The sequence below is a fragment of the Lathyrus oleraceus genome, chromosome 1 (assembly GCF_024323335.1).
Source record: "Lathyrus oleraceus cultivar Zhongwan6 chromosome 1, CAAS_Psat_ZW6_1.0, whole genome shotgun sequence".
Lineage (NCBI taxonomy): Eukaryota > Viridiplantae > Streptophyta > Magnoliopsida > Fabales > Fabaceae > Lathyrus > Lathyrus oleraceus.
The window spans coordinates 427018331-427090419 of record NC_066579.1 but is presented as its reverse complement, the minus strand read 5'-3'; the positions used below and the strand labels follow the sequence as shown (position 1 = coordinate 427090419).

The following is a 72089-nucleotide window of genomic DNA, read 5'->3' as shown; positions in this document are numbered from 1 at the left end:
CATTTAGTACTCGACTAAGTACGCTCCTGCAATCCTGGACCTCGGTTGAAGGTACGGTTTGGGATAAAGTCTCCTGAAATATTATTAGAGGAGATTAAAAATGAATTATATGTCTAACAAAATTTTCGATATAATTAAAGAAATAATGTTACATATACTTACACATTCGTCATAAACATTTTGGACCGCTTCAACGACAGCCCCATCCTTCCCAACCCGAGCAGCCTTCCATAATACGTGGTCCGGAAGAGATGTTGCGTCACTTTTCTCCTCGGCTAGCTACACATTGAATTAGATTATAAGATCATCAATTATAACATATTGTGACAATGTATAAGCTCATAGCATTTGAATATACTCACAATTCTTTGTTATAACCGTGCATAACCCGTACGCCCTTTTTTGTACGGATACGCGGGTTTTGATGCCCTTTTCCTATTTATGTCGCTTATTTCCTGGATAAAAAAGTTTAAGGCATATTAGAACCAAGTAACTTAACAATTGTATAATACCATAATTAATAGACATTACATGGAATTTTTCGTTTCTTCGTTTGGCGACAAAGTTATCCCATTCATCGGCTGAAATAATCTCGGCATACTTCATTGGCCGTTCTCCTTCAACAAATTTTCCTTCCTCATCCTTGAGAAATTTGTTGCACAAAAAGGATCGAAATCCTCGGAGTCTTTTTCCGGCCAATTGAATACAATATTTTTGCCGGCTTTCATCGATGTGAAAGGATCTCTAAAAAACATACAAATGGAGTGTGTTATTATAAAGTAATATTATAACAATATATGGTTAACAAATAGTCAACAAAAAAAACATATAACAATATATGGTAAGTACCTGTATCTCCGACCATATTTTTTCCTTGCCAACCTTCAAGTCCGGACTTCTCCAATTATCACATGTAATCGGAATATGTTGGCGAACAAGGAAACCAATGTAACTTGCCAACATTGAACCGTTAGGCTCAATTAGTTGGTCTTCAGCACTCCAATGTACTTCAAATTTTACACCCTTGTCTCTTGCACGAATGATTGACTTCATAACAGTCAATCCTCGTTTGATTTCTTTTTCAACATTATTACGTGATTCATTCGCGGCATGGGTATCGTCTTGGTTAGCCATTTTATCTGTAATATAGAAATGATTCAATAAGACCCAAGTAAGACAATGATTCAATACGTGAACACATTTACTGCATGCACAAACTTACTGCATACACATTTACTCACACACACCTACTGCATGCAAAAGACCAATGCAAACTTATGGTGTTTGGAACATGAACAAACTTGCATCCATAATCATCAAACTTCCAAGCACAAGCTCAAACACACTTCAAATATATCAGTTTTCAATCAGAAATAAAAAACTCAGTTTGCCCTAAACAACATTAATCAACATAATGCACAAAATGAAAAACTAAGTTTAGAAAATGCCCTAATCAAACACATGAAGAAAGTGAACGGTAACGATGGAGAAGAGAAATACCTTAAAGGTGACGGTAACGATGGAGAAGAAAGTGAACAGTGACGGTGGAAGAGGTTAACGCAGTGAACGTGAACGGTGAGGGAGGGAGAACGAACGGCGACGATGACGGTGAGGGAGGGAGAACGAACGGAGGACGAGAGTAATCGCAGTAGAGAGTAATCGCAGTTGAGAGAAAACCCAGTTACGTAAACGAAATAGCTTATAGAGAGGGAAAATAAAGAGACATGCAGTATATGTTATAATTTTAATGTTTACTAAAGGGGACCTTAGAGGGCGCTTTTTTAAAAAAAGCGCCCTCTAAAGGGGGCCTAAGAGGGCGCTTCTGAAAGCGCTCTCTAAGGCTTTCCAAAAGCGCCTTCTAAACTGGAAATGTACATGGACTTAGAGAGCGCTTTTACAAAAGCGCCCTCTAAGGGTAACCTTAGAGGGCGCTTTCACAAAAGCGCCCTCTATTGTTATTCCTCCATTTTTTTTTTGGCTTCACTTTAGAGGGCGCTTAGTTACAAAAGCGCCCTCTAAAGGGGGCCTAAGAGGGCGCTTCAAAAAGCGCTCTCTAAGGCTTTCCAAAAGCGCCTTATAAACTGGAAATGTACATGGACATAGATAGCGCTTTTTTAGAAGTGCCCTCTAAGGTTACCCTTAGAGGGCGCTTTCAATAAAGCGTCCTCTATTGGTGTCCCTCCATTTCCTCATTATTTTTTCGCTTCACTTTAGAGTGCGCTTTGTTACAAAAGCGCCCTCTAAAGTGCGCTGTCTATTCCAATAGTATGCTCCTTATTTTTTCTCTTTACTTTAGAGTGCGCTTTTGTAATAAAGCGCCCTCTAAGGGGCGTTGTCTATTCCAGTTTTTGGCGTAGTGTAAAAAGATGGTGATGTGAAGTATTCATCAGATGTGGTGATCAAGTCTTTGTGGTTTTGATGATGATAACACAATGAGGTGAAGTTGTCATTTTATGTGGTGACCAAGATGTGGTTCTTGGAGATCAAGATATCAAAGTTTATCTTTGGAGGATAATTGCTAATGTCAAATGAAGTTCAATGGAGTTAATGAAGATCTCTGATCAAGCAGCGTGTTTGATGATGATGCTCTCTCTGAAGATTTATATTCAGCATCATCAAATTCTGAATATCAAGTCCCAAATAAAGTGTTAAATCATTGTTATATCTAGTAAATGGTTCTAAATCTTTAGAGTTATGAAACAGAGGAAGTGTGAAAGTTCGTCGTGTTTGTGTCGAGTGATCTATGTCTATAAAGGAATATAATTAACTCTTGAATTTACTAAGGCAAATCACAGACACACACACACACACTCTTAAATGACTTGGGAACCTCTCGTATTTTATTAAAACAACCGAAAAATACTTTTATGCCTAGCTAATGGATTAAACACTATTTCTAATCAATTAGAAGATTTTCTTCATATGGAGTAATTGGCTATCCCTTTAGGATAGTAAAGTATCCCTTTTTCAAACCCTAATAATCAATTATTAGGTATCTTAATCAACTAAAAACAGTGTTTTTGAAAACCTTCCTATTTTGTAATACATAATCAATTATCCATGTGGCATAATCAATTATGAGCCTTAAAAATCTGATGGATTCTTTCCATATTTGAGCCACTGTCTGTCTTATAAATAAAGGACTCTTATCTCATTTCATTCATACCAAAAAAACGTATTTTGAATAACCTTCTCTCTCTATCTATATTTCTCTCTCTCTCTCTCTCTCTCTCTCTCTCTCTCTCTCTCTCTCTCTCTCTTCACTTTTTCCTTAGTGCTTTTGAGAGTGAATATTTTATTTTATGAGGTGTTTGCTTCTTGTATGGGGCATAGTTGTAATATCTCTCTTGTGAGAAAGTTGTTTTTGGTTGTGAGATAAACCATTTGAAAAATTATTGCTTGGTTGTCGAGGTGAACCTAGTGTCATATTCTAAATTCTATCCTGAGTTTTCTTCACTCGCATCAACATAGCATAATCATCTTATTTTATCATGCATTACATCGGTTAAAAGCATTCATCATGATTTAGATGAAAAGTCAGGAGTTCATGCAGTTTATCTGGTCTTGATGACATTCATTCAGTCATCTGTTGATTCAGAAATCAAAAGATTTGATTTCTCAATCTCAATGCATCGTTTATTCCAGTTCATCACTGTTTCAGAGGTTCAGAAGGTGATAGTCAAAAGTACTATCACCATCTGAATCTTTGTAAGGTCTTGATTATGTTTAAGAAAAAAAACAAATGGTCCAAGAGCGATTCATTTGCATCTGATTATCTATTTACAATTTCTTGATCAATAATCAAGGTATTCATAAGACATTTGCATTTTTTTACTTACCACAATATGCATTTTGTTCCGCGTAACACTTAAAATACCAACCAAAATAATTTTTCGGATCTATAGGCATACCGATCGATTGGTTTCTTAATTGTATGTCGAATTAGCTGACAAAAAATTTCAAAATCGAGCTTGCAGACATCTGTGTTTTTAATCTACAGTTCACGTAGTTTAACCTGACGTGCTCGTTTTATTTTTCAACTACTTTCACAGTCGCTTTATGATAAGCTTGAGCCTTTTAATTAGTCATTTTTATTTCAAAATTGGATCGAAACTTGTATATTTCTGAGAAGTTTATTTTGTGTTGATCATTTTAATGCGTTCAGTTTATTTTTTTGAACATTTTTACGCTCGATTTTTATTCAGTTTTTGTCCAATTATTTTTTTATTTTTTCCAAAATAATCGAAAGATTTTTTTAAAAATATATGTATTTTCAATTAAATTTTAATTTGTGTTTGTTTATTTTTAATTTAATTAGTAAAGATAAAAGAGTTGATTTGTTTTTTAAATTAAATTAGAAGACCAATCACCTTTGGCCACTTGTCCCTTTTTTATTTGCAAAATTAAATAAAATTTGGACCAATTAGAGAGCATCACTTGGCTTGTGCTAAGATATTTTCTTTTCTCTTTCCTTCCCTCCCTCCCACGTTTTCTTTCTCTCTCTCTCTCTCTCTCTCTCTCTCTCTCTCTCTCTTAGATTTTTACTTCTACTTTTCTTTCTTCTCTTCACTCTCTCCAATAAGATAACACAAAATCCCACCACAATCTCCTTCTTCTCACTACACTTGCGCCGCCCTTCTTCCTCATCTCCACCATAAAAACTTCTTCTCATTCAACTCAAAACCATCGTCCAAACACTCTAAAGCCACCAACAACCGAAACCATAAACTCTTCTCCTCCTTCCACTAAACAACTCCATCATAACTAATCTCACCCAATCACATATCATGATTCTCTCCCAAAAATTAAAGTCACAAAAAAAGGTGAGAAAAAGGTTATCTTCTTCAATTCACGCACATTGTAGCTCCACCCACCTCTCTCTCTACACATCACCATCAGACCGCCATTTTAAACCCCAAACACTTAGTCGTTCCTTGCCTTCTTCAATGAACACAAATAACTAACACAACACCACACCAACACTACATAAACAAGAACCTGAGAAGATTGAATGAAATCGTAAAAAGTGGATTAAATCTCATAAACAACAACCTCTTCATCGATCTTACTGCTAACCCTCTTCCTCTCACTGCTCACAACAACAAAGTTGTTGCAACCACCCTAACACACCATACACAATCTGAAACAACCACTATCACCAATCCAAATAAACTGTGGAAATGCTCCAAACCAACCTTCAACGCCGTGAAACACTCCCTCGTCGCTATCATCATCATTGATACTACCCTCTTCGTGCATACCGTGAATGAAAGAGGGGAAATAGTTTGATTTAGTCCTTGCAAGTACATTGAGTGAGGGGAAGAGTTTAAGAGAGGAATAAATTAATAAGGCTGAACTTTTATGGTTTTTGTTCCTTTTTATGAAAAGTGATCAAGATGGAAAGGGTATTGGTGTTGTGTTGTTTTTGTTTTCTTTTTCAGCCATGTCATGTGTCACCTTCAGATTGGCCTTGTTGAATTTTTTATTTTAAAGTTGAATGGGTGATGAGCATCATGATGAGTGGAATTTAGTTTCCTCTAAATTTGTTGATTTTCGTTTTTTTCATTTAATACTTTATTTTTATTTTTAGGGTTAATGTTGTTTAATTGGGCTTAAGCCCATATTTGTTTTTCACACACCCATTATCATTATTTACACCCTTGTTCTTTGTTTTTTTTATTGATTTAGTTAAGTAATTGTTTAGTTTAGTTGGTTAATTGTTTTTAATGGATAAATAGAATATTTAATTAATTGTCTCATCGGTTTTTTATAAATGCATTGCAATTTCGGAGTTAAAAATTCAATTTAACTTTAAAAACTGTATAAACGCATAGAGTTTATTGACCAACCCTAGATAAGGTGATTTATACATGAATCGCTTTACGATTGCTTAACATAACGCTAAATTATGTAGATTAACATTTGTTTCTTTTTACCTTTAAAAATGTCGCTTAAATCATCGGTTTTTCACAGATGCATTATAATTTCAGAGTTAAAAATTCAATTTAACTTCAGAAATTGCTAAAATGCATAAAGTTTTGTTGATCGGCCTTAGATAGAGTAATTTCTACATGAATCGCTTTAAGATTGCTTAACATAACGCTAAATTCAATAGTTCAAATTTCTGATTTTATTTCGGGCCCCTTGGCTTTCTCTGGGGCCTTCTTACAACGAGATTTTTTATTTACAATTGTCTTTTGAACTTGTATTATTAATTATTATACTGTATCCACATTCGACAATTGTACTCTCATTCCTGTGATGTATAATAAGTTTACCGTTTTCATTTAATTTTATTGTGTTAGTTGATTGTTAATTCAAAGATTTAAATCAACCCTTTTCAGAAAAGAAAAAAAAACACTCGATCTAATGTCGAGTCTTTTTCCCAAATTAAATGCAAAGTCGAGCATCTTTCCCGATTAAATTAAATTCTTTTTATAATTAACTTGCAATGCTTTATCCAACGTCAAGTTATTGATGCAAACCTTTTTCCTAATAAAAGTTGAAATACAAAGGACCAAGAGATGCACATCTCTTCATACCCTTTGATGGTCGAGCATTTGGAGCACACCAGATTCAAAATAATTATTAGTCTTTCAAATCAAAAACATGTTAAACTAACTTAAAACAAGGGGATGATGGACCACATCCATGCATACCCCGAGTAAACGCGTGCTTGGTGCACACCTCTGCTCAAATGTTTACTCACCTTCCGCAAAGATCAAATACTTCATGATAAAAGAACCTTAACCAACCAAACTTGTTTTCCGCCCTTGTGTGACTTCGAAAAACATTTTCAGAAACGAGTATGCTACATCAATTTCGAGGCGAAACAAACAAAGACTTCAGCCTCCAAGAGAGAGCAGTAAGTAAAGGTTTAACCGCTCAAATGCGATCTAAGCATCACTCCCTAAAAACAATCAACCCAATAGTTCTCTTTTAGCCAAACTATGTAGCCTTGAGTTCTTCATAGCACCTGGATATACGTAGGAGCAAGATTGATAAATTTTGTTAGGCACCCTTTTAATAAAAAATGTTCTTCTTTTCTTTTTTCTCATTCGATAAGTAGAAGATTGCAAAGGATATCATGCTAATACTCTTACATGAAACTAACTAAATGAGTCTCGTTGAGTACAACGATGTGAGGGGTGATAATACCCTTCCCTTGCATAACCGACTCCCGAACCCGATTTGGTTGCGACGACCATTTCTTTTTGTTTTTTATGGGTTTTATCGATATTTTGCCTTTCCCTCTCCCTCTTTGGGAATAAATAAAATTCGGTGGCGAATCTATTTTGTTTATATTTCGAGCGTTCCATACGCTCGGGTATTTTTCGCACCGCGACACCTGGTAAAATCTTTGTTTGGTTTTTGACATCATTCTGTTAAAATCTCGTGTTTCGTTAGGAGATTTTTATGGTTAACACTCTGACTAGTTTGTAAGCTCAGGCCGATGTTAAAAGCTCTCTATTGGTTCGAGATTTTCCTAATGATAAAATATCTTCTTTAGTTGGGTGGTCTCTGTAATTGAAAATTCTTTTTTGGTTGGGAGGATAGCCTTTGTAAAACTCACGTGCTTTTGTAAGGAGGTTTGTGGGTAAAACATGTGAAAAGCTCACATAAGACTATAATGGATATTCTCAAGAAGAAATTCTTAGGGAGAGGACTAAGCCATGTTATTAGACCTAAACTCTATAAATATTTGGTGTTTTTCTAACTTTAAATTTGTGTCATTTATTTATTTCCACTAAATTTCTTTCTTTCCACTCTAATTTTTCCTTATTCTGCTTCTTTTACCTTGTTTGTTTTACAAATGTATTTTAAACTCTGATTCTATGAAATATTTTTATTTTGATACCATTTCTCAAACCCATGCAATTAACCCTCCCCTATTGTGTTTGGAGTCATTTATCCAATAGAATGAAGTACCCACGTTTGATTATCTTTCCATAGTCAAACATGGATAACTTTTGTAGGTAGAAGAGTGATCTAGATGTCATCTTCATTTGAAGCATAGTCTTGTGAAACTTTATCTTATCTAAAATCCAGAAGTCAAGGGAGTTAGAGAAACTATTACTTCAAGTTAGAAAATTGTTAAACAAAGTTAGAAAATTTATGTGCTACTCATCGAAGATGGCACACCTCTCCTCTCTAGTGTCAAACTTCACCAGGAAGTAAGTCTCTATGTACCATTTCTTTTGTTTCTTTAGTCTCGTCTTGAAAGGCTTGACACCATTAAAAAAGCTCAAAATTTCTTAGAAGGCCACCAATTTCCTCTTCAGATAGGTCTCTTCCTGATATAAGTCGTCTTAAAGGTAGAGTAAGACCCATCCTCAACTAAGAAATGGCTCAAACGACATAACTTTGGGAACCCATTCATACATTTAGAGAGTGTCCGTAGTTGAATTTACCACATACTCTCATGGGATACCTCAATAAGGGGAGTAACCAGGTAGTGTCAGTCTTTGAAGTTCTTCACTATGTCGGAGTAGACCTCAAACATCTTCTAACCCTTCCTAACGGATAGCAAACCTTGATCCCATGATGAGTCAGCTGAACGACATTGAACGTTAAAAAGGTGGAAAAAATGTTAAGGTTAACTCACTTTTCTTATACTCATGCCAATGTTGGAAAAATTTGAGGTAAATCTGACTCACAAAATGCAATTTCAAGGGGGAAATCACCAGATGATTAAGGATGCCCACCACAAAATTGTTGATAGGGAGACAAAAACCTATTAAGAAAAACAAACATTCTTAAAGGGGGATAACAAACCCTTCCATACTTGTTATGCATTATTTTGTTTCCTTCAGGTGAAAACACTCCTCAGTTTAAAGGGGGACCTACCTCAGTGAGAGCATGATCTAGATCTCCCTTACTAATAAAGGTGGACACGACATCTAAAGTTTCTGGGTCTACCCATACGTCTGAGTTATCTTCGGTTGCATTATGGGTTTCTAGATAGGAATTGTCCATCTTAGATTTACTACCAGCATACAAAAAAGAACAACCATGAGCGCAAGTACGAGATTGGGATCCCAACCACCACCTTACTTCACACTCTACGGGGTCACAACCAAAGGAACAATGATGCGCTTTGATGTAAGTTTGAGCCTTGGGTTCTTACTTAAAATCATCTACAATAATGGGATTCGTCAAGGGAAAATCAGAAAAGGCAAAACCACTAACAACCTCCTTAAGAGTGAGATTGCCGACTACCCTTCCACCATCGGCCACAAACAACTTTCTTCAAATCCTCCATCACCACCTTCTCAAAAAGCCCTAATATAAATAAAATAAGTGCATAAGAGAAATGGACATCATGTTGTTACCTTGAAATGAATGAATTTGATGATTCTCATAGGGCAAGACTCGACGAAAAAATGTTGCAAAGATGTTGGAATAATATCCGATGAAAATTGTCGACGAAGACAAAGAGTAGCTGCACAAAACAAGGAAAGAATCCTTAAAGTCTCACAAATGGAGAAAAGCTGGACAATTACCCAATAACCCTTTATATATTCTTCAGGAAATTGTTATATCCACATCAACAAACATTGAAAAGTGTGACCAAACCACTAATGAATATGATATCACATTGAACTCTTCATAACACTTAAGTACCCTAAGATGAGAAGACCTCATTATCATCGGTCTTATGGTCACGTGTCACAACCCTCTAGTGAAACATTGTGAGTTACATGGAAGACATTTAATGCACATTTTTCCAGTGATGTCAATGTGAAAGATATCCCACTCTTTCGAACAAGGGTCAGACTAGAAGTCCAAACGACAAAACCCTTATCCTAAAAATCAAGATCAATGGCTTAAGGGGTAACTGTTATACACCTCCCATAAGGCTCATACATTGAGGTCCAATAGTGATCATTACAAAGGAAAGCGGAAGGAACACATATAATCTCACCCAAGCACGGGGCACATAATTCCAACCTCCCCTCAATATTCCACCATCATATCTAATCAGATGATGATTTGCATTAGACACCAGATTAAATGAAAGTAGTTTTAACCTCCTTCCCTATATAAATCTCTTCACGCATCATGCCCAGGGTGTTCTACGTATTCTCACACTCATACTACTTCTCATTCATTAACTAACTTGGGTGTTGAAAGTATAACCTTGGAGGTTCACCCTACTCCACCATATTGGAAGCACACTACACTGCACCCGAATACACTATGTCATTAACTAATTACGATTCCTAAAAAAAATTATAATAAATTGAGTGACGTGTTCATATGAAACTCATTTAACATCTAAATAAGAGGACTCCACTGTGGATAATCTTAATTTAGTTTTTCACATGATCTAATAATTAAAAGTATAATAGAAAATAAAAAATATATTTTATTAAAATTATAAAATACTATATAAAATATGACAAATTTGATAGATTTAATTAATTAAGATATATATAAATTATGAATATTATTTAATTAAGAATAATAAGAATAATGTACCTTGTAGAATTGGAGAAATTATAGTAGAAAGAGTGAGTATGAAATGATTACCACCCCCATTACCGTCTAAATTTTTAGAGAGTATATTAATCGTCTAATGGGACAACACTTAAATAATTAAATAGCTGAGAGAAGAGACCTCTCATTGGGTTTAAATGAATGGTCCAACTCATTCCGGTTCATTCAGACAAAAAATTCAATCAAATAATTCATATGTAATTAGTGTTTAATATCAATTGACCATAATATAGTTTATTATTAATTAATTATATCAATCCATATTTGATTAATTAAATGATTAATCTAACAATCTTTCATTTGGATGACAATAATTAATTATCAATAATAATCAAAACACTAATTGATCAAAAGAGCAGTGAGCTTCAAATCATACATGTTAAAGACTCATTTTTATAAAGAATAGTGAATTTAAAGTGACATATTTAAGTTAAGAGAAATATGTTATTAAACAATGACTCATGCATATGAAAATGATAATGATAAACTCTCATTTACCCAAAATATCATAAGACTTACTCATATGTGTAAGTCTATAGTTAGTGGTCATAGAATATTCACATATATGTCTAAGAATAGTAACTACATATATGTTTACCGTATTAAGAGAGTAACTGCATTTAATCATAAGTACTTTCATAATACAATATCATACTCGACAGGAGTATTGATATTATACTTGTACTATCGTGTTTATGACCTCAAGAGTGTGGGTGTTGAATATAGAATATGGCAATATTATTGTATGCTAAAGAATTATTGTGCCTTTTAAATATCGACCTAAACATCAAATTTTGATGTTTTCTAAGATTAAGATATATATATATATATATATATATATATATATATATATATATATATATATATATATATATATATATATATATATATATATATATATATATATATATATATATATATATATATATATATATATATATATATATATATATATATATATGAGCTGGGATCCGCTGACACCATGTTTGATTTATTCCTATTAATGGTTGAGATTTGGTGTAAGTCTAAAAGACTTACACCTGGTGTCAACGAATCCTGACTCACATATATATTATTCTTTTAATCTCAGAAAACATCAAAATTTGATTTTTAGGTCGATATTAAAATGCACAATAATTCTTCAGCATGCAATGATATTGTGTTATTCTATCTTCAACATCCACACTCTTGAGGGCGTAAGTACGAAAGTACAAGTATAATATCAACAATCATATCAAATATGATATTGTGTTACAAAAGTACTTATGCTTAAATGTAATTACTCTCTTAATATGATACACATATATGTAATTATTATTCTTAGACCTATGTGGATATTCTATGACCTATAATTTAAAACTCATTAGTATAATCAGTAACCATAGACTTATGCACATGAGTAGGTCTTTAGTGTAATATATATATATATATATATATATATATATATATATATATATATATATATATATATATATATATAACTTTTCTTAGAATATGTCATATTTTTAATATATATATATATTCTATGTCATATATATATATATATATATATATATATATATATATATATATATATATATATATATATATATATATAACTTTTCTTAGAATATGTCATATTTTTAATATGCGCAAGAATATATAACAATATGAGAATAATAATCTAATTTTTTTTCAGATTATATGAATGTGTACACATGTACTCTCGTTGATCCAACATAAATAAATAGAATAAAAGAGTTATATAACATATAATCATTATAATTTTACAAACTCAACCATATATTATGCACGTAAATAGAATATATAATTATTTAGATAATTTCATATAAAAGAGTATGATGGTCATATAAAAAGTTTATCATTATTTGATTGATATCAAATTCCTATAATTTTAAATATAATATAGGATTATATATAACATCTTAATAATTTACTCAAAACTCAAATGCTACAAATATAACTACACAAATTTGAGAACATATTATATTATACACAGGGAAAAATATGAGACTTTAATTTAATTATGATTGAGGATATAACACAAGTAGCCGCACATGTCTTTAAAGGTAAATTCATATTTATTATAATCTCAAATAATAGTATCGACATGAATATATAAGAAATATAATGACAATGTATTGGAAAATAAATGTGAGTTTTGTTGAGAAACAAATATGAGTTCTAAGTCTCACATTGTTTAGAAAAGTGGAGGTTGAACACTTTATAAATAAGATGACTCATACACCTATCACCTTGAGATTTTGAGTGAATATGTGATATCCCTCTCACTTGTTTGGGTGAATCTTTGATCTTTAGGTGAATGTTTGATCAAATGTGAATGTTTCCTCCTCATTGATGATCCATCAGTGGTATCAGGGTCGTGGTTCGAGTAAATGACCGACTGCTTGTGTTGAAAGTCTTCTTGACATGGTGGTCAGACATCGTATTTCGCTGAAGTATCCATGATGAGATAAGGGTGTCTCTCAATGGCAGTACAAGCATGTGGATGAAAGAGCTCCCGCTTGAGGGGGAGAATAATGGATGGACCCACACTTAAGACGGAGATTATTGAAAAACAAGTGTGAGTTTTATTGAGAAACAAGTTCTAAGTCTCATATTGCTTAGAAAAGTGGAGGTTAAGCATTTTATAAGTAAGAGGACCCATACATCTGTTTTGGATAAATATGTGGTGTCTCTCTCAATTGTTTGGGTGAGTCTTTGACTCAATATGAATGTTTCCTATCATAATGTACAAATATTATGTCACCAAAAAATTCTAATACCGATAGGATCTTATCATAATTTACCTAATAATAAATTACAAGTACATTGAACAATAATAAATTATATTAATAGTAACATATCGATAGAGTATAATTATTATCAATATAATATTTATTATAATTAAAATAAGTTTAATTATTTTACTAAACAAAATTTGTATAATTGTCCCCACGATAGACGAATTACAATTATATAAATTAAAATTGATTATATTTTATTTAAATTTTTTATATAATTGTATCCACAATAGATGAAATTACGATTATACAAGAATTATTACTTAATTATTCATAATAAAACTCTTAAAATAATAAGATTTTAAATATACTCATAACTCTAGATTTTTATTTATATATTTATTTGAACATATAACAAGAAATCAATTTATAATAAACCATAGAGAAGAATATTCTAGAAAATAACAATTTATATATAAATGTATATGTTATAATTTTTAAAAAAATATATTAAAAATAATTTTTTATTATATGCAATTATATAATTAATCATAAGAGATTGAAAATACAATATGAGTAATCTTAAATAATGCGGCATTCATTATTGTAAGTAGAGTCATTAAATTTTAATAACTTTTAAAAAAATTACATTTGATGAAAACGGTTCATAACAAAGAATTAGTCGTTAATTATATAATTAAAAATCAACATAATACAAGAATAATATGATTTAAATTGCCATGAAATTTCTCAATATAATTTATGATATTATATAAGTGAGCATGTAAATATATAATTTAATAATTGAAATATTTATTTTATAAGTTGAAGAATAAAAATTTAGAATCAAGCAAATATTTTTGAATGAATTATGAGCACAAACAAAATCATAGTTTTATTCTATAAATAAAATGTAATGTTAATTATAAAATAAATTTAATTAATTATAAAGTTTAAAAATAGTGCACTCTAAGTGTAAATCATTTTACATATATACTTAATTAAAATACTTAAACTTACCAAATCATATTATTATTTTAAAAATAAGAGAGTGATACTAACACATCCGACTCAAAATCCACTTCCATCTCATACCATGAGCAACCATTTATAAGAATATAAGTCAATATTCCACCAATTATAAAAAAGCCCTTATTAATTTCTGAGTTCTGATATTAGAGAAAGAATATAGCATGAATTGAGATAATCTTCGGGAAAGTGAAAATATAATTTGATGTAAAAGTTTTATATAAATATTATTAGATTGTGTTGTTGTTGTGGCATGATGGAATAAAATTGAAAAAAAAAAAGAAAAAAAACCTTAGCTTTAGTAAGATTTCGGTTTTATTTGTTCCCCTAAAACAACATGATACAACATAGAAAATTTATCACAACACACAAAACATAAAGGAATATCCAAAAAAAAATATAATACACCTATGCATCAGTTCAAAAGATTTAACTATTTCTTAAAAGAATTGACATTTATTCTATTTATTATAATAAATATATCATGTTTAATGACGGGTGTTCATGCCAATAAAATGTATTTAAATAGGTTTTTGATAGATTTAATTAAATATGATAGATACAAGTTATAATGTTATTTAATTAAGAATAATAAAAACGATATATCATATAATATTGAATATGAGAAGATTATTATCCTATTGTCTAAATATTTAAAAAGTATATTAATTATTTAATGAGACAACACTTAAATAATTAAATGAAAGTAATTTTTTTTATTGAATTTAGACTAATGATTCAATTCATTATGATACATTCAAACATAAAATATAATTAAATAATTTATCTAGAATTAATATTTAATATATTATAATATCATTTATTAATAATTAATCTAATGAAATTATCTTCTTAAAATGACTTATTCTCTAAAACACTCTTTTCCAAAGACTCTCCTTGTTGAAATTTAATTATGATATGACTCTTTTAAAAATTGATACAACTAAATCAAGTGGGTTCCACCTAAGTTGAAGAGGCCTTGAGTAAATGTCAATGAATTAAATGAGTATGTTGAAAAATACTCCATCCGTTTTCTTATAAGTATAGGTTTTTTAAAATCTTTTTATTTTTTTTAATTCTTTTTTAAATTTTAAAATAATATTAATTACAATTTTATCAAAACATAAAAATTTATAACAAATAATCAAATAGTATAACACAACTCTTTTTGGAGGAAGTTTGGTTTGCATAGATAATTATGACTTTATTTGATAAAAATATATGATAATTGATAATTTAGTCGATAATTTATAGTGACAAATAATTGACAACTCATAATAATTGAAGTATTTGATAAAATAATGATTTTAATAGCTGATAAATATAAAATATTATTTTTTTAATTAACAACTTAGTGATTATTATTAGAACTAACACTTTATATTATACAGAGTTTTCACCTTAGCTTACACTACTACACCTTCTTGTATATATAAACCATCTTGTAAATCATTATTGATCAATGAATGAAACAGTATTTTCCTTTCCTTCTTCTTCTTGAATGTAACTACCTTCTTCTTCTTCTTCTTGATGCATAACTAACTGTTTTCATCTCCCATTCATGATGGACACATGTTCCATTGATATGGTATCAGAGTTATCTCAGCTCTGGTAGCCATTGTTCTTCCCATTTCTTCCTTCTTGTTTCCTTTTCTCTACAACAATGGCTACACAAAGTTTTACGGATTTCACTACCAACTCTGCTAATCCTTATTACCTGCATCCGAACGAGAATTCGGCTCTTGTTCTCGTTTCTTCACCGCTCGATGACAAAAATTACCACACCTGGTCTCGTTCAATGCAAATCGCGTTGATCTCCAAGAACAAAGACAAATTTATCGACGGTACTCTTCCCAAACCCGTTGTTTCAGACGTTCTTTATGCGCCGTGGATCCGTTGCAACACGATGGTTCTTGCGTGGATACAACGCTCAATCTCTGCATCAATTGCACGATCGGTTCTATGGATTGACACAATTGCGGGTGTGTGGAAGAATCTGCAAGTTCGATTTTCTCATAGTGATATTTTCCGCATATCTGACATTCAAGATCTTTACATGTTCCGTCAAGGTACCATAGATGTATCCAATTATTTTACTCATTTGAAAGTTCTGTGGGATGAATTGGAAACTTATCGTCCAATTCCATCTTGTTCCTGTGCAATTCCATGTTCTTGTGGTGCTTCTGGATCGATTCGCCGTTATAGGGGTCAAGACTATGTGATTCGATTCCTTAAGGGTTTGATTGAGAAATTCACTCATTCCAAGAGCCAAATCATGATGATGAACCCGCTACCTGATATTGATAAGACCTTTTCTCTGGTAATTCAACAAGAAAGAGAAATGAATCATGCTACTTTTGCAGTTCTTCCTGGTGTTGGCAATAATGAAGAGAGTATAGCCTTGAATCTATCTCATGATGCTCAGCCAAACAAATTCAATTCATATAGAGGAAAATATCAGGATGCAGCCGGTTCAAGAGGTCAAAATCGTGTCTGTACTCACTGTGGAAGAAATAACCATACCATTGATACTTGTTTCATCAAGCATGGGTATCCACCAGGCTTCAAAAACAAGATCAAAGGCAATGGGTTCAGTTCTCAACAGTCTGCAACAGCCAACAATGCATCAGAGATACCTGCATCAGGTTCAAGTTCCACCAATTCCTCTTATGGCTTGACTCAAGAGCAATACAATAATATTTTGGCACTGCTTCAACATTCAAAACCTGTTTCCACAGCCAATTCAGTGTCTACATCTCCTTTTGTGCTAAATTCCTTGTCTTCCACTGCCAATGGTAAGCCTCATTCTTTGTGGATCCTTGATACAGGAGCTACAAATCATATATCCTTTAATCTTTCAGCCTTTACTAGTTATCACAATATTGTTCCTATCTCTGTCACTTTACCCAATGGTTCTCAATTGTATGCTTCAATTTCTGGTTCTGTCAAACTTACACCATCTCTAACACTGCACAATATCCTTTACATTCCTTCTTTCAATGTCAATCTTATCTCTGTAGCAAAATTATCTCAAAGCAACAATTGTTTTGTTCAATTCACTGCTAACTCTTGTTCTATTATGCAGAACCCTTCCATGGAAACGATTGGTATAACTGACTTGCAACATGGCTTATATGTCCTTCATTCCAATGTATTTCATGCTTCTTGTAATTCTGTATCTACTAATGATGGTGATATATGGCATATGAGGCTAGGTTATCCATCTCATAAAGGTTTACAAACCATAACAAAGGTTTTTCCTTTTATTTCTTGTAATGACAATGTTTCCCCTTGTGTTTCTTGTCACTTTGCCAAACAAAGAAAACTTTCCTTTCCTGATAGTGTTACTTGCACTAATGATGTTTTTAACATTCTTCATGCTGATTTATGGGGTCCCTTTTCTACTATCTCTATGTTAGGACACAAATACTTTCTCACTCTAGTTGATGATCATTCTAGGTTCACATGGGTGATATTTCTTAAAACTAAAGCTGAAACTAGAGATAGTCTTATAAACTTTGTAGCATATGTTGAGAAACAGTTTAATAAACATGTAAAATGCTTGAGGTCTGATAATGGTACAAAGTTTCTAGCCTTACACAGTTTCCTATCTGCTAAGGGCATTCTACATCAAAAATCCTATGTTGAAACCCCTCAACAAAATGGGATTGTTGAGAGGAAACATCAACATATCCTTAATGTAGCTAGGGCCCTACACTTTCAATCCAATGTGCCTTTAACAATGTGGAATTTTTGTGTGCAGCAAGCTATCCATATTATTAACAGACTCCCTACCCCTTTGCTTAAACTAAAATGCCCTTATGAAATTCTATACTAAGAGCCTCCCTCCCTTATTCACCTTAAAGTGTTTGGATGTCTAAGCTATGCTACATCTCTTATGGCCCATAGGACCAAGTTTGACCCTAGGGCACGCAAGGCTGTCTTTATAGGCTATAAAGAGGGAACTAAGGGCTATATCCTTTATGACTTGACTCATCACAATATTTTTGTCTCAAGACATGTCATATTTTATGAAAACACCTTTCCTTTCAAATCTCAACTTCATTCCCAAGACAGCCAGAGTTTTGCTCCTCCCTGTGATGATAGTACAAATCCTAACCTTCCTTTATGTGATGATACAACCCCCATTGAACCATCAGACAATAACCTGCCTGCACTACAACCATCAGACAATAACCTTCCTGCACTGCAACCATCAGACAATAACCTGCCTGCACTACAACCATCAGACAATACCTTGTCCAATGTCCCTCATACTCCCAACTCAGGCTCTCCTTCCAATCTCCTCATTAATGATAATCTCAACCCAAGCTCTCATGTCCACAACTCTCCACCATCCTTTTTATCCATCAGTCCTACTCATCCTCCTGTGAATATTAATGATGATTAGCCTCCTATAAGACATTCTACTAGAGCCTCTAATCCTCCCTCATACCTTGTTGATTATCATTGTTTTTCTACTTCTGCAAATCCTTCTTCCTCTAAAAATTACTTATCCTCTGTCTTCAGTTCTGTCTTACAACAATTGCTCCCCAGAATTTCATCATTTTTGTTGCTCTATTTCCTCTAATCCTGAACCATCCAGTTTTCTACAGGCTAACAAATTTGAATGTTGGAAGCATGCTATGAATGTTGAATTGCAAGCTCTTGATGATGATAATCATACTTGGACATTAGTGGATCTTCCACCTGGTAAGGTACCAATTGGATGCAGATGGGTCTATAAGGTGAAATATAGGGCAGATGGATCCATAGAAAGATATAAAGCCAGGCTTGTGGCAAAGGGTTATACACAAATGGAGGGAGTAAACTACTTTGATACCTTTTCTCCTGTAGCTAAGATTACCATGGTTCGAGTTCTTTTGTCTATAGCTTCAATCAAAGGTTGGCACCTAGAGCAATTAGATGTTAATAATGCATTTTTGCATGGAGATTTATATGAAGAAGTGTATATGACATTACCTCCTGGCCTAGTTACTTCCAATTCCTCACAGGTCTGCAGACTTCACAAATCTTTATATGGTTTGAAGCAGGCTAGTAGGAAATGGTATGCTAAACTTTCTTCTTTTTTGATATCTCTTGGCTATTCACAATCTCAAGCTGATTGTTCTCTGTATGTTAAATCCACCTCCACCAGTTTCACAGCTTTACTAGTGTATGTGGATGACATAGTTTTAGCTGGTAATTCCCTTGATGAAATTAATTCTGTTAAGCATCTTTTGGATCAACAGTTCAACATCAAAGATTTAGGCAAGCTGAGATATTTTTTGGGCTTTGAGATTGCTAGGTCAACTAAAGGTATTTTCATGAACCAAAGGAAATACACCCTCCATCTGCTTGAAGACACAGGTTACTTGGCAGCCAAACCATCCTCTATACCATTTGACCCCAATCTGAAGTTGTCGGCTTCAGCTGGCCAACCTATTGCTGATCCATCATATTACAAGAGACTCATTGGTCGACTAATTTACCTTACTAATAGCAGGCCTGATATATCTTATGCTGTACAACATTTGAGTCAGTATGTTGCAAAGCCTCTTGCCCCTCATTACCAGGCTGCCACTAGAATCCTAAGATATCTCAAGTTTGCACCTGCTAAGGGAATTTTCTTTTCTACTGCTAGTTCTCTCAAACTATATGGTTTTGCAGATTCAGATTGGGCCAGATGTCCAGAAACTCAAAAATCCATTACAGGTTTTTGTGTTATCTTTGGATCCTCACTCATTTGCTGGAAATCTAAGAAATAAAACAATGTTTCTCGTTCTTCCACTGAAGCCGAATACAGAGCATTGGCCTCCTTATCTTGTGAACTGCAATGACTCCAATTTCTTTTTCGTGATTTCCTCAGGCTGCTTCTGTTTACTGTGATAGCAAATCAGCAGTGCATCTTGCTCACAATCCTACATTTCATGAAAGGAGTAAGCACATTTAGTTGGACTGTCATGTCATTAGAGAAAAGATTGTGTCCAAACTCATTCACTTGATGCCTATCTCTACTAAATAACAATTAGCAGATGTGTTCACTAAGCCTTTACACTCTCCAATTTTTACTTCTCTTTTATCCAAGCTTGGTCTTTGTAATATCCAAAGTCCACCTTGAGGGGGGATATTAGAACTAACACTTTATATTGTACAGAGTTTCCACCTTAGCTTACACTACTACACCTTCTTGTATATATAAACCATCTTGTAAATAATTATTGATCAATGAATGAAACAGTATTTTCCTTTCCTTCTTCTTCTTGAATGTAACTACCTTCTTCTTCTTCTTCTTGATGCATAACTAACTGTTTTCATCTCCCATTCATGATGAACACATGTTCCATTGATAATTATATTGTCTTTTATATATTATTAAATTAATCTATAATATAAGAAAATTTGATATTCTAGAAAAACCTCTTTTGCCCTACCCTCTTATTCTGCCACCTCATTAAATTGAGGGTATTTTGTGTCCAAATATAATTTTTTCAACCAAGGATGTCATTTTGTTCTATTTCAACTAAATATTTATTTAATTAAGCCATGATTTTCTAGGTGAAGTGCATTTGATGATGTCACATGCTTTTATTTGGTTTCAAACCAACATATTCAATTCAACCTTTTCTCTTTTCTCTTCATCCAATGATATATCCAATTTAAAATTTATGTATTTTCTCTCACTTTTCACTTTTCACTTACCTCTTCTCTCATTTCTCTCTCTTTATCAATCCTCTTTTTCTGCCCTCTTCATTTTCCTCTTCGTCTACCATATTCTTTTAATTTTTCCCTCTTTTTGCTTCATATCTCTCTTTTTCTTCTTTGTTATGCATTTATTCATATTTCAGAGTATTAAGTTATAATGATAATTGTTTTGTTAGATATGGTTGTTATGTTTGCAACAACTATTTAGAATTTCTTGACGTTGCTATGAGTTAGTTACAGGTTTTTCAGTTCCTAATGTGAAGTTTTCGGTTATGGTTTCGGGGTTGAATTTGTATAATTCCTCTTTGATTTCTTCGTTGTCGGTTGTTTAGAGTTTGTACCATTACAATGAATTGACTAGGCTTTCGAGGTTGTCGTTGATGTCTGGTTGTTCAAATGGTGTTTCAGATTCAATATTATGAATTTTTGTATATATGTATGATATGACTCTTTTTTCTCTTTAGCTTCAGTTAACAAAGCTTTATGGTATGATTTATATGTATTTGTGGCTGCAACATACAGTGATGAATGTGTTGGAATTGTTCTGGTATGATTTACAGGTATCTGGTGAGTTATTTGTTATGGAATTGTTCTACATTCATTCCGATTTTAGAGTATTAATTTAAAGTGATGAATGTTTTGTTAGATTTGGTTGTTATGTTTTCAACAAATATTTAGAATTTATTGACGTTGCCGCGAGTTAGTTACATTTTAGATTTATAGTGATTTAAAATTGATGTTTGCAACAACTATTTAGAATTTGTTTGTAGATATGTGTTGAAAAAAACCAGGTTTTCTAGGCAGGAGATCTGCTCATTAAGAGGTGACTTTTTCTTTTTTGGTGTATCTCTTTTTGTTTATTTGATTCACATGTTTGAAATCTTCTTTTATTTCGTTTTAGCCATCACATGATGCCCTTGAAAGTATGGACTGAGTTTTTGTGTAATAATCACCACGACCAACACCGATCTCTCAATTTTATAATACCTTATCTAAGTGTCTTTCAATACCTTGCTTACGAAGTAAACTTGATGTTCAACTTTGTCTTTATCATGGACAAGTACATAGCTCATCGCCCTATTAGTGAATGACAAATACAAGTATAAAGGCGCACCTGCCTCAGAGCGTGTCAGAATAGGCAGTGTTTCCAAAAAGATTTTAAATGTCAGAACACTTCATAGGATTCTTTTTCCACTCGAACGTTTCCTTATTCTTTTGGCTGACAACGTAGTGAAATGCGTTGTGATTGGCACATGAAATAAAATGAGATAGGGCGTCCAAACACCCTGTTATTTGTTGAAGCTCCTTAATGATGGAAGGGTTCCTCATGTCAATGGTCACCTAATATTTTCCAGGGTTTTCCTCGATCCTTCTTCTAGTTAACATAAATCTCAAGAACTTGCCCGTCGTAACCCCAAAGGTTGGTGGAGTTTAGGCGCATGTTGTATGTTCAAACTAAATTTAAGATGTCTTCAAACTCTTTAAAATGAATTCCTTCTCTAGGGGTTTGCACGATCATATCGTTGATGTAGACCTCAAGATTTCACCCTATTTGGTATGATAAAACCACATTCATTAGCCTTTGATAGGTGACGCCTGCTTTCTTCAATCCAAATGACATGAAATTATAATAGTAATTTCCATGGTTGGACATGAATGTTGTCTTGGGCATTTCTAAAGGCTCCATTTTTATTTGGTTATAACCAGAGTAAACATCCATGAAGCTCAAAGTCTTATAACCTGAGGACTCATCGAATAATTAGTCAATGTTGGGAAATGAATATGGATCTTTATGGAATATTGCATTAATATTAGTGAAATTGACATACATCTTCTATTTATTTAATGATTTCTGAACTAAGACCACATTAGCTAGCCAGGTTAGGTATTTGATTAACTTCTCAACCTCCTCGTTGATCCTCAACATCTTCTCTTCACCAACTTTTCACTTTCTCTACGCTACAAGCTTTACAATGAAATCTTTGGCGAGATGGTGATAGAACACCTTGGGTTCTATAACTCACATTTTTGAAGGGTCCCACGCAAATAAAACAATTTTTTTTATAAATAGGACGATCAACTTTTCTTCTTCAACTTTGGTCAGGGAGGTACCTAGCTTGGGGGTTTGGAAATCTTGGGATCTAATCCATACCTCCTTTAGATCCTTTGTAGGTGCTAATGTCACACGGTGAACTGACTTGGGGTATTTTGCTTTTTATCGCAATGTCGCGGATAGCAAGAGTCGCCACCGACTTTTCTTTTATCCAATAAGGAAAGGTGGAAAAGAACAGGAAAGACCTCAATAGATTTTGGGTTCGGGAGGTACATTATACAAAGGGAAGGTGTTAGCACCCTTTGTATCCATGGTTATCCATGGGCTCTTAATTGCTGGATCACTTATATTTTTGTCTGAAAAGTGTTCGTGAATTGTTTTAAAAATGTTTCGAAAAAGAGTTTAACTTTGTAATGATTCTCGTATGAATGTATACAAAGTATTTATCTTGGTTGATTTTGAAAACGGTTTAGAAAAATGTAACTGGGTAATGATTCTAGTATGAATGTATACCAAGTGGTGATTTTCTAGGATTTGCAAAGTGTGAGGGGTGGGAAATGTTTTAGGTTATGATCCAGCAATTGAGAGTTATACCTTCCTAAGGTCGTTATGAACGTTTCCTATCCTTATGAGGGTAAAACTGTCCTTACTATTGAGAAGTAAGTAATTTTACCCTTTGGATGTTTAAGGGTCACCGTAGGGTCATCGATAGGTCATTGAAGGCAACAGTTGTAAGGATACCTTAGCATTCGAAGGGACGATCATCATTTAACCGTAGGCTACACCGAAGGGTCATCGAGGGACAAAATCGTATTTTCGAAGGCAACATCCGAGGGACCATGATTTATTTTATGATGATTTAATCGAAGGGTCTTTGCTAAGTGTATCCCTACATTCGCGGGACATGACCGTAATACCGTAATATCATAAGGCAAAAGAGAGGTCCAAGATCACATATTTAAAGGCCGCATTTTAAAGTTAATTAGGTGATTATGATGAATCTCCACATTAAAATCAATACATTAAAAATAATACATTAAAATTAATACATTAAAATTAATTATTAAAATTAATTATTAACATTAACACATTAAAATTAATTAAGCAATTTAGGGTGAGCCTCCACAAGGGTATCCCACAAATAAAGTGGAAGACCTAACGGCGGTCTTTTTTTCTGGGACCTATGAACCTTTGCAAAATTCAACAAACGGGTTAGCATACCAAATCAGGGTGCAATCGAGGATTACACCGCAAAAGAAATCACAACAGTAATAGGATCAAATAAACAATGCCTGGCTATGATAAAACATGAATGAAAAGTCATAACAGAAAAGCTGGCTACTGTCAGGTTCGCGCCTGCCTCGCCTAGCGAAGGCTTAGCGAATACTCGCTGCATGCTCGCTTAGCGATGTGCTAGCGAGTGGCTGCGGATTCCGGTTTTAATAACGATATAATGGCAGCAAGCTTCACACTTTATAGCATTCATTACAGAGATTATGTGGTTAGACATTCAACGGTTCATGCATACTTAAATTCATATGTAAAACTTAAGATAGTTTCATAAATTCAATCATGATACCATGTGCAAATTAAGAACATAGGGTAGTAATAGCAATGCCAACCTGTTTGTAATCGAATGGTAACCTTGAATTGGCTGATCGGATCGAATTGAGCGGAAGTGACCTTGCCGCCGCCGGCTTTTCCTTCAGGGCTTCCTTTAGGGTTTTCCGTCTGTAAGCGCTAGGGTTTGCTTGCTAGAGTTCTCCTCTCTCCTTTTTTCATTTTTTCTTTTCATTACTGAAGTGCTGGTATTTATAATGCCCTTTTTCATGACCTAATGGGCTCAGAACGAAGCCCGAAATTTTTTGTTGTCTGTCAGCCTCGCTAGGCGAGCTGGTAGCGAACGTTTGCTTCGCTAGGCGAGCGTGTAGCGAACGTAACGTTCGCTAGGCGAGCGTGTAGCGAACAGGCCAGTTTGGGCCATTTTCTGGATTGGGCCATTCGTGAGCTGGGCCTTTGTCCCTTTAAGATCAGTGCCATAAAATGAGTCGGAATGCCCCTGAAAAATGTCTTGAACTATTGATGGGCAAATTTTGGGGTATGACAGCTGCCCCTGTTCAATATTCTTGAACCGAGAGAGTCAGAATGGTATGTGCCGTTCGTGGTCTGGAGGTGAAAGATTATTGAACACTAGAATGCCCCAACAATTTGCGCTTGTCCATCAGTCTTGACGGAGATGGGCTTAAAGATACCATCCAGGAAGTTTGATGAGGAGATTTCCAGATTGTGTCGTACGTTAGACGATATCTGGAGACATGGGTGTCACACCGGGTCGTACATCAGACCGTATAGTGAGTCATCCATTATGCTGTCGACTTCGCCGGGGAGTCGGAGTATGCTATATACTGCTGGGGATAAGGGATCAGAATGGATCATACACTGGACCGTATCTGAATACCAGAGTGAGCTGTTCGTTAGGCAGATGACTTTGCCGAGGATGAAAAATCAGAATGGATCGTACGCTAGATCGTCTCTGAGTTGAAGATCCAAATGGGTCTTATGATAGACTGTATTGGAGTTGCAGGATGAGCCGTCCATTAGGCTGAATCTGATGATAAAAGGGGGTAGTCGTACACTAGACTACACTTCAGAAATGTACCGTACACTAGGTAGCATCTGAGGAGACGAAGGTCCAATTGGGTCGTACATTAGACCGTATCTGAGCAGACTGAGCCGTCCATTAGGCTGAATCTGATGATAAAAAGGGGGTAGTCGTACACTAGACTACACTTCAGAAATGTACCGTACACTAGGTAGCATCGAAGGTCAAATTGGGTCGTACATTAGACCGTATCTGAGCAGAATGAGCCGTCCATTAGGCTGAATCTGATGATAAAATGGGGTAGTCGTACACTAGACTACACTTCAGAAATGTACCGTACACTAGGTAGCATCTGAGGAGACGAAGGTCTAATTGGGTCGTACATTAGACCGTATCTGAGCAGAATGAGCCGTCCATTAGGCTGAATCTGATGATAAAAGGGGGTAGTCGTACACTAGACTACACTTCAGAAATGTACCGTACACTAGGTAGCATCTGAGGAGACGAAGGTCTAATTGGGTCGTACATTAGACCGTATCTGAGCAGAATGAGCCGTCCATTAGGCTGAATCTGATGATAAAAGGGGGTAGTCGTACACTAGACTACACTTCAGAAATGTACCGTACACTAGGTAGCATCTGAGGAGATGAAGATCTAACTTGGTCGTACATTAGACTGTATTCGAGCAGCATCTGGTCTAACTTGGTCGTACATTAGACTGTATTCGAGCAGCATCTGGTCTAACTTGGTCGCACATTAGACTGTATTCGAGCAGCATCTGGTCTAACTTGGTCGTACATTAGACTGTATTCGAGCAGCATCTGGTCTAACTTGGTCGTACATTAGACTGTATCTGGGCAGAATCCGAGGACTTGACGGTCTAACTTGGTCGTACATTAGACTGTCACTGAGCAGAATCTGGTCTAACTTGGTCGTACATTAGACTGTATCTGGGCAGAATCCGAGGACTTGACGGTCTAACTTGGTCGTACATTAGACTGTCACTGAGCAGAATCTGGTCTAACTTGGTCGTACATTAGACTGTATTTGATGACTGGAAGGTCTAACTTGGTCGTACATTAGACTGTATTTGATGACTGGAAGGTCTAACTTGGTCGTACATTAGACTGTATTTGCAGAATCTGACTTGAAGGTCTAACTTGGTCGTACATTAGACTGTATTTGCAGAATCTGACTTGAAGGTCTAACTTGGTCGTACATTAGACTGTCTTTGAGTGGTTGAAGGTCAGAATGGATCGTACGCTAGATCGTATCTGAGTTGTTGAAGGTCAGAATGGATCGTACGCTAGATCGTATCTGAGTTGTTGAAGGTCAGAATGGATCGTACGCTAGATCGTATCTGAGTTGAAGGAGTCATATGTTGAGATGAATCAGGATGAACCGTACGCTAGGCTATATCTGATAGTATTTGTATATGCTGTATTTGCAATAAATGTCTGGGATGGGCTTATAGATGCCATCGTTAGGAGGATGTCAGAATGAATGTTGTCATGGAGTGTATCTGAAAGATGTAGTTGAATCCTGAATGTAATTGATAAGGATGTCCGTCTGAATGGACCTTTGTTTTGACTATGTCAGGAGGATAATTGACCTGAAAAATAAAGTTAGCTTCATGCCATGTCATGATGCATGAGATGCAAATGTTGTATGCATGCGTATGCTGTGAAATGATGTAATGAGTGAATTATGCGTCTGGAATGAATGAGAGCATTGTATACATGTATATGTTATGAAATGATGTAATGTATATGATGCGGAACGAAAATTGTATGTAGGTATGTGATGTGAAATGATGTAATGAATGCACTATGTGTCTGAAACGTTCTTCCAGGGGACTCTACTGGGGAAATAAATCTCAGTCTTCTGGTCGGAGATATTTGTATTGATGACCCTTCCTTAGCTAGGGGTATTTGACCTTTATCTGATGGCAGAGATATTCAACAGAGCCTGGCTGGGGTAGAAGAGATGACCAGTCTAGTGATGCCAAGTTCTTCTGGGGCATAACTGGCTTAGCCGGGAATAGAATTGGCAACAGATTCATTGGAAAGCCTGGTTAGACCTTCTCCTCGATCCTGAAGTCCTTTAGTAATTGTCATTGTTATTTTATGCATGTATTTTGATAAACATTGATCATATTCAAATGCATATATCAATTCAAGTTAAATCAATGGACGTTTATGCAAACAAAATAGAGAAAGTAAAACAAAAGCATTTTTTTTTTGAAACAGAATTGTATTGATTTAGAAAGAGGGCCTATAAACAGGCAATTTGTGTACAAGGAGACAGAAATCCTAGTAAGAGGAAATCGTCAAGAAACGAAGACAAAGCTATGCAGAAAAAGTCCTGTTGATTTTAATTCCACTACTGTCATTATGTCTTCAAGCCTCTCATCTCCTGCTGTCGGATGAAAGTGATTGGCTTGTTCAGTCCCTTGAACTTGGTTGAAGCAGACAGAGAACGGGGCATAGTCATACGCTTTAATCCCTAATTTTTGCCTGGACCGCCTTTTCAGGTTTTCAGTCCACCGGGATACCCTTTTTTTTGCTCAAGCCGCCTTTTCAGGTTTTCGACTTGCCGGGTGTATGTCTTTATATGTTTATCCCTAATTTTTTTGCCCGAACCCTTTTGGTTCGCCGGGATGCCCTTACTTTTGCCTAGGTACGTCGACCTAGCGGGTCTCTTTTATGCGTAGTATTTTTTAACTATGTCAGCATTCACAGGATGCGGGAACTCTTCGCCATCCATTGTAGCAAGCATCATGGCTCCACCAGAGAATACCTTCTTAACTACAAATGGCCCTTCGTGTGTGGGAGTCCATTTGCCTCTGGGATCACCTTGTGGTAGAATGATACGCTTGACCACCAAGGCGCCAAGTTGGTACACCTGTCTCTTGACCTTTTTGTTAAATGCTTGGGTCATGCGCTTCTGATATATCTGCCTATGACAAACAACCGCAAGTCTCTTTTCATCAATCAGATTTATCTGATCGAGTCGAGTTTGAATCCATTCATCCTCATCTAAGCCTGCATCTTTCGCAATTCTTAGAGAGGGAATCTGAACTTCCACTGGTAAAACGGCTTCCATTCCATAGACTAAAGAGAAAGGGGTTGCCCCTGTCGAAGTGCGGTAACCATGAAGAGCAAAAGGTAACATCTCCTGCCGGTCTTTGTATGTTACTGTTATATTCTTGATATTGTTAGCAGCCTCCACGGCGCCGTTCGTCTTTGGCCGGTACGGAGAAGAGTTATGGTGCTTTATTTTGAACTGCGTGTAGAGTTCAGTTTAGTACCATTATCAGTGATAACTCTCTCAGGAGACAGCAGGTTTCTCAAGTAGATATTTGATAGAATCCATCTTAGAAATCAATAAAGTGGTATGATTCAACATATACTGTCTTAGTCGGCGAGCAGCCTAAGCCAAAGCACAGTAAGCTTTCTCGAGCTGTGAGTATCTTGTTTCACAGTCGGTACCTTTTGCTAAGGCAGTGTATGGCATGCTCTTTTCGACCAGACTCGTCATGTTGCCCCAGCACACCCTATTGAATTTTCTAACACGGTCAAATACATGATTAGAGGTCTTCCTTCAACTGGTAGCATTAGAATTGGAGGTTCTTGGAGATATTTCTTGATTTTGTCATTCATCATTCCATACCATCTCTTGATTTTTTCTTTTTTGGTAATTTGAAGATGGGTTTGCAGGTAGCAGTCAAATGTGGGATGAATCGGGCAATGTAATTCGAGTGCCCCAAGAAACCTCTGACTTCTTTCTTGTCTATTTCAGTACCCATTGCAATTTCAATTGATTCCTCCTGCGGCTGTATGGTCTTTTCTTCTTGTAGTAACAGTCTGACAAGTTCACCAGGGACTTCACAATCTTCCTCGCTTCCATCCTCGGCTTGGTAGATCGGATTTTCAAAATCATAATGAACAGTAGCAGAACTATTATCAACAGGATCCAGAGTGGATATGGATATGCAATTTGTTACGTGAGTGTGTGCAAGAAAACATAGCTTGTTTAAAAAAAATGACAGGAAAGATAAAGAGCGCAATATTTGAATGCAAAAAAAGTCCATTGATTTATTGAATATGAATATGCTTATGAAAATGACAAACCCTTAAAATTAGCTATTATGCCCCGGGTATAGACATAATGCTTTTGAAATACTAAAATAGCAATAACAATTACTCCTGACTAAAGGAAATCGGGATAGTGTCTTCAGCCTTCCAATTATTGGGTCTGTCACCAATTGTTGGGAAAATCCAGCTATCCAAGTCATAATCGTTATCAGTATCTTCCACAGCATTGACAGTCTCGTCATGATTAGGCAGAGGGGCAGTGATGCCATTAGGAGTCTCCGGAGGATCAAAGATAGTCGCCTGTATCTTCCCACTTCGAATGCCACTTTCAACATGTTCACCTGTTAATATAAGTTCAGTGAAACCCAATGAGGAACTCCTCAATAGATGGCTGTAGAATGGGCCAATCAGTATGCTCATGAACATGTCCACTAATTCTCGATCAGTCATAGGGGGTTTGACTCTGCCAGCCAAATCTCTCCACTTTTGAGCATATTCTTTGAAACTTTCCTTAGATCCCATAGTCATATTCTGCAACTGTAGCCGAGTAGGCGCTAGTTCAGAATTATACTGGTACTGTTTATAGAAAGCAGTTGCTAAATCAGTCCATGTGTGGATGTCAGAGCTCTCGAGCTGATAATACCACTCCAATTGTGTGCCAGACAGACTCTCTTGGAAGAAATGGATCCAGAGCTTCTTATTAGTGGTATACGGCTGAATCTTTCTCACGTAAGCTCTCAGATGCATCTGAGGACAAGATGCCCCATCATACTGAGTGAAAGCGGGGACCTTGAATTTGCGAGGAATGATCACATCGGAGACTAGACCCAAACTTTCAAAATCCAGACCGGGCGCCTTCTGACCTTCCATAGCTAGCATGCGTTCTTCCAGCAACTTATACTTGCCATCTTTTGGAGAGTACTGTTCATTCTCATAATCTTCATCGTCATCCTCAGGGTTGAAAGGATCAGCATTCTCATCTTCTGAATCTGTCTCTGTTTCCTCTTCTTGATCCTTCGGAATTCTGATTTTGATTCCCGCAGCCTGTCCTTTAAGCCTTTTTCCCGGGTTAATGTAACTCACAGCTTTCTTGTCTTTCTTTTTCTCGAGCAAGAGAGCTTTCAGTTCCTCCTGCCCCCTGGATAAGTTCAAGATCATCTCCTGGAGTTGAGCATTCTGAGCATGGAGATCCTTGACAGTTTGTTCGAGGTCCATTTTTCTGTGTGGAGGAAAACCGTGAGAACACTGATCCCTTTAGAGTACCTGTTATGCTATGTTATGCTATGCAATGCATGAAATGTTTTCAAGGCCTTTTGGAATTTAACTTTGCATAAACTACCGAAAAGGGAAACTTTTTTTTTTTTTTTTTTTTTTTTTTTTTTTTTTACGAAATAGAGAAAAGTTAAATCCCTAAGTCCTCGAAATGGTTAGTACAATGCCATGATGTTATGATGTTAAGTAAAATAACAAGCACAAACGAGTCACACAACAATCATTCCTAGGTTTTAAGGCTTGCATGAGTTCCATAGGTAAGTACCCTCCCCACTGAAGTTTGGTTGGTTCAACCTGTCCTAGCATAGTAACCGGGTTCTAAAAGGATCTCAGATCACCGACCTTCCTTTAAGTCCACTTCAGTGCAACACCAAGTGGTTGACCAAAGCTTCCCTAAAGTCCAATCTCAAAGAGTGTAGTATCGAGTATCAACCAACCCCAGTCGGAACCGAAGTCAGTTATCTCACTACTTTCTAATGGCCAGGATGAGTCAATTAGGGTTCTAAAGGTCTGGTTAGTGCTTTGATGACACCACGCAGATGCCAAATTTTTCCTCAAGTAAACATGAGGAACATCAGGACATCCAAAGTGTCACATTAACCGTAGCCATCATTTTAACCATTCCAGTATACGCCGGATAGTCGCGATGATCTATTGCTACTTACCTAAGGTACACTAGATCCGGGTGTAGGATCTTTCACTCAAAAATACCCAAGCAATCCCTTAAAAGTAAATCAGACAATTTGGAATAAGTGATCTTGTTTTTAAGGTAACCTCTCTTTTTAAAGTTTCCCCAGCAGAGTCGCCAGTTCTGTCACACGGTGAACTGACTTGGGGTATTTTGCTTTTTATCGCAATGTCGCGGATAGCAAGAGTCGCCACCGACTTTTCTTTTATCCAATATGGAAAGGTGGAAAAGAACAGGAAAGACCTCAATAGATTTTGGGTTCGGGAGGTACATTATACAAAGGGAAGGTGTTAGCACCCTTTGTATCCATGGTTATCCATGGGCTCTTAATTGCTGGATCACTTATATTTTTGTCTGAAAAGTGTTCGTGAATTGTTTTAAAAATGTTTCGAAAAAGAGTTTAACTTTGTAATGATTCTCGTATGAATGTATACAAAGTATTTATCTTGGTTGATTTTGAAAACGGTTTAGAAAAATGTAACTGGGTAATGATTCTAGTATGAATGTATACCAAGTGGTGATTTTCTAGGATTTGCAAAGTGTGAGGGGTGGGAAATGTTTTAGGTTATGATCCAGCAATTGAGAGTTATACCTTCCTAAGGTCGTTATGAACGTTTCCTATCCTTATGAGGGTAAAACTGTCCTTACTATTGAGAAGTAAGTAATTTTACCCTTTGGATGTTTAAGGGTCACCGTAGGGTCATCGATAGGTCATTGAAGGCAACAGTTGTAAGGATACCTTAGCATTCGAAGGGACGATCATCATTTAACCGTAGGCTACACCGAAGGGTCATCGAGGGACAAAATCGTATTTTCGAAGGCAACATCCGAGGGACCATGATTTATTTTATGATGATTTAATCGAAGGGTCTTTGCTAAGTGTATCCCTACATTCGCGGGACATGACCGTAATACCGTAATATCATAAGGCAAAAGAGAGGTCCAAGATCACATATTTAAAGGCCGCATTTTAAAGTTAATTAGGTGATTATGATGAATCTCCACATTAAAATCAATACATTAAAAATAATACATTAAAATTAATACATTAAAATTAATTATTAAAATTAATTATTAACATTAACACATTAAAATTAATTAAGCAATTTAGGGTGAGCCTCCACAAGGGTATCCCACAAATAAAGTGGAAGACCTAACGGCGGTCTTTTTTTCTGGGACATATGAACCTTTGCAAAATTCAACAAACGGGTTAGCATACCAAATCAGGGTGCAATCGAGGATTACACCGCAAAAGAAATCACAACAGTAATAGGATCAAATAAACAATGCCTGGCTATGATAAAACATGAATGAAAAGTCATAACAGAAAAGCTGGCTACTGTCAGGTTCGCGCCTGCCTCGCCTAGCGAAGGCTTAGCGAATACTCGCTGCATGCTCGCTTAGCGATGTGCTAGCGAGTGGCTGCGGATTCCGGTTTTAATAACGATATAATGGCAGCAAGCTTCACACTTTATAGCATTCATTACAGAGATTATGTGGTTAGACATTCAACGGTTCATGCATACTTAAATTCATATGTAAAACTTAAGATAGTTTCATAAATTCAATCATGATACCATGTGCAAATTAAGAACATAGGGTAGTAATAGCAATGCCAACCTGTTTGTAATCGAATGGTAACCTTGAATTGGCTGATCGGATCGAATTGAGCGGAAGTGACCTTGCCGCCGCCGGCTTTTCCTTCAGGGCTTCCTTTAGGGTTTTCCGTCTGTAAGCGCTAGGGTTTGCTTGCTAGAGTTCTCCTCTCTCCTTTTTTCATTTTTTCTTTTCATTACTGAAGTGCTGGTATTTATAATGCCCTTTTTCATGACCTAATGGGCTCAGAACGAAGCCCGAAATTTTTTGTTGTCTGTCAGCCTCGCTAGGCGAGCTGGTAGCGAACGTTTGCTTCGCTAGGCGAGCGTGTAGCGAACGTTCGCTAGGCGAGCGTGTAGCGAACGTAACGTTCGCTAGGCGAGCGTGTAGCGAACAGGCCAGTTTGGGCCATTTTCTGGATTGGGCCATTCGTGAGCTGGGCCTTTGTCCCTTTAAGATCAGTGCCATAAAATGAGTCGGAATGCCCCTGAAAAATGTCTTGAACTATTGATGGGCAAATTTTGGGGTATGACAGCTAATCTTTCTTTCTTAGGGTCTATCTTGGGATCCACGTTTACATAATTTTCTCTTAGTGCATATGGTTGTAGAACAAAGTTTGCATCCATCTCCACCCTCTTTATCCTAAGGATAACCTAGTAGCATTCTTGGGAGGTCTCTTGATCACCTTGGATTATTCCAAACTGCTTGTTACGAAGTAAATACTTCATACGTAGATACAAGGTCGACAAGACGACTCCTAAAAGATTGATGGTATAACGCCCCATGATGATGTTATATGAAGAAGGGGCATCTACCACAAGATACTTGACCTTGATCATATTTGTATTCGCATTCATCCCAAATATTATCTTGAGAGTTATGTAACCCTTTAACTGTACATGCTCGTCAGAGAGTCTAATCAACAAACCTTGAATGCTTGAATGCTTGAATGCTTGAATGCCATTTTGATTCAACCGAAGCCTTTTATATGCATCCCCAAATAGGACATATGATGAGCTTCATGGGTCAATCAGTACCCATGTTATATCTCAATCGTCACACTACACCGTTATAACCCTACGGTAATTGTCGTGAAAATGTATACCGACGACATTCTTTGTAGAGAAAATAATTCCAGGTTTTAACTTCTTTCCTGAACTCGGTGAGAGGCTAACAGACAAGTCATCCAACAAATTATTTTTGAGCATATCTCCTATGAGAAGAGTTGAATTCTCCACCTCCGACAAACCCCCTGTTATGGTGTGAATGGACGTGACCACTTTGGTCAATGTCATGATCCCTCAAATGTCACCATGTTTAGTAGATGATAAATGCAACTTGTGATTTGAAGATGAGTGTGACCCGGGTCAGTTTTAGTGGAGCCAAATGGTAGACGCTGATTGTACTTGCTAAAAATACTACATTGAGAGAGGGATAATCTACTCATATGGTGATTGTGAGAGTCATTACCTTTTCTCTCTAAAATTTGTGTATCTTAGGGTTTTCTTAAGTGAATGTGCATTGTCATCTTAGAGGTTGGGAAATATATAGAGAGGTTGCCTTGGATCGGACCCAGTCCAGTAATCAACACTTTCTCCCATATCCCGGGGAATGCGTGGGATCATGGAGGGACAATTTCCTCTTTCTTTGGAGGATTAGTTTCCCTTTTGTGACCTAGTCAAAACAGCTAATGTATCGCACCTATAATGCGATGTACGCCCATTGATGGATGAGTGGTAACTTGCTCGACCCATCCCAAACCATGACTGGGCTCCCACTCGATACCATTCTCGCACTAGACCGCCTCTTTTGGGTATGATCATTTCCATCCCAACACTATATTGATCCTGGCTAGCATAATGAGTTACTTCTCAAGATTTTAGGACTAGATTTTCTCCTAACTCGCTAGTTTTGCCAAACAACCTTCTTGATGCCCGATATTACTTAGTTTATGGACGATCACTTTTTAAAATCAACAAAATTATCCAAGCTTATAGAAATGATACAATATTTTAATAAATTTAATTTATGCGAAATTATATAGGATCGTAAAAGGGATTGATCCTTAACATTTAAGATTAAGTACAATTTGATTAATAAATTTTTACTCATTCACAAAATTGGTCCATTCATTTTAAATTTATCCAATTTTAGTCTCTTTCACATATTTTTAAACTAAAAAAAATAGTGATATAATGTCACATATTTTTAAACTAAAAAAAATAGTGATATAATGTCACATATAATCTAATAATGTATAATACAAGTGTTTATGGAAAAAAATTTAATTAATAATATGAGAATAGTAAATTTATTTAAATAAACTTATATAATTATATTACATATTTAAAAAATATCACATCATATTTTTAAATTGAAAAATCTGACAGAATGATTTAATTAGAATATATTTAATATAAAATATAAATTCCGGAAACACTTGAAAATAGAGAAGTTAAAGTTATAATTAAATTAAATTTATATTGTTGAACAAATAAAAGTTATATTACTATAATATATCATACATTTATTAAAACAACAATCTTATTTTTTCTTAAATATTTATTTATATAAAACAATCCTTATTTTTCCACTTTATTACCTTTAGAAAGCCAAATCGTCACATTCTATTCCGAAGGTTTGAATAAGGGATAGGATTCATCCTTGATAATAGTAAATTCATGCAACCTTTTACTGCTTTTAAGGAAGATCTTCCTTATTCCACATGGACCAAATATCATCTACCTATCTCAGGCTCTTTTTTGCATATGCTATCAAACCATCAGCAACACCCCACAAGATCCATTAATTAATCAACCCAATTCAATCTTATATTTAATTAATCACCCATTACATTAGTTTAATGTAATACAAAACAATTAGTTCAAAAAGAAAAGCAACAAAAAATAAAAAAAAAGACTAAAGGACAATTGTGTCATTACCATATTCCATAGTCTATTGACTCCAACCAACTCACATGTCGAAATTGAATCAAGGATAATTTAGTCCTTTCACACCCTTCCCCTGACCGAAAATGTCATACTTGAAACTTGTTCAACACCTTACTCCATTGCAATTACTCCTCACTTACATACCAGCTTCCTTCACAATTTCCCTTTCCTCTTTTTTTTCTTTCTAAAACAAATTAATTATAATTTCCATTTTCTTTTATATATCTATAAGGATTTAAACTTTTTTTTGTCATAAAAAATATTTTACTACAATAAGAATAATATCATTAGTTTTTATTTTGAATTCTATTTAAAAATAAATAATATTTTTTTAATAAAAAAACAATAATAATCACGTTAGTATGAAAGTTCAAATTCTCAATTGAACTGAAATTTAAATAAAAATAAATATCATCCCTAATTGAACTAAAATTTACAGATATTAAAAAATGAATATTACGATAATAAAAAAATATAGTTAATGGGATAATTACTACGTAAAAAACGGTTAATTAACTAATTACCACAGAGTTAAGCTAATTAGAAAAACAAAGACACAAATATCCGGTGTCCGTTTTTCTGTAATAATTAATCTACCACAATAATAACGATACATTAACGTAGCAATAACCTGAATAAAAACAAGAAAAATTAAATGAAGATAATAAATACTCCTACATATATGGTAATTTCTGTGTCATCTCATGGCGGGTACAAGATAGGTAAATATAAAAATAAAATAAAATAAAAATAAAAGCAAGTAACAAAGTGATGAGAGACCAATAAAAGAAGCCCCTAGTTGCAGACACAGAAAGATCAAAAATCAAAACGCATTGAAATTGAAATTGATACTGAAACTGAAAGATAGAGAGAGAAAGAGAGAGAGAGAGAGTAGAGACAGAAGCTGTGTCCGCGTGGGTTAGACTCATTTCAGATAGAGATTTAGAGAGAGAGAGAGAGAGAGAGTAAGAGAGAGAAAATCCAACCTCATTTTCTCTCTCTACAACCAACTTCCATTTGATCGGAACCTCTCATTCTAGATTACCGTGCAATGGACCACTATCCCCGGTCCACTGAGCCTTCTCGCTCTGATCCGTCGCCGGAATGGACCGGACCCGACCCCCAAACCGGTCTCGAAGGTAAACCATCTTCTGATTCTTGGTTTTTGAAGAATGTGTTTTTGGGAAGTGGTTTTTGAATTTTGATCTTGTTGATTTCTGCAAAATGCAGAACCTATGTGGCAATTGGGGCTTGGTGCTGGAGAGGATTCGTATCCACTACGACCTGATGAAGCTGATTGCACTTACTATTTGAGAACAGGTTTCTGTGGCTTTGGTTCTAGGTGTCGGTTCAACCATCCTCCTGACCGTAGCGCGGTAATGTTTTTTTGTTGTTGTTGTTTCTTTGCCTTCATTCACGTGTATTTGATTTCGTGATTTCGTGCTTGATTCTGTGGTTAATTTAAGATGTTTTGTTTTGCATTCTATATCTTGATAGTGTTTTGTACTAATTTCGAGATATGTTAATGGTTTGATTAGGTTATTGGAGCTGCTTCTAGGACTGTAGGGGAGTATCCAGAACGTGCAGGCCAGCCTGTGTGCCAGGTTCTTTATATGATTTCGCTTAAATAATACTGTGGGCTATGGACTCACTTATCAAATGCACAAATGGTTGCATTTGATAGTTGATACTGTAATTCCTTGTTTTGTGTCATGAATATTGTGCTCAAGTTCAATTGTCATGTGTGTATGTTTGAGGATGGAGTCAGCTTATGTTTTTGTTTTGATTGTCTTTAAGTTTAATAGGACTTTTCGTTTGTGTTGATTATGTCTGCTGGTTACTTGAAATGCAGTATTATATGAGGACAAGATCTTGCAAATTTGGTGCTTCTTGCAAGTACCATCATCCTAGACAGGCAGGAGGCACTGAGGCTAGTCCTGTGTCGCTAAATTATTATGGATATCCACTACGTCCGGTATGTATGTTTAATTTAATTAATTGATGTATTAAATTAAGCATTTTTTAATGTCGGGTCGTGTTTTCTAAAAATGGAAAGATTTTAGTCTGAATTTGAATGTTGATAAAATATTAAAATTTAACAGGGTGAAAAGGAGTGTTCCTATTTTGTAAAAACAGGACAATGCAAGTTTGGTGCAACTTGTAAATTTGATCATCCTGTTCCTGCCGGTGTCCAAATTCCAGCTCCATCACCTATTCCCCCAGTTTCACCTTTACATATACAAGTACCTACCCCAATATATCCAACCGTACAGCCTCCATCTGGTCCTTCATCACAACAAATTGGTGTACTGGTCGCTAGGCCACCTCTACTACCCGGTTCGTTTGTCCAGAGCCCTTATGGACCTGTAGTATTGTCCCCAACCATGGTCCCCTTTTCTGGCTGGGGTCCTTATCAGGTAGGTCAATTATTTCTTTTATACTGTTTAGTCATATTTTGTGTGCATTCGTCAAAGATGTTAATTGTTGAGCTCTTTGGTGCAGGCTACTGCAACGAGCCCTGTACTTCCTTCTGGTAATCCTGCTAATGTTGGTTCCACACAGCTCTATGGCATAACCCAGCTACCTTCACCAGGTAATGCCTATACTGGACCTTATCAACCTTCTGCTTCCTCAGTTGGTCCTTCAAGCAGAGGTCATACGGAGCAGTCATTTCCAGCCAGGCCTAATCATCAAGAGTATCATTATTACTCTAAACCAGAGGATCTTCCATTTGGTCCATCATATAGGTATAACCAACCTCTAGACATGAGTGCACAAAAAGGGAATGTTGTCCTTGGTCCTGCAGGTCTTCCTTTACGCCCGGTAATGATTTCCTCTCAACTTCTTTGTTCTTTTGCTCCTCTTATTGAGTTGCGGAATATATCTCCATGATTCTCCTTCCCTCTTCCACCTTGTAGAAAACGAAATATTTTTTTGTTATTGCTTTGTCATTGACCCGTCTTTCCTCTCCAATAAAATATTATAGTTTTTGGTGGTTGAAATTGCTATAGCTATTGCTGTGGTTTAACCAAATTGACTTATGATCATTTTGTTTTCAATAGCTTCATGCAGAATTTGAAACTTGCTTTAATGAAATACAAGTTTAGTTTGCAATTCATCATTGAAAACAAATCATAGTTGGAGCCACTGTTCCTTCCTTCCTAGTGCACGGGCTTTGGTTATTCTTATGTTTACAATTTTCTAAGATATTGGGATTTTGTCTTTTTTATTATGTGTCATGTTCATTTTCTGTTATTTCACATCTGAACAGCCTCTAAAAGTTAGTGGAATGATCATTTGATGAATTGTCATAAATGCCCTGTGGGCAAGTGTTTTAATCAAAGTTGGGAAATATTTGAATTATAATTCTGCAGTCTATTCGAGATTCTTATAGCGAACTCGGCGTTCATCTCGTTGCTTTATTTAGGTGTGTATTTTGTTACATGTTTTTGTCTGATGCATTATGACTGTACTCAGGGTAAGTTCTGTTTGCAAGATCCTAATAAAAAAATTTCAGTGTACTATAAAGAGCTAAAGATTATCGCACACCTCATTAACTATGTAGATAATGCTAACATAAAAAAATTGTGATTGGGGGTTATCACGTTCTGTTGTATTTGAACACAATGTTTCTATGAGTATTGGGAAAATCTCAAGTCCTACATTGGTTGCAGATAGAGTCTGGAAAAAGTTTCTATAGAGTGACACCATTCATCTTACAAGCCGGTTTTGTAGGGATGAGTTTATATCAAAGCCTGTTGATTGGGCTGCAGGCCAGCCACCGTTTATATCCACGCACCAAGCCCAAGAGTGTTGGGCGTGAGGGGGTGACTGGGCATGGTGTTAACATATTGCCATATAAAATTACTAGGGAATTCCCATATTTATGTAACAACCGTGAAAGGGTATTTTTTCCCCCAAATTACTAGGGAATTCCCATATTATTATATTGACCATGAAGGGGTGTTTTTTTCCTATATGTAATCTTTAAGGTAATTTCTTGAGTCCTGCACATTATAGTTAGATCTGCTTCCAATAGTGAGGTTTTACATTTCATGTTTCCATTTTCACATCCTGCATATACTTCTTTTCCATATACATGGAATTCTGTTTTGGTAAATTGAATTTTTTTTTTTGGTATATAGAAGTTTATTTAACATCCCTTGAGATATTTTTTCTTTTAATAGTACGTATATGCAGCTTTCTAATTCTGGCTCCACCCCTTCCTATATGTAAACATGTTACTATTAATTACCAGGTAATGATTTCATGTTACCATGCTTTTCATAATAATATTGTGGGGTATCATGGCCCTTAAAATGATGCCAAGGAAATATGATATAGCTATTAATAAATTAAGTTACATATTTGACAACCTTAAAAGATATTATACACTATACCGATCATATTTGTGTGAAAGATGAGAGGGAAATAGATGATTGCAATTCTGATTTTGTCTGTACTTTTATAAGTTTGTTGCATAGTGAAATTTTCTTCACTTTAATTTCACTCCTTTTTGGGTTGATAAATTGTATCCTTTGAGAAGTCATTACTCATTAGAGATGAAAAGAGATGTTTGGCAATCCCTCTCTTCAATTCATCCAGTCCTTATATTGCCTTTAATGCATCCTTTAGTTAGTTTGGTTTGTTGGACATACCACTCAAAAAATTAGTATCATGTTAGGATAATTGGATCGACAAATAAGGTAGCCCCTTCGTATGGAATTTTAGTATTTTTTTTGTTATGATCCTTACAAGAATTGCTATTGGGGCTTGTATAGGGCTGAATTCCTGAGAGTTGCTTTTGGCAATCATATTGAGCCTAAGAACGGTTATCATGAATGGCATGGATTAAAACTGAAATCCGGGGAAGAATCAATCAAATTAGGGCTATCCTATGCCTAGAGTTAGTCCTGCATACAACTTAATGATTGTTTGGGGTAACCTTTCAGGTGGTATTTGTAAGAGCATAAATATTTTAGGTTTTTCTGTGTCTGAGATTAAGTATTCTGTGAAATCTTATAGTACAATTTTAATAGGATAACTTTATAGGCTATTTTTAGCCTCCATAATTTTAATTTTTTAAGGATTTGGCACTGTGTTGCTGACCCCACATAGCAAGTGTGGACTCTTTGCTGTTGTATACGAGTTGGTTTTATGGATTCGACTCTTAGGAACTTGGCTGGAGAAGCTAAGATTCCCTAATACGAAGTCCTAAGATTATTATTTTTACTAATATTTTCTGGAAACTAGTCACCCAGCAAGTAAGGCTTATCCCACCAGGCGATCTCTGTTGCATCGATCAAATAGTGCTAATGGGCTTTGTCCAAACCATATTGCCAGTAAAACCATTTGAGAAAAGGTATTTCTGAAGGCATTTTCCCCAATGGTCTCAACCAAAATATCAGTAAAACCATTTAGAAATATTTCTTGTAATGCTTTTTACAAATGGTCTTTCTAATAATCAGTTGCCCGATTTCTGTGAAGGAAGTGTCTTAACAATTTGTAGAGTATGTCTTCCAGATCCCTTTTCCTCAATGTTTCATTAATTGCACCATAATTTTTTCATCTTATGCATATTCCATGGCATCCCTTTTTTGCCTACTTGATCTAGACTCTCTTATGTGATAACCAACATAATTTCCATTTACTTTTTTTTTAATTCCCTGTTAAACTCAAGATTTTGGCATTTTCAGTATTACATATTCTTTACTTATTCACATGCATGAATTTTGATTTCTATCAGAGTGCCATTTAGGTTAAATATGAAATATTTATGTGTAATTTGGGTTTGTGCGGAGTTGCTTGCTCATCAGTCGCATAGGCTTGAAATTTCTTGTCAGTGCTAGGAAACACCTTTTGTTGCGTGTTCCTTAGTTAAGAGGTAGTTGCTCTTATGCTCTATCATCTGTTTAATCTCTGAATCCTATGTTCCCGTGCTGGCTATGGCTAAGGTTTCTGTATGTCCTTCCTGTAATTCTAGATTAAGCGTGCTTCTAGTTTTCCATATTATAGACAGATTCCGAGTCCCTCCCGATTCTCTTGAATGTGGTGGTTATTTTGAAACACGATAAGTCTGTCTTATATGGCCCGCTCAGCTGTTAGTGCTTTCTTTCTTCATGCATTTGGATCTGGCTAAAGGAAAGTATCTTAATATATTTTAGATTTTTGTCAGTTGTCACTTTATCTGTTTAAAAGACTTATACTTGGGAATGTAAAATATGTTCAGATGAAATGTTTTTCCAAACTATTATTTGTCTGCGTTCTTACTTCCAATATCCTATGTTTGTGTTTTTTAATCAGGGGGCAGCACCTTGCACTCATTACACACAGCGTGGTATATGCAAATTTGGCCCCACATGCAAATTTGATCATCCTATTGCATCACTGAGTTACAGTCCATCTGCTTCTTCCCTGACTGATGTGCCAGTTGCGCCGCACTTTGTGGGTTCATCTGTTGGTACTCTTGTTCCTTCATCTTCTTCATCAGAATTGCAGCCTGAACTTACCGCAGGATCCAGCAGAGAGTCTGTTCCATCCAGAATATCTTCATCAGCGAGCACTACGACTGGATCAGTTGGCTTGAATTTGTCAACTGCTGGCCATGTTTCTCAATCCAGCACGCGGAGTTCTAGTCCTTTACCAGCTGCCAATACCACAAGTAGTAATGTCTCTCACACCTCAAGTTAAGAAATGTGAATGCATACATCATCATTACTCCTTTTTTTTTTAATCTCAATTCTTCAACCAGATATCATTATTCAAGGAGGTTCTCAAATAGGGTTCTTTTTGTTCTCCCTCCCAGTTATATCTCAGTTCCATATTCAGATCTAGCACACCTCACACTGATTATCTTTATGTTCATAAATCTTTATTGTGGCCATTCCTTTGATCTTGAATAAACCATGGCCAACCATGAAAATTTTAGCAACCCATACAACTGCCTTGCTTTAGAATAACTCCTAAAGAATCTGCAATTCCATTTCCATTGTGCACATGTCCATCCACATCTCCAATTTTTGGAGTCTGTTGTGCTTATTTATGCTTCAATCTTCTTTCATATGAGAACATTCTGTCCAGACTTTCATTGACCGTGTGTTTCGCCTCTTCACCTGAACCTTTTTTTGAATTAGGTAACAATTTTCCATTTCTGTTTTGGAAGTCCTATTCAATACTTCCCAGCTTGTATCTATAGGGTTTACTGTGAAGAGAAATAATCAGGAGACTGCAATGAGGCTTCACATTGTTATCTTATATGGTTTGTAATTTTTGGATACACTTTGTTGTTGTGACAATCAAAAGTTTGATTGACTTGGTATTTGAATTTATTCTGGAACAAGAATATGAAGAAACACATTTTAGTATGTAACATCCTTTTTATTCGCATTTTTCATTGGATTTTCTTATCTGATCAAGCTTTGATGTTAGATCAGATAACATTTTTGGATGGGATTTTAATTTTTTATACCTGATCAAAATTTGATGTTTGATTTTGGATGCCATTTTAGTTTGTTATCACCTCTCCCCCCTTTGGACAATCAAATATGTAATGTCTTGTTTAGAAGTTAGGAGGGGAGAGATTTTGGGGTGTGAGAGTATTATTAAAAGAGATTTTTTTTGATGAATCTGGAAAATTAATATAAAAGTTTTATAAACCATGCTATCAACATGTTTTCTTCCTTGCGCATGCTCATGTATCTATATATAAAGATACTATGGTGGAGGGTCGCTTTACAAAAATATGCATAATGATTTATATATATATATATATATATATATATATATATATATATATATATATATTGATAAGCATAATCATTCATAGATTAAGTATTGTACAGTTAGTCTTTGAAGGAATTGTATTGTATTGTATTGTATAGTTTGAATACGTCGTAGTAGCAAGTATAATAACAGTAGTAGAGACACAATCATATAACATGGTTAAATAATTATGAATTTCCTTTGCGTGAAAGACATAACTAGTAGCAGTCTAGTAGTGGTCACCCCTGCCCTTTTTTTCAACATTTTATAACCACCTCAAAAGACCTAACCCATGTGTTTAATTCACTCATTCATTCATTAATAACTTTAGAAGAAAGAAAAAAAAAACTTCCTATTTCTTATAGATATTAGACCAACGTAACAACGTACTAAGTGCATGCAAATGATTGATTGCACATGTACACAAAAAGCAAACTCTAACACACTCTTGTTCAAAAATAAAGCTGCTTCAATAAAGAGAGCTCAAAAAAATCTAAGAGTTTCCACAACTTCTATCTTTAGAGAACCCTTGTAGGGTCCTCAGAAGAGCGAGTATTCCATGTCAATGTCGCCGAAAGATGAATAGGATGGATAAGAATAGCTAGTTGAAGAAGCATCATGACTATTCATTAGTTCATAGTTTGGACTTTCATTACTCAATGGTGTGTTAAAAATAGCTGATAGTTCATTGTAATTGCAATCCCGTAATCCTTCACTACTTTCACTTGTGTCGTCAATGTTGAATGCTTCTTGAGAGAATGCATTGTAGTCATAAAATGATTGACCCTGCATGAAATTTGTTGCACTAATGGAATCAACAACATTTTGGTGATGTTCAGTTGAACCACTTGCATTACTCTTATGATCAAAGTTTGAATTGTTGGTATTTGAAATAGGTTTGAAACAGTTAACCGGAACAATGCATTCGAGATAGCCCGAGTTAGCAGAATCATCAGAGAAGAACAAGTTTTCATTGTTCAAATGAGAATCATCATCTAGCTGAGAGAGGCTAGTTTGGTTGGTAACTGGTTGTGTTTTTTGAGGATCTAAAGGAGTAACAACATTGTGAAGACTGGTTTCATGAGACTGAGAAGAAGTTGAATATATGAAATTTGTTTTAGCATTGCTACCTTTGATGGAAAGAGCAGCTCTATCATAAGCAAAAGCAGCTTCTTGAGCAGTATCAAAAGTTCCTAACCAATGTCTTTCTTTAGTATTAGGATCTCTGATTTCAGCTGCGTATCTACCCCAAGGTCTTCTCCTTACACCAAGAAACCTATCCGGTTCTACTTGTTTTCTTCTTCCTCTTTTATCGCCGTAAACCGACGTGTTCCGTTGAAGAAGAGATAGATTAATTTGAGTTTGATTGTGATGATGATCATGTCCTGTGAGGGAAGTGTTTGACGAGGTTCTAGAAGTGGACATGGTTGGGAAAATTTGTGTTAGTTAAGGAAAGAGAAGAGAAGAGAGTAGAGAGCATAGAATAGAATGGAAATCATGGCAAGTCTTTTAAGGACACTTATTTGATCATTGAGAGAAGGAAAAGGATATTTTCTGTGTCTTTTTTTATAAAACATATCTTCCATTTTTATTTAAGAATGGATAAATTTTAATAGATTTCGAAGGTGATAAGTGTTTACAAAAATTAAAAATAAATAAATAAATAAAATAAAATAAATAAATAAATAAATATATATATATATATATATATATATATATATATATATATATATATATATATATATATATATATATATATATATATATATATATATATATATATATATATATATATATATATATATATAGATTTTAATGGAGGCAAGTGTAATTTTTTTATATAGAGATTGATAGAGTACCTTATATGTCCATGTGAAGCTATTAATGCAAAATAATGAACCAATTACATTTAAAAAGTCTTGTTTGTTTGATGATTTTCAAAGGGAGCAGTTATAGTATTTAACTCTTCCCAGATAAAAATTTATCCAAAACCTAAATGGTGCATGAGTCTTCCCTAGCTTGCGTCATAAATTGAAAAAAAAAATCATATATTATAGTACAAAATCAGAAAAAAGGTTGCCTATTAAAAGGCCCACTTGTTAAAATTATTAATTATTTGTCCTACATGTTTAGTTGACCATGGTCTTAATTAGCTATTCACTATGCTCAAATGCCTAATTAATCTATTAATTAATTAGTGATGAAATTGGTTAATGTAAAATTCAAACAACTTATTTAAAATCTGAAACCTCTATGTAGGATAGGATCAGAAACTTTTAACTATATCATCATCATGTACAAAATCATCTATATATTTTGTTATAAAGACATTAAATATAACCAGTGCATATTCGAATTTGGTTAGGGTTGTAAAATATTTAATTTTAAATTAATTATATAATAATTATGTAAATAAAAATATAAAATTATAATTTAAAAAAAAATCTATTATACATCTACTTATTTTTCATATGGTGTATTTAGTGTCATAACAAAAATAATTCGATATACTTAAATGTGAAGCTTGTGGTGGTAAGTAGCGATTATCATATAAAATAATTCGATGTACTATTAATTTTTTATAATTTTTATTTAAAATTAATATTAAATAAAAAAATATCGTATTCAAACGTTAGTATAATATAAAAAAAAAACTTGATATGCATTAGATGATCGGTTTATGCTTGTGTCTTTGTTGCAAATTCAAAATTCCAGGGGTGCAAATATGAATAAAATGGATTATTAGCTAATAAATGCACCCCTCACATATGAATGTGGCTCCGCCACTATTATATACTTATAGCTGGACAAATAATAGATAGTCAAGATATAAATTTAGTATTTTTAATTATAATTGAAAAATTGCATTCTTAAAAAATAAATAAACAAAAATAGTTTTGTTTCAAAGTACAATTCAATTAACAAATATTAATATTGCTATAATTTAATATCTGAGTTTAAAGTCAAAATGATTTAGTTGTATGTAAAATTTTAGAAGTTATTGTAGTTTAATCTAAAGACAAAAGAATTTTTAATTTATGTACTTTCTAATGAATTTCAATGTAAATAAAAAAATATTTTTTAAAATTATTAAATAATCGCGGTATTTTATTTCATATATAATATTTAATTATATTTGAGACTTGATAGAATACTTTTAAATAAAATTTACAATTTAAAAGAATATTTGAAATTAATTGGATTTATGTAGATGAGAGAATATGCACAGCACAAAAACCTAAAGCAAAACAAAACAAAACAAAAACAAATACAGATAGAAATAAATCCTAGTAGGTGTATGAACCTTTGAGCAATTTTTAATAACAGTTTGATTATAGGAGACATGAATATTGATCTTCAAAATCTGATAGAAAAGTGTGTTGGTCAAAGAGATCAATGAAAAGCTTAATTGAAACATGCTAATTTGGACTAAACTGGTCCACAAAATCGAAAATCTTTGGTGGGGCACACTTCTATGGAATTGGAAATAGCATGTCCTAAATCATGTAAAATGGGTCAAGCCGTTTTATTCTTTTTAATATACATATCTGCTGGTGTCACCATTGATTTCCCCCTAATTGAAATAATAATATTTCCTCTCTATCTATCTTAAATATTCCAACTATACAATCAGTCAAGAAGATATTCAAATCTAAAATAAAATATATATTATATTTACAAATAACATTTTCTAGAGTGAAAGAAAATCGACAATTTTGCACCGCCGAAGGATAAGGCGACGACGCGAAGCTGTTCGAAGGGGGGTATCGTCTCACCCTTAAATTTTCCTCGTCTATGAATAGAAGAAATGTGGCATAAGACGTGTCTTGGATAAAGAGAAAGTCATAGTCGTTACTGACCCACATCTTCCTTGGAAATATGAATTCAACTGTCCACCTTTAAACTAGGTGGGCGGCGACCGTTCTCAAGAACTCCTATAAATACACTCACTCAAGGGGATAAAGAGGAATCTCGAGCCATACGCATATACTAATAGTCAAATAACACTACACTCATAGTAGCCTTAACAACGTCAATCTAATCGTCCGCCTACAACCCAACAACGCCGGCCACCAATAGAGCCCCTCACCTCACGTGAGTTGGTCCATTAAACAACCTCAAAAACCACCGTACAGGGCCACTAGCCTCCGTGAGCTAACCCTCACCTCCCAAACGTGTAATATATCTACTAGGACCCTAAGACTCTCTGTCCTTGTAGAGGGAGACACACACACTTGTATTTTTTTGGATATTATAGTGGCGCCCACCGTGAGATCTGCTAAAACTAACCTGGACCACACCTATCCAACCCTGTCATCCCCCTTCTTTTTGGATATGAAAAACAGGGTCCTATATCACAAAGCAAACATCATTGTTGGAGGTATCTCCAAGAGGGGCCTCTCGAGGGCCGCTCGATAAAACATACGCAAGGCAGGTGTTTGCGATGAACGTCATATCCTTCGACCGTCCTGAAAACACTATAAGAAGGGTCAGTGCCAACATTGTTTTCTCCGAAGAGGATGCCTTGGGCATCAACCCTCACAACAATGACCCATTGGTCATCACCATCCAGCACGACAATTGGGATATCAGACGAGTCTTAATAGACCCAAGCAACTCAGTCGATATCCTGTTTTGGGATGTCTTTCAGAAGATAAAACTGAATTTGGAGGATATACAGAGGTTCACGGGCTCTCTGATAAGATTATTGGGCGACCAAGTGCAAATAATGAGCTATGTGACCATAGAAGCCACCTTCGGCGAAGGAGCCAACGCGAGAACTATAACACCCTACTTCCCGACTCGACAATTAATTAAATAAAAAATAAATCCAATAAGTAGAATGTTACTCAATCCACAAACAACTCATACTTGAACCACATAATTAAAAATAACTCATTTCATAAGCAGCGGAAAATTAGAAAATAGTTGGCATAAAAGTCTTAACAACCAAAGGTTTAAAAAGTGTTTCAATGCTAAAAGTAGGGATGACAAAACGGGCCTGCCCATTTTTCCCGCACTTTAGTGTGGGTCGGGTCAAGGGTTTAGGCATTCACCCTCTAATCTGTCTGCCCCATCCCGCCTCATTTTCTTCGTGGACTTTTGCGGGTACAAACATTTACATAAATTTTTGTGTTTTTAAGCTAAAAAGGTGAAGTGCCCGTAGACTTACCCCGTTCTGCCCTCGCTTTTTGCGGGACGGACCTAGGTTTTAAGCCCGCATCCTCAACTATGCCCGCCCTGCCCCGTTTTCTTGCAGACTTTTGCATGACAGGTCTAAACGGGGCGGACATGCCTGTTTTCCACCCATAGCTAAAAGAAAATGAAGATATGCAACATAATATAAATGACAAGAGGATCAAAAACATGCTTAAGCCTCTGAATTTTACGTGTCCATAACGTGCCCACACTGCCTATAACGTGCCCACGTTGAAGTATTGATGGTGCAACACACCCATATTATATCTATTTATCTAGCACATTTTTCAACAACTTTATAAGGAAGAGAGAGAGAGAGAGAGAGAGAGAGAGAGAGAGAGAGAGAGAGAGAGAGAAGGGGTTCGACTACCAAGACGAGAAAGTGACGTTTTCGAGCAATTTTTGAACTTTTGGAGGCCATTGAAGCCATTTGAGAGCTTCTTCTTCAATGATTTTTCATGCTCTTCAAATCTAAACTATTGTTATTGATTAATTTCATCATGAATAACTAGATTCCTCTAGGTTAGGTCAATTTTGATGATGAACCTATTTTTGCTTGATTGGGACATATGATTGAATGATATTAGTGTTATTGTTATGACTTATTGTGATTATGCAGTTAATGGTTGTGCACGTTGCTTTTTGATTGTTACAATATTCGAAACGATATTGATAAGTAGTGACTACTGACGCTAGGGCTATTATATTGAACTACTTTAACTATTGAATTCAATAATTGGCTAGGTATAGTAAGATTAGGAATTGTGACTTATGGATTAACCCACTCTATTGCCTAATATGACAGGATAATTTGCATGAGGGATTGAGGAGTTAACGCATAGATTAGTGAGCTACACGCAAAGGGATTAGGTGTAGTGGTAGAGTTAGCCTGTCTTATAACTCTATAGTCAGCACAGTCTGTTAATGTGCATTTCACCCATCAAGTAGAAAAAGGGGATTCTAATAATGTGACTTGACCACTTTTCTCATCATCGTTATAAAAATATCTTTCTTATGTTTTCGACCAAAACAAGCTTACCCCCCCCCCCCCCCCCCCCCCCCCCCCACACACACACACACAATTATTTTTTTATTTACATCGCACAACATCTCTTAATTTAAGTTTGCAATCCCTGTGAATACCAATTTACTTTTTATCACTTCGATAACAACACTAGTATACTTGCTAGTAAATTATCCATCAAAATTTTGGCTTCGTTGGCGGGGATTATTGATATTTTCAACAAGGAATAATGTGCAACGTTCATGAATTTAGTATTTAGTAATTTTTAGTTTTTCAATTTTTGTAAATCATTTTCCTTACTTTTGTTTTAGTTTATTTTCTAAATTTCTATTATTATTTTGTTTTATCAGCTAGTGCAGTGCTATTAATGTTGGTGTAAGCCCTAGAGGCCAATATTTTGGTACTTGTATCGAATTATTTATTAATAAAAGAAGATTTTTTTTCTTTATTATGTTTGTTTAATAAAATCCCTAGAATAGCTAGTCCGTTTAATGTATCAAGTGTGACTTAATCATGAGACCCCATTAAACATAATGACATTATTCTTAAAGTATCTGTAGTTGAGCTTTGTTGTGAAGTGGGATAACATTAAAGTATTAAGACTATTATGTATATAGACTGATGATCACATCTCATGGATCATGGATAAGGAGTTATCAAGTCTTAAACATATGTATGAATATTAAGAGTAATATTTATATTGGATTGACCCGCTATGAGAATACTATATAGAATGTTATGCAAAGTGTCATAAGTTATTCTCATGGTGATAATGGTGTATATCACCCTTTGACCTGAAACCAATACGGACTCTAGATGTAGAGTCGGGTGCCTTATTGTTGATCAAAAGTTGTCTGTAACTGGATGACCATAAAAATAGTTGATGGATACTCCACGAAGCATGTTGAGGGACATGAGTGACCTAGATAGAATTTGCCCATCCTGCGTAACAGGATAAATGTCTAAGGGTCAAATGACTAATTTAAAGAGATTCTTACCTAGATAGCATATGAGAATTCCCTTGATGAAAGAGATTCTTCATTTGACTCATTTAAAGCCCTTTTATCAAATAACGATAAAGATGGGAATCTTACTAAGGTCCTCATACCCCCTCCCACTCAGAGAGAGGAAGAAATACAAACTACCAAGTAGATGAGGGAACATAACGATAATTTCACTCAAACTTTCTTGAGAACCAACAACCGTGAACCTAGCGATGATGAGGTGAATGATCACTTAGAGTTTTGGGGAAAGTTGGATGTAGTGTCCTGGATCATACTTGGCAAATATTTTATAGCCTACCATTCATCCCAGAAAGGTGTGACGCTGGTGGAGACGACCAATGCGATTAAGCATGTTTGGGTGGATGCAGAGGTTGTGGGTACCCCGTCTAGTTTGAGTACTGAAGCATCAATAGAGGTTGTTGGAATCTGATCGCGACTTTATGAGTCGATTGGGGTATTGACTGCAAGTGCACAGTCTAATCGCGTAGTTTTAAAAGATATCGATCCCACAGGGACTTAATGAATCGATATACCGTTTTTCTAAGGTTACTTCGTAAAGCTAAGGCGGATGATACTTTGATGATTAGGGGGAAAAGTAAAACTAAAATAGGATCTAGATTAAATATCAAATAACGCGGATATCGGTATGTAGTTCGTCGTAATTAGGGAATCAAGTCTTCGTTGGTTTCTAGTTTTAAAATAAGTCTTTTCAGTAGACACTATTGATTAAAAGTCCTTTCTCAAACTCTCGCTCTGTTGAATCAGACTATGACTCTATATTAACGTACGCTCTCACTATTTAGTTAAATCTAAAATCACTTTTTGAAAACAATAGAATCTATAGAAACTCTTTTTAAGAAAATACTAACCATTTAAACGCCCTCGTCTCAAACTCTCGCTCTGTTGACTTAGATTATATGATTAACTTAAATGCTTAACTCTCGTCCTCACATTTAACCTTTAAAAATACTTTTTGAAAATGATTAGAATTAATTAACTCTAAAAATTTCTTTCGCCCTGATTTAAAGTTAGTGTCCAATTTACACTGTCCAGTTAAAAGCTCAAACCGCCGTTCTATTGATTTTAACTTCTTTATGTTTTTTACTCTCGTACAAAAACTTTGGTGTTAACTCTGTAAATTGAGACCATAAAAAGAGTGACTATATTTTTAAATAAATTTAAACCAACTTAGTTTTGATTCCTTTATTCCGCTTACTTTACATACCGATATCTAAGTTTATTTAGCCGGACATGCTAAACAAGCCTAAACAATAATTATGCTTAAATACAGCCATATCAGACAAACAGTATAGATAAACAGCAGTACAGAGCATATATAAGTTAAAACGATAAATTAATGAACCTGTAAAATTAATAGAAATCTTGGTTATTCCCTAGCTTCGATGCTCGAACACTCCACCACAAACCGGTTGGATTTGTTCTTCACAATCTTCGATCAGACAGTAAAATAAAAACGAAGAAGTAAAATACTATGACCTAACGTAAGGTTAGATCCAGTAAAAGTTACACAGTAGTTTCCGGTGTAGAAACTATTGTGAGAAAATTAACTGAATGCCTAAAAAATTAAGCTAACAAAGAAAAGAAAAGAAAATGCTAGGGAAATAAAAATGCTGGGAAAATATATTGCTGTAAAAACTTGCACGGTGGAAAAAAAAAGAGAAGAGAGAGAGTCAGGGTTCCACAATTGGGTCTATTTATATTCACCCATAAAGTAACCGTTTCTTCCAAAGTCTCTTCAGTAGGTTTTCTAGCGTGTCAACGAGTTAGAGGAAGAATAGGAGAGAACGTGCTTCTGTTACGCGTCAAAGCCAAAAATATAGGAGTGGGGGTGTGACGTCCGTCACACCATGTGTTACGCTCGTAATACTAAGCAGAGGGGCGTGACGCTCGTCACACCTTGTGTGGCGGTCGTCACAACATCACATCGCTTCTCTTTGTAGTTGTGGGCTGGGCTTTAGTGGAATGAAATTCCTAGAGAATCCTCTTTTTGCACCCATTTTCTTTCTTTTTCACGTATGCTTCAAATAATGTTACCTGAAATAAATAGAAGGAAAATACCAAGTAATCTCGAATAATATAAAATAAATCGAATCAAATAATAATATAATTTAATTAAATCAAGTCCAAAAATGTGATATTATTTCATGTTATCAAACTCCCCCATACTTAGACTTTTGCTTGTCCTCAAGCAAGATACAATATAGAAGTCGTTTTAAAATATTAGCCAGATGAAATTTCTAAACACACATCAATTCGTAATAGGTTGAAAGTAAATCTCGTTTAGAAATAACCTGAGCTTAATCTTAACATCAACAACTACCGTTACAACATCAGATAACCCCACCTTATGCAAACCAGTTCGAGTCACGCTATTATAGCTATCCTAGTTCTTTTACTCTTATTTCACCCGTTTTCATTCTAGCGAAATCACATTAAGCCCTTTATCTTTTCGCGCACATAGTGGAGTAACCGGTTAGCGATTCTGATCCCCTTTTAGCTAGATGCTCTGGTACATAAGTTGGATAACTTCGTTATTTAGTCCATTGCAAATTACGGGGGATCGGATCGTAGTCTGTCCTACCAAGTTCAGCACCAGAAACCGCTGAACCAACTCACAATGGATCGTTCATACAATGTTTTTGTAGGGTCCGCAACCTTTGGATTAAATGATCGGGTAAGGATCACCTAACTTAATTAGTGCATTTCCTGATTTTTTAATATATTGTTTTGGGAATCATTCACTTATATTCATCGGCTCTCCACGTAGTTTGCTATTAAGATGGTGTCGATTTCTCGTATAAACTACTCGGGGTTACTATAAAACTAAAAGTTCAAGGAATTGGTATAATAGGTACTTAGCCTGATCTAACATGTTGAGATTTTTAGAGTGTTGGGGCGGTAATAATTTTTGTCTTAATTTTACTCAAGTTTGATAAAATAAGCAACCTTTATACTTATTGAGTGTGTTGAATTTTTGTTATGGCTCAAGAAAATTGAGGGGAATAGATAATAAAAAATTTCACACTAGGGACTCGACTTAAAATAAATAAATAAATAAATATATATATATATATATATATATATATATATATATATATATATATATATATATATATATATATATATATATATATATATATATATATATATATATATATATATATATATATATATATATATATATATATATATATATATATATATATATATATATATATATATATATATATATATATATATATATATATATATATATATATATATATATATATATATATATGAATGAAAGTGAAATAACAATGAAAGGGAAATAACATACTTGAAAGAGGAGTGTTGAAAGAGAAATAATCATAACTGAAACAAAGTTTTCCCCCCACACTTAAATGAAACATTGTCCCCAATGTTTTAGAGAAAAGTGAGAAGAAAGGAAAAAAATAAATAAAATGCTCAATTATGCCTGCGTCCTCTTGTTCTCGGTGAGCGTTGACGTACTTCCAAGTCATCAAACTTGTTGAGCAAGTCAGTGAACCGCTGGTCGGTTATTGCATTCCTCGCTTCCTGCTGTTGTTGCATCTGGCGCATCAGTTGCATCACTTTGTTATTCTGCACCTGCATGGCATCAAGTCGTTGGGCTTGATGTTCAATAGCGTCCATGATGTCATCGTTTGTTGCGGGCCTTCTTCTTCGACGGTGTCAGGAGGATGGACCAGTGGCATTATCGGAAGGGTTAAGCGGGGCTGACTGTTGTTCAGGACCTTGATCACCTTGCTCCATTTCCTCAAACTCGTCCGGGGGCGGGTTTGCTTGTGTAGGCTCGGTAGGTTCGGGAGCATTCAGATTATAGATGAATCGATCGGGGTTGGTGACATCTATGAGGGCAATGTTGGGCAAAACAACGCTTGGGACTTCTTGGTTATTCACCATAAGATAATACCTTCCGCCTACCCTATTTTTGATTAAGCGGCTGGAGCGACAATAGCTTATATCCATAAATATGGGTGGCAGAGATTGTAAATTCTGAAGTCGGTCCCCTAGATTTAAGCCGAGTGCGATGGTGGTTATTAATCCTCCAATTACGAAAGGTTGGCGGCCTCTAGCACAAAGGGTACGAATATGGTGAAGTAAGAAAGAAGCGGCGTTTACCTTTGTATCCATTGAAAAGACGCAGTGGAGGAAGAATAATTCCTTCGCGTTGACCTTGCCGTTGTTGGGTCGACCAAAAATGGTGTTTTGCAGAATGCGGATAAAATACCGGATAGTGGGGTTGTGTATGTGCGAAGCAAGTAGTGCATCCCAATTATTGGTTTCCACACCGGATATTTTTCCAAAGAGGTCGAAGGCGTTTATGTGCCACTGTGAGTTCAGAGGGATTCTTGGGTGGACTTGGTCTCCTACAGGAAAGTGTAGCATGGCACTCAACTGGTCCTGGGATAGTGAGTACTCGGTGTTGAACATGCGGAAATTTGCGGTACCAGTTAAGTACTCGTCTTCACCGGTTGGAGTGGTGTATGAATAAGAACTTAAAAATTCTAAGGTGAGTGATGGGTAGGTAGGGTGATTTTGTGTGCAAAGAAAGGTTAAATCAGAAAGCCTAAGTAGCCATTGCACACCTTGAAGTAATCCTAATTCTTGTAAACAATTTAAATCAGGATACCTGGTAGAGACGACACCTCGTTGTTGGAACCGATCGAACTGCTCTCGTTGATAGTTATCATCTTCAGATCGGAAGATGATATTTCCGAATTATTGGTTCTCTGCCATATTGATAGGTAGGTTGAAAGAAGGAAAGGGGATGAAAATGTATTTGTATAGAATGGTTTGTTGGAATGATGTGGTGTAGGAAGAAAGGTATTGTTGGTATTTATAGGAAAAGTTTTTGGAATTGGGAAGAGGAGTGGGTGAGAGAAAAATAAATGTGGATGAATGTGAGTGGAATGGAGTAAAGGTGAGTTGAATGGAGAAATGTTCCATCAGGTTAGTGTTAACTAAAGAAAAGAAAAACAAGAATTTAGTCAGGATTTGGCCAGATGCCGAAAGAAGAAAAGAAGAAAAGTTTTATAAAATAAAATAAATGAAGAATGAATACTGAATAAAATCAAAAAGAATAATCAACGAAAAATAAAATAAAAATAGAAAATAAAATAGAAAGTTGTGGGTTGTCTCCCACGAAGCGCTTTGTTTAATGTCGCAAGCTCGACATAAAACTATTAAATGTTAATCTATAAATTTAGGAGACAATACGTCTAAGTGCAGGACTTGCGAGTCTTCATTGTTTTCATCATAGTGATAATGTTTCAGACGCTGCCCGTTTACGATAAATGCTTCCGTAGATTTTCCTTTAATTTCTACAGCTCCACTAGGGAAGACATTAGTGACTTGGAAAGGGCTTGACCATCTAGATCGTAGTTTTCCTGGGAATAACTTAAGTCTAGAGTTGAACAAAAGGACTACATCGCCTTGTTTGAAAGTTTTCCTTGATATGCGCTTATCATGCCATTTTTTCGTTCTTTCCTTGTAGATTCTGGCATTTTCGTATGCGTCTTATCTAAGTTCCTCTAATTCGTTTATATCAAGGATTCGCTTTTCACCGGCGGCCTTATAGTTTAAATTTAAATTTTTAATAGTCCAATAGGCCTTATGTTCTAACTCTACTGGGAGGTGGCAAGATTTACCATAAATAAGCTTAAATGGAGTTTTGTAAGCGGTTCGATATGCCCATAAAGCTTCGGGTAATTTTGATGACCAGTCTTTCCTCGAGGTGGCGACTGTTTTTTTCAATATCTGTTTAATTTCTTTGTTAGACACTTCCACTTGTCCACTAGTTTGAGGATGGTAAGGTGTTGCTACTCGATGTTTTACACCATACTTAAACAATAATTTTTCGAGTATCTTAGATATGAAATGCGATCCACCGTCACTGACTACTATTCTTGGGACACCAAATCTTGGAAAGATTATATTCTTAAAGAGTCTAGTTACTACTCATGTGTCGTTTATTGGAGAAGCTATAGCTTCAATCCATTTTGATACGTAGTCAACCGCTACGAGTATGTACTTGTTACCGAAAGAAGGTGGAAAAGGTCCCATGAAATCTATTCCCCACACGTCGAAAATTTCTACTTCCAAAATGCCCTTTTGTGGCATCTCGTCACGTCTAGATATGTTTCCTGTGCGTTGACACCTATCACATTTCTTGACAGCAGCATGCACATCCTTCCATATGTTTGGCCAATAAAGCTCGGCTTGTAGGATTTTAGAGCATGTCTTGGATGTACTTGTGTGTCCACCATAAGGAGCGGAATGACAATGTTGGATTATACTTTCTATCTCTTCTTCAGGTATACAGCGACGGAAAATACCATCGGGGCCTCTTTTGAAAAGTAAAGGGTCATCCCAGTAATAATGTTTTATGTCATGGAAGAATCGTTTCTTTTGTTGGTATGATAAATCAAGTGGAACCACTCCGGCGGCTAAATAATTGACAAAATCAGCGTACCATGGTGTAACGCATACAACCAAGGTGGTCTCTACCTATTCATCAGCTCTATTTTCTTCCAAATTAGCTATAAGTTTATCGTACGAGAAGTCATCGTTGATCGATGTTCTTTCCGGTTCCAGGTTTTCAAGTCTTGAGAGGTGATCTGCTACTACGTTTTCAGTTCCTTTTTTTATCTTTGATTTCCAAATCAAATTCTTGTAACAACAAGATCCACCTTAGGAGTCTAGGTTTAGCGTCTTTTTTTGTTAAGAGGTACTTAATGGCAGCGTGGTCAGTGTAAACGATTATTTTAGCTCCGACCAAGTAGGAACGAAATTTATCTAGTGCAAATACTACTGCTAAAAGTTCTTTCTCGGTCGTGGCGTAATTCGTTTGTGCTTCATCTAGAGTTCTACTCGCATAATATATGACGTGAAGTTTTTTATCTTTTCGTTGTCCTAAAACAGCGCCTACGGCGTAGTCACTTGCGTCACACATTATTTCGAATGATTCATTCCAATCCGGAGTCTGCATTATAGGCGCGGAAATTAATGCTTGTTTAAGTGTTTGAAATGCTTCTAAACACTTATTGTCGAAGATGAATTCAGCGTCTTTCATTAATAATCCGGTTAAAGGTTTAGTTATTTTAGAGAAATCTTTAATGAATCGTCGCTAGAAACCGGCATGTCCTAAGAAGCTTCGTACTTCTCTCACAGTTTTCGGAGGTTGAAGGTTTTCGATTACTTCTATTTTGGCTTTGTCTACTTCAATTCCTCTATTTGATATGATGTGTCCTAAAACAATTCCTTCTTGTACCATAAAATGACATTTTTCCCAATTAAGTACTAGGTTTACTTTTACACATCGTTCTAGAACTCTTTCTAGGTTTTCAAGACATTCTTCAAAACTTTGCCCGCATACGGAAAAGTCATCCATAAAGACTTCCATGATGTTTTCGAGAAAATCGGCGAATATTTCCATCATGCACCTTTGGAAGGTTGCAGGAGCATTGCACAAGCCAAACGGCATTCGTTGATAAGCGAAGGTACCAAAAGGACATGTGAACGTTGTCTTTTCTTGGTCATCAGGATGAATTGGTATTTGAAAGAAGCCTGAGTAACCGTCTAGATAGCAGAAATGAGAATGCTTGGCTAGTCGTTCTAACATCTGGTCTATGAATGGTAAAGGAAAATGATCTTTTCGGGTTGCTTTGTTTAGTTTCCTATAGTCAATGCACATTCTCCATCCCGATTCGATTCGTTTGGTTATAGTTTCTCCTTTTTCATTTTCGATCACGGTTGTACCTCCTTTCTTTGGTACTACGTGTACAGGGCTAACCCATTTGCTATCAGATATAGGATATATGATACCTGCCTCTAATAACTTCGTTACTTCCTTCTTCACTACCTCACTCAGGATCGGGTTTAGTCTCCTCTGATGTTCCCTAGAAGTTTTACAGTCTTCTTCTAGCATGATGCGGTGCATACAAATAGAAGGACTTATCCCCTTAAGATCGGTGATGTTGTATCCTAGTGCGGTTGGATATTTTCTTAAGATATGTAAGAGTTTTTCGGTTTCGAGTTTTCCTAGGTTTGCATTTACTATCACTGGTTGTTCAAGTTCTAAGTCTAGGAATTCATATCTCAGGTTTTTGGGAAGTGTTTTCAGGTCGAGGGTTGGTTTCTTAAGGCATTGCGTAGGATCCGATGTTATTGCTAAACATTGGTTAAGTCTGTCTTCTACACGACAGTCAGACAATTCGTCATTTTCTAATTCTGTTTCTTTTATGCATTCATCTATGATATCCATGAAGTAACATGTGTCTTCTATTGCAGGTGCTTTCAAAAATTTGGAAAGAATGAACTCAATTTTCTCTTCTCCTACTTCGAAAGTGAGTCGTCCTCATTTTACGTCTATGATAGCACCGGCGGTTGCTAAGAATGGTCTTCCCAATATAATGGGGGTAACTTCATCTTCTCTTATGTCCATAATTATAAAATCGGTTGGGATGTAGAATTGACCTATGCGCACGGGAACGTTTTCAAGAATTCCTACAGGATATCTAACGGAACGATCTGCTAATTGCACAGACATTTTAGTTGGTCTTAATTCTCCCATTTCAAGTCTCTTGCATATGGACAAGGGCATAACATTGATACTGGCTCCTAAATCTCATAGAGCTTTGTCTATGACAAATTTTCCTATGTGACAGGGTATAGAGAAACTACCAGGATCTTTAAGTTTAGGAGGCATATTTTGGATTATCGCGCTGCACTCAGCAGTGAGTGTAACGGTTTCGTTATCTTCAAGTTTCCTTTTATTAGAAAGAATTTCTTTTAAGAACTTAGCATATGAGGGCATCTGTGTAATAGTTTCTGTAAAAGGAATTATGACGTTTAATTGTTTCAGTAGGTCAACAAATTTTTTAAATTGGCCCGCGTCTTTGGATTTAATTAGCCTTTGAGGATAAGGGATAGATGGTTTGTAAGGTGGCGGAGGTACATAAGGTTCTTTCTTTTCTACGGTTTCCTTATTACACTCTTCCTTTTCCTTAGGTTTACTTTCTTCCTCAGTTGACTTTTTAGAGTTTTGGTTTTCAATTCTTGGGTCAGATGGTCCTTCTACCTCTGTTCCACTTCTTAATATAATTGCATGAGCGTGGCTTTTCGAGTTAGGTTGGGGCTGTCCAGGAAATGTACCAGTTGGGGCAGCAGTAGGCGCTTGTTGTTGAGCTACTTATGAGATTTGTGTTTCCAGCATTTTGTTATGGGTAGCCAGGGCATCTACTTTACTTGCTAGTTGTTTAATCTGTTCGCTAGTGTGTACATTCTGGTTTAAGAACTCTTTATTGGTTTGCTGTTGAGAAGCTATGAAGTTCTCCATCATGATTTCCAAGTTGGATTTCCTAGGAACGTTATTGTTAGGTGTAGATGGGGTCGGCTTTTGATATCCAGGAGGTATAGCTGGGGCTTGACTGGGAGCTTGACCTAGTGCGTATAAAGCATTATTACTCTTATATGAAAAATTAGGATGGTCCTTCCAGTTTGAGTTATAGGTATGCGAGTAGGGATTTCCTTGAGCATAGTTCACTTGCTCTGCTTGGATTCCTGTTAGGAGTTGACAATCTTTAGGAGTGTGACCTTGGATTCCACAGACTTCGCAATTTTGAGTTACGGCAACCACGGTGGCTGGAGGTGATACATTTAAACTTTCAATTTTCTGGGCAAGAGCATCCACTTTTGCATTAACATGATCAAGGCTACTTATCTCGTACTTGCCCCCTTTTGTTTGAGGTTTTTCTACCATTGTTCGGTCGCTTCCCCACTGATAATGATTTTGGGCCATGCTCTCGATAAGTTGATAAGCATCGGTGTAAGGTTTATCCATAAGCGCACCACCTGCGGCGGCGTCTATTGTTAACCTTGTGTTGTATAAGAGACCATTATAGAAGGTATGAATTACTAACCAGTCCTCTAAACCATGGTGTGGATAAAGTCTCATCATGTCTTTGTATCTTTCCCATGCTTCGAAAAGAGACTCGTTATCTTTCTGTTTAAATCCATTTATCTGAGCTCTTAACATAGTTGTTTTGCTTGGAGGAAAATATCGGGCAAGAAAGACTTTCTTCAACTCATTCCATGTGGTGACTGAGTTGGAAGGAAGAGACTGAAGCCATCTTCTAGCTTTATCTCTTAGCGAGAAAGGAAAAAGACGAAGTCGAATTGCCTCTGAAGTGACACCATTAGCTTTAACAGTATCAGCGTATTGGACGAATACGGATAAATGAAGGTTTGGATCCTCGGTAGGATTTCCAGAAAATTGGTTCTGTTGCACTGCCTGCAACAGCGAAGGTTTAAGTTCGAAGTTGTTTGCTTCGATTGCGAGTGGAGCAATACTCGAATGCGGCTCATCTTGCGATGGAGCGGCGTAATCTCGAAGAGCACGAGCTGGTTCTGCCATCTCGGGTATCGGCAAAGGAAGGAGATTTTTGAGATCAGGAATTTCGATTGGAGGAAGATTGTTTGCAGCACGATACTCCCGAATTCGTCGTAAGACTCGGAGATATCGTTCAACATCTGATTCGTAAGTAGTAAGGTTCGCCTTGTGAGCGAGTGTGTGGCATACAAATCAACGAAAGACAAGGGAAAAATAAAAATTACCTTAGTCTCTACAGCGTAACAGAAGAGTTACGATATCGACTAAATAAAAGTCCCCGGCAACGGCGCCAAAAACTTGATCGCGACTTTATGAGTCGATTGGGGTATTGACTGCAAGTGCACAGTCTAATCGCGTAGTTTTAAAAGATATCGATCCCACAGGGACTTAATGAATTGATATACCGTTTTTCTAAGGTTACTTCGTAAAGCTAAGGCGAATGATACTTTGATGATTAGGGGGAAAAGTAAAACTAAAATAGGATCTAGATTAAATATCAAATAACGCGGATATCGGTATGTAGTTCGTCGTAATTAGGGAATCAAGTCTTCGTTGGTTTCTTAGTTTTAAAATAAGTCTTTTCAGTAGACACTATTGATTAAAAGTCCTTTCTCAAACTCTCGCTCTGTTGAATCAGACTATGACTCTATATTAACGTACGCTCTCACTATTTAGTTAAATCTAAAATCACTTTTTGAAAACAATAGAATCTATAGAAACTCTTTTTAAGAAAATACTAACCATTTAAACGCCCTCGTCTCAAACTCTCGCTCTGTTGACTTAGATTATATGATTAACTTAAATGCTTAACTCTCGTCCTCACATTTAACCTTTAAAAATACTTTTTGAAAATGATTAGAATTTAATTAACTCTAAAAATTACTTTCGCCCTGATTTAAAGTTAGTGTCCAATTTATATTGTCCAGTTAAAAGCTCAAACCGTCGTTCTATTGATTTTAACTTCTTTATGTTTTTTACTCTCGTACAAAAACTTTGGTGTTAACTCTGTAAATTGAGACCATAAAAAGAGTGACTATATTTTTAAATAAATTTAAACCAACTTAGTTTTGATTCCTTTATTCCGCTTACTTTACATATCGATATCTAAGTTTATTTAGCCGGACATGCTAAACAAGCCTAAACAATAATTATGCTTAAATACAGCCATATCAGATAAACAGTATAGATAAACAGCAGTACAGAGCATATATAAGTTAAAACGATAAATTAATGAACCTGTAAAATTAATAGAAATCTTGGTTATTCCCTAGCTTCGATGCTCGAACACTCCACCACAAACCGGTTGGATTTGTTCTTCACAATCTTCTATCAGACAGTAAAATAAAAACGAAGAAGTAAAATACTATGACCTAACGTAAGGTTAGATCCAGTCAAAGTTACATAGTAGTTTCCGGTGTAGAAACTATTGTGAGAAAATTAATCGAATGCCTAAAAAATTAAGCTAACAAAGAAAAGAAAATAAAATGCTAGGGAAATAAAAATGCTGGGAAAATATATTGCTGTAAAAACTTGCACGGCGGAAAAAAAAAAGAGAAGAGAGAGAGTCAGGGTTCCATAATTGGGTCTATTTATATTCATCCATAAAGTAACTGTTTCTTCCAAAGTCTCTTCAGTAGGTTTTCTAGCGTGTCAACGAGTCAGAGGAAGAATAGGAGAGAACGTGCTTCTGTTACGCGTCAAAGCCAAAAAAATAGGAGTGGGGGTGTGACGTCCGTCACACCATGTGTTACGCTCGTAACACTAAATTTAAAAGATAAGGGTTAGAGAAATGGAACCAGAGACTTATCTAGGTTCGGTCGAACGTTGGCCTAGTCCTGTCCCCGATAGATCTTCTTGATATTTCACTATAATATTGTAAAATCTCTCAATTAGTTTCTATCAAAGGATTGTGGACATAACATATAAAATCACAATATTATAGTGAAATATCAAGAAGATCTATCGGGGACAGGACTAGGCCAACGTTCGACCGAACCTAGATACGTTCGACCGAACCTAGATAAGTCTCTGATTCCATTTCTCTAACCCTTATCTTTTAAATTTATGTTATTTACTTTACTATTTTATTTTTCGTACTTTTCTTTCATATCTTAAAAATAATAGTATAATTTGCCTTTTAAGTAATAAAACCTCTAAATTAATCGCGAATTTTGAACACCACAATTTACACCTCCTCCCTTCTTGTGTTTGCAGTCACTTGTCTAACAAGTCGCATCAGATTCTAAATTTTGTTAAAAACCAATCGTCCCAGGAGAAAAATAACTTCAAGCTATTCACTAAACAAACTCCCTTACTTTAATGGAGAATGATATATTTTATGGAAAAATAAAATGAAGTTGTCCATAGATGGGATGAATCATGGTATTTTGAAGGGTGTGAAGGAAGGTCTATTTTTTTTACACAAGAAGTTAATGGTGTTGTAGTAAAATAATCTCAAAATGATTGGACCAAAGATGATAAGAAAAATGTGCAGTGCGATTTGAAGGCAAAAATTGTCAGTCTTGATGAATTTTTTCGAGTTTCTCATTGTGATACTGCAAAAGAAATGTGGGAAATCCTCCAAAACACCCAAGAAGGAACTATTGAGATAAATAGGGAAAGGTTTGGCACATTAAGTCACGAGTATGAACTTTTCAGAATGAAATCTGAAGAGAACATAAAATCATATGCAAATAGGGCTTACCATATCTGAGTCATAAGAGAACTCTGGAAAATCATTTTTAAATGAGGAATTAGCCGTGAAAATTCTTAGATGCTTAAACTGTAGTTGGCCACCTAAAGTCACTACAATTTGTGAATCTAAGAAATGAGAAACAACCAAAGAGGAACAAAAAAAGATGAGAAAAAAATATTAAATTCATCCCTACATGCCACCTATGTGGAAATAAAAAGTACATCATACCAAATTGTCCTTTAGCAAAAAAGGCAAATTAAAATCAGAAGAAATATGAGAAACCTTGGGAAAAAAGGGCAAGAAAACTTACATTGCTTGGGAGGATAATGATACGGAATCTTCAGATGATGAAGAAGAAGTCAACATCTGTCTCATGGCAAATTATGAAGATGATGAGATAACCTCTTAATTTATTATCATGATCTGTTTTGCATCTGTAAGAAACGAACTAACAAAAGCAAGTAAAGCATACAAATTATCTCTATATTCAAGGATATCATCTCTTCTCTTGAATTTAAAAAAAAATCTGGAGAAAAAAATAAAAATTCTTAGAGAAAGACAAAATGGTCCGGTTCAAAACTCTTCCACTCTTAATGAAAAAGATGGATATATTAAGTGCAATGAATGTGATACTTAAAAAAATGAAATTTACGATCTTTAAAAGACACTTATCAAATTCACCAAAGGAAGAGACAATTTGAATATTTTGTTGGGAAATCAAAGAGTTTTTTACAATAAAGTCAATCTTGGCTATAAACCCAACAACAATAGTAGAAACTTTAGTAACATTTATAATGCAAAACCCACATCTTATTGCAAAATCTTAAAATGCAACTACTATAATAAAGAAGATCATATTGTCATGTTTTATTTTATTAAGAAAAATCATGAGAGCAAAGAAGGACATCCACGTTTATACTTTTATAAGAAACATTTTGAGTGTAAAACGAAAAATGCATCTGACTCTTCAAATGTTTGTGTCTCATGTGATAGAAAATTTTATGAAACTAACAATAGAGGACTCAAGATGATATGGGTATCTAAAGTTAAGACTTGATTTTTTAATGTAGGAATATTTTACAGCCTCCAACACTAAATGGTACATTGACAAAGGTTATTCAAAGCATATGACCACTAATAAAACCCTATTTTCCTCCTTCTTTTCTAAGAAGTGAGGTTTTTTTTCTTAGGGTGAAAACAATAAGGGAACAATTTTAGAGTTTAGAAATGTTGGTAAGTTTGTTAGCCAAATGACTAGTAATGATGACCATATTGTTAAAGGAGATGGTTATTGACTTGAGCATTTTTTTCATTTTGCAAAATATCATAAAGTCATCGGCAAAACAAAAAAAAAACCTGACTATTAATGGTTGTCTTATCAACTGATATGCATGTAAATTTACCATGATCCACCAACATGGATAATTATCCACTAAATACCTTTTCAGCAATACAAAAAAGCAAGGGAGACAAAGGATTTCCTTGCCTCACTTCTCTAGAGCAAAAAAAAATCATGTAGTTTTATCATTTATCATGATCGATGGTTTAGCTGAGTGTAGAATGGTAAGAATCCAATCACAATTTTTTTGATTAAAATCAAATTGAATAAAAACTTTAATAAGTTAGTGTCGATTCAAAGTATCAAAGGCTTTTATTAAGTCTAACTTATTACATCCAAAGAATTTCTTGTCCAACTTATTAATGGCTTTCGAAGTAATCTCAATACACTCATAAATATGTTTGCCCCTAATGAAGTCTCGTTGGTGTTCTGAAATAATGTTAGGAGTTAAGACGTCCAACATGTTCGCAATGATCTTAGTGATGACTTTGAATTGAAAGTTTACAAGTGCAAGAAGTTTATATTGCTCTATTGAATATGTTTTATGTTATTTAGGTATCAAAGTCACATTGATTGAATTGAGATTAGAAAGAGTCCAACCTTGTTCAAAATAGACTTGAAAAAAACATCTCCAAGAGTCATCAAGACCTAGAGCAGAATTATCATCCATATTGTGCATTGCATTCTTAATTTTCTCCAATTGAGACATTTTAGTGACATATTCATTATTCACATGAATTATAAGTTGTGGGATAATTCTTTTCACAATATCATTATAACTGCAATTGTTTTATGAGCTAAACAAATATTTGTAAAAATTATTAACATGATTATCTAATTCAATATCGTGGTCCTTAAATCACTTATTCCTTAACTTGTTCCTCTAAAACTAGTGATGCATATGCAATGTGCTTCATTAATTAACTTCATCAGTAGCTTAGTAACTTGAAGATGAATATTGTTAAATATCACTTTATACCATTTCTTAAAAAGTGAGAACAAGCTTCAATCTCAACTAGATCATTCAATAATTTAGCATATAGATTAGAAACTCTTGAGATAAAATAGAACACTTATAGAATGATTTCAGGTGAAACTAAAAATCCACTCTAAATTCACCAAACTATGCAACCGACATAAGAGCATCCTGTAAAAATCTAATGATGAGACAATATTGGACATCTTACACCTAGTAACAAAATTGTTACATCACACCATCATAAAATTACACAAGCAACTAGATTATCTTCCTTTGGTTACAAATAATATAAGAGGTACACCTTTACGATTACAACTGTATCTTGCTTAACTCAATTGTGAGCAGTTGAAGACTTCAGCTTCCTGGCAAATAAAAGAATTTGAAAATTGTGAATGCAACTAGCATCCTATCAAGAACAAGTTTGTAATTTGTATGATTTAACACAATTCTTGAGGCAGCTTTTCATGACTTTTGTCCTCGTCTATATCATCGCATTTTGACCAAACTAGCTTCCTGCATGAACTGCTGCTCATCAACAATAAACATAAATTTCAATAATTCTAATTGAAAATCTTGATACTTGACAAAAAGTTAAATTTTAAATGGTTGAAGAAACTATTGCAAATACTACAACATGGCCACTGATGATTATATCCTAAATACATAGAAACTAATTAAAATGAAATAGTAATTACTATAGCAATAACTTATAAGGATAGATTAGAGGATAAAACAAGAGGTTTTCAGGTTTCACTTTTCCATTTGGTTGTTATATGTGCTAATACCATTATATATAGATACAATATAACAGCAACAATCAAGTCTTAGTCTTATCTCACCGAATGAAGTCAGCTACATGGATCAAATGACGCAATTGTAAATGCTGTTATTATATTCAGTCAGTTTATTGACAGCTTTTGTCGATATAGCAAAGGACAAAACCACATTATAGAATAATGTTCTGCTTACCTATCGTGTAGTTGCAGTACACATGGAGCTAGAAGCACACAAATAGAGTGGCATTACTTCTGTTCAGGCCACTTAATTGAATCTGTGGATATCTTCATCTTTGATTCACTGGTTTTGTTTGAGGAGTCATGCCATATCATCTCCATCTGATACATAGAAGAACAATTGGTCAATGGGTATGAATTATGGAATGACACAATATTGTAGAGCTTTGAGTAGGACTACATGATTTATTGTTAAAAAATAAGAGCTTTGTCCCCCCATCTTATAGTAATTTTTTATGTTTCTAGGTTATTCTCGAGGTCATAGAAAGTACTATGAATAGTGTTCTACCTTTAAGGAAACATAGTTTCATGTGAATTTGAAGCAGTTACTGACAACTAAATTCCACTCAATAAACCAAACACATAAACACACCACGAGAATTACAATGAACAGAAATGCTGAAGAAAAATGAAAATGTACCTCTCCAATCATCACTTTGTCGCCTTCCTTTACACCAAGTTTCACAAGAGACTTAAACACACCACAAGCCTCAAGAACATTTTGGAATCTTTTCTCTGAATCAACATACCTGTAAAAAAGATTCACTGGTTTCCATGAGACTGTCCATGAATGGAGGTTGCAATTTTAAGCATAATTTTAGTCCTAATACACTTTTTTACAGACACGTATCAAGTATCCAAGAAGAGGATAGGGCTTCTAGCCTTCATATTTTTTTCACGCTGTTCTAGAACGGTTGTATATTTTTGAAGTATAGAAAGAATATTTGTTGATGTTTTGAAGTAAAGTATGTTTAACATGTAATAAAAATAACAAAATGGTGTGAAAAAAACATGCTAAGGACATGTATTCAGATTCTTGCTGTAAAAAAAGGACATGTAGTCTTACTGTAAAGGACATGTATTCTTAATCACAATTTTACTATTTAACCTACCGCCAATTTGTCATCTGGACAAAACGTTGCAATCCAGATCCAACTACACTCCAAACATTTGAACTGCTATCATGAAAAATCTCAAACTCACTAATGGATGCACTCCGTTGTTTCTGTACTGCGTGAGCTATATGAGTCATGTCTACCGTATCTTCTCCATCTGAAACAGGTCATATTGTCCAAATGCAAAAAACGTAATTAGATAAAAGAAGTGTTTTGGTAATGAAACAACAATATATAGAATACACATAAAACAAAGTATAACCTTCATATTCCTCCTTGTCTTCTTTATTTTTACGCAAAAGTTCATAAGCAGCACATATAACTTCATGAGTACCTTCCCTTTTGACAGCGCTCATACAAAAAGGTGTGATCCCCTGAGATTTCAACTTATCCTTGAAGGATTCCCAGTTTTCATATGCTTCTGGAAGATCCATTTTGTTATAAACAACTATAAAAGGCTTCTCAGCAAGTTCAGGATTAAATAGCTTCAGCTCTAGACGAACTGCGTCAAACTCAAGATCTGGCTGTGGTGATGAACCATCAACGACATGTATCTGAAATACAATGTAAAGACTTATTTTAAATGGAAAATCTCAGGGTGAGGAAATGAAAGAGCGGACAGAAATATCAAATTCTCATACTTTGAAAGTTTGAAATAGCAAGCTTACTAATATCAGAGGTAGAAACAGAAAAAGTAAAATAAAACCATACTCATAATCTAAAGAAAAAAGGAGACATGCATTGTCACTGTAAACTAGCTTTACACTGACAACGTCCAATAAAAACTGAGTATTTGCTATATTTATATAAACTGTCATTATCTAGGTTTACATACCCAATATAATGAGTTTTTATTAGACGATGGTGTAAAACAATGTTACACTTGTTAGTGTATAACCATTAAACCCTAATCTAGATAGGTGGACACTATGTCAATGTTTTTATTAGAACAATGAATTTCTCATTGCGCCCCTCAATTGTTACCGGAAGCATGCTTCCGGAAGTGTCTTTATCTGAAAATACACTACCTGGGAGCACTCTTCCGGTAGTGTATTTTTAGCATATAGAGGGGCAGATTGAGAAATCATCTTTTCGGAATTATCTTTTTGCATATGACATTCAACATAAAGAGATTCAGAGTGGGCTGGGTTCACATCTACTAATTGATTGATTTGGAGTCTGGTATGACAGTCACAGAAAGAAAAAAAGTAAAAATAAGGGTAAGATATTGGATGGTAACAGACTCAAAATGTTCAAATAAGTAAACAAATTTTACTCAATCTATTTTAAACACAACTGACACTAGTCTGTTAGATCAAAAGGTTGCAGTGGCCTAAGTTATATATTTTAAGTGTCTAAGAAATTAAGAAGGGCAATGAAGTTCATAATGTTTTTTTTAGGAAAAAGGAAAGCAAAGAACATACTCATAATTAAACCCTGTTTTTGTTTTCTTCCCCACTAGGACTAGTGAGAATTGAGATTCTAGAAGATGTAAGATATATATATGTAGCCTAAATGCCTAACTACATAAGATAGAATAAATATCTTGATTGCATGTTGATCAAAAGTACCTACCAGTGCAGAGCACCTTTCAGTGTGTCGCAGAAATTCATGACCTAAACCGAAACCTCGGTGTGCTCCTTCAAGAAGACCCGGAAGGTCTGCCACTACCATATTTGAATCATAGTCAAAGGAAACAACACCCAGATTGGGAAGCAGCGTTGTAAATGGATAATTTCCCACCTCTGGCTTTGCAGCACTAACAACACTCAAAAGTGTACTTTTCCCTGCATTTGGAGCACCAACTATTCCAACATCTGCAACCAGCTTGAGTTCTAACTCCAACCACCTGATCAAAAAAAACCAGCATTCTTAGACTCTTGAAATTTGAAACTCAACACAGACTCAGGAAAACAAAAGAAACACATTATATTTTCTTTCACGACCCCAACAATCTCAAACAAGTATAAACAAGTTTCTCTTCCAAACAAAAACAAGTACAGTTTTAGTCATGACCACGTCTCCTCCATCCATGATGTCATTTAACTCTCAAATATTATCTTAGATGAACAAAACTGGAAAAGAGAAATCCAACCATATGCTAACTTGTAACGCCACTCACAGTGAATCACCAACTCACCCAATCAAAAATACTGATACGGGATCCTCACTATCTTTATGGCACGAAAGTCATCGTCACTATCTCTCTAGCTTTCCTATATTACTCTCTATCTTACTCTCTCATCTTAACTCTCCTTTGTCTCTCACATTTCTAACTTTCTCATAAAATACAATAAACCCCAGTAACCAAAATTGTATATGATGCCAATTCACATTTCAGCAGATTGAACCATCGCGTTCGGATATTAAAATTTGCTTCAAAATATCACACATTATATCCTATGTTGAATAAGTAATCATTATTATCATTGACAACAAAGCACAAATGAAAACTCACTCACATACATTTCATGACCTTCTTCCCCATTCTCAGCAATCTTGGGAGCTTTATTATTCCCAGACTTAAAAGCAGCATTCCCTCTACCACCTCTACCACCTGGCAACAACAATGCTTTCTGTCCATGATACACCATCTCCAATAGCACCACATCACTCCCAGCCTCTCTAACCACCGTCCCAGGAGGCACCTTCACCACCACATCTTCCCCCTTAGCACCAATCATCTTCTTTCCTTTCCCATGTAACCCCCTCGGTGCCCGAAAATGAATCCCATTCCGAAACGGTAACAACGAACTCATCGCTTTATCAGCTTCCAGATACACATTGCCACCTGTCCCTCCGTCCCCTCCCGACGGCCCTCCAAGCGGGACGTATTTCTCCCTCCGGAATGCCATCGATCCGTTCCCTCCGTCTCCGGACCTTACATATATCTTTGCCCGGTCAAAACATCTCATAACCGCCGGTAACCCTTTCTCCTTCCCCCCACCCTCCGATTCCTCACTCCATAATTCTTCATTTTCGTTAACCTCCTCGTTCTCATCATCTTCATACTCACTGATTTCTTCTTCGTCGTCGTCTTCAGATTCAGAGTCATGAATTCCTTCGAAATTACCATCGATTTCTTCTTCTTCATCATCTTCATCTTTGTGGAGAAATTGGTGAATTGGTGTTGATTCCGAGAGTTTGATTTCGGAGGAGGAAGGAGAGAAGGATGATGAATAGTCTTCTTTGAGAGGGAGACGGGTGTAGGTGGTGGGTTCGGCGGCCGAGAGGAGTAGCGGTTGTGGCGGAGAATTATGCTTGATGGTTTGGTTTTTGTTGAGTTTAGGGTTTGGAGGAGGTTTGGTTCTAGTGCGGGTGGGTAAACGATAACGACGGTTGCGTGTGTTGGAACATGTTATAGCAATGGGAGAGAACCATGGTGAGATTGAAGTCGCCATTTTCGAAAAGTGGAACAACACGTAGTAGTACAAGATGAACTACATTTCGCAAATCAGAGAAAACAAAAAACGGAAATGTAAAACTTCATTTGGATAAGGCCACGTG

The 72089-nt window shown here is 35.4% G+C and overlaps 3 protein-coding genes and 1 pseudogene across 6 annotated transcripts; 2 read left to right on the top strand and 2 right to left on the bottom strand.

Annotated features, from left to right (window-relative positions):
• Positions 1 to 37015: 37015 nt before the first annotated feature.
• On the top strand, positions 37016 to 43601 carry LOC127079419 (zinc finger CCCH domain-containing protein 34). Its single transcript, XM_051019804.1, has 7 exons — positions 37016 to 37376; positions 37468 to 37613; positions 37776 to 37841; positions 38090 to 38212; positions 38340 to 38654; positions 38740 to 39060; positions 42541 to 43601. Exons 1-7 carry the CDS (start codon positions 37289 to 37291, stop codon positions 42925 to 42927), a joined length of 1446 nt encoding a protein of 481 aa, XP_050875761.1. The 5' UTR covers positions 37016 to 37288; the 3' UTR covers positions 42928 to 43601.
• Positions 43602 to 44538: 937 nt separating this feature from the next.
• Positions 44539 to 45423, bottom strand: LOC127079429 (ethylene-responsive transcription factor ERF086-like). Its single transcript, XM_051019812.1, has one exon. It carries the CDS (start codon positions 45421 to 45423, stop codon positions 44539 to 44541), a length of 885 nt encoding a protein of 294 aa, XP_050875769.1.
• Positions 45424 to 61199: 15776 nt separating this feature from the next.
• LOC127115990 (uncharacterized) lies at positions 61200 to 61299 on the top strand (annotated as a pseudogene).
• Positions 61300 to 66778: 5479 nt separating this feature from the next.
• Positions 66779 to 72082, bottom strand: LOC127079399 (GTP-binding protein OBGC, chloroplastic). Of its 4 annotated transcripts, none has more exons than XM_051019792.1 (7): positions 71049 to 72082; positions 70158 to 70431; positions 68845 to 69136; positions 68580 to 68739; positions 68108 to 68216; positions 67643 to 67788; positions 66779 to 67195 (listed from the first exon to the last, which is right to left on the bottom strand). In XM_051019792.1, the coding sequence occupies exons 1-6, from the start codon at positions 71981 to 71983 to the stop codon at positions 67696 to 67698; spliced, it is 1863 nt and encodes a 620-aa protein (XP_050875749.1). In that variant the 5' UTR covers positions 71984 to 72082; the 3' UTR covers positions 66779 to 67195; positions 67643 to 67695. The 4 variants fall into 4 exon arrangements, with proteins under 4 accessions (XP_050875749.1, XP_050875740.1, XP_050875744.1 ...); XM_051019783.1 differs by having other exon boundaries at positions 66779 to 67198; positions 71049 to 72081; XM_051019787.1 differs by having other exon boundaries at positions 66779 to 67186; positions 71049 to 72081.
• Positions 72083 to 72089: the final 7 nt, after the last annotated feature.

What these genes read in the sequence shown, in the direction of transcription:
- LOC127079399 (XM_051019792.1), bottom strand. Translation starts at nt 71,983, where the DNA reads ATGGCGACTTCAATCTCACCATGGTTCTCTCCCATTGCTATAACATGT. An exon ending in GGGGAAGAAGGTCATGAAAT is followed by an intron (nt 70,432 to 71,048) that starts GTATGTGAGTGA and finishes TTTTTTGATCAG; the next exon opens with GTGGTTGGAGTTAGAACTCA. An exon ending in AGACAAGGAGGAATATGAAG is followed by an intron (nt 68,740 to 68,844) that starts GTTATACTTTGT and finishes GACCTGTTTCAG; the next exon opens with ATGGAGAAGATACGGTAGAC.
- LOC127079429 (XM_051019812.1), bottom strand. Translation starts at nt 45,423, where the DNA reads ATGTCCACTTCTAGAACCTCGTCAAACACTTCCCTCACAGGACATGAT.
- LOC127079419 (XM_051019804.1), top strand. Translation starts at nt 37,289, where the DNA reads ATGGACCACTATCCCCGGTCCACTGAGCCTTCTCGCTCTGATCCGTCG. An exon ending in CAGGCCAGCCTGTGTGCCAG is followed by an intron (nt 37,842 to 38,089) that starts GTTCTTTATATG and finishes CTTGAAATGCAG; the next exon opens with TATTATATGAGGACAAGATC. An exon ending in ATGGATATCCACTACGTCCG is followed by an intron (nt 38,213 to 38,339) that starts GTATGTATGTTT and finishes AAAATTTAACAG; the next exon opens with GGTGAAAAGGAGTGTTCCTA.